A 71,719-nucleotide genomic window follows, 5' to 3' on the forward strand; every position below is an offset into this window, starting at 1 on the left:
CTCTGGGAGCCATTAGATGAGGCAAGGGTAATTGGAGAGCTAACACCCTTTAGCGAGAAGTCCTTCTTTGAATACTTTGTACGTGGGAAGTGCCAGGAAGAAGCGGAACGGCATCAGTTTGGATAAAATCCCTGTTGGGCAGATCCTCTGCCCTTCATCCATGGCAGCATTACCACCTCTTGTGTTAAAATGCACTGGCCCTCGTGTGCAGTGTGGGTCTGTTCTACAACTGAAGACAGTTCACATCTCTCCACTTACACAGAGTACTTTCTTGTGGAGAATCAGGGCTTGAGTTCATTGGGTACACAACCAGTCCTGCTCTGGAATTTCCCACTGCTGCTGCTGCCCCACTTCTTGCAGCAGCTGACCCTCATGTTTGATCTAGAGCATCTCTTCTGCTGTTTTGCAATGGCCTCAGTCACACAGAAGATAAACAGGTTGGGGCATATTACCCTATCTACCCCCTCTGTTCCCAGGATAAATCTGTAGGAAAAGTGAGCAGAAGAGATTATATAACACACTAAGAGGCTGTTCCTAGACAGGAAGGTGGAAACTGATCACTGTTTGAATGGTAGATACTTATGAGCTTAAATACACCAAGTGCTTCAGGTACCCTTGCAATAATTAGCAGTTTTCCCTCTTCCTGCAAGCCTGAGAACTGACTCAGTATGCATCAGTAAGAGTTTATTTAAGTACAGCTAACTCAACAGCCAGCCATTTTGATGCCGGATGCTCAGAGGTGTGCAGCAGAATACAGTGCAGTGGAGAAAAGTGAATGCTATGATATAAAATCAGCTAACATGGGTCAGTTACAGCCACAGACAATTTCTATGCATCTGTTTTAAGAACTACAAGGACCACATTATGCTACAAATATAGTAGCTTAGATTTAAAGTAAATTTCCCAGGAACTGATTTCCACCGATACCAGCCCAAAGGAGATAAGTATTAGGCTCTTATTCCAGATTTACACCAGAAGAACTCACAGCAGAATGTACAATTTTCTCACTGTAATATCTAATGATCAAATCAAGCAAAGATGAAATTTGACAAGCAGCTGGTTTGATACAATTTCTAGGTGCAGAATCTAATTCTCTGCCTCTTGCAATTTACATAGTAATTCAGATCCACGCTAAGCGACTTTAAGCCTCTACTGATCTAAGCCAAGGGTGTTTCACACCCAACATGGCAGAAGCAGAAAGGACTGTGCAGTGCGTGGTGCAGTACAGAATCAGCTGCAGTGACACTAGTTTGTCTCCTTCCTTGTGAATATTTAAGTCCATGAAAGTTCTGATGCCACAATCATGACAATGGATCTTTCTGTGTGAAAAATAAAGTTCTTACAGTTAATAAATAATAATAATAATAATGATGATAATGGTGAGATATTAAAAAGGGGTACTTTTGAAAACCATTTTGGACTAAACACAATCTAGACGACATGCTGCAGGCTTGCATATAGCATTCCTATGGAGATTGGGAGTCCACTGACAAGCAAACGTAGCTTCTTTCCTTATTACTTCTTGGAAGCTTTTTGCTCGTAATTAATGAAGACTGATTTTCACAACGTGATAAAAGTATTACAGTAAATTGTATAACTTACTCATATCACGTGTAGAGCAAAGTTAACCAATTAAGAAACAGACAAGGAAAATAATTAATCAAAATCAGAAACTACAAGAATCTTGCAACCTTCAAGCTGCGGCAGCCCAAATTCCCCTGCCCTCGGCATATCTCTCCTATATTCCTCTCAGCATTCCAACGAATCACTTTCTAATCAACAGCTTTAGGTTACTGCAAGAAGAAAAGGCAAGTGATGGCAACTTGCAGATTCAGTGTCAACAACAAAAAATGACTTGGCGCCTACACTGAAGGGAATGGTTGAAGCCTGGCCTCCACAGAGCTGTGCAGTGAGAACAAGTTGAACTACACTGTAGTGAAAATTCAGTTTTCATTGGCTTCTACCAAACACCACCCAAACTCATGGAGCACAATTTCTTCTTGAGAGCTACTCTCGAATACTAAGGAAAAGAAAGGAACTGCAAGGAGACTGTGCTGACTGTGGAGTCCAAAGAGACAACAGAGAGAGCACATCATTCTGCATGCTGTGTTTCCCTGGGTTCAAAATACAATTGTTAGTCTTTCCCCAGCATCACTTTTGCAATGATAGGAAGTGTGAAGAGGTGCCAAAGTGTTACACTCACGGAACATTCACAGAAGGAGGAACCTCTCAATGGACAGTAAAGGAATCATCAGGATCTGATCTCCACTTGCAATAGGCTGGCATAGGACAGCTCCTCTTCCTCCTACAGGTATCACTCTAAGTCTGTTAAAAAACAAAACAACAACAACAAAAAAGAGAAAAAACAGTTTAGAATCCCAGTTCCCCCAGAAAACAGCTAGGGATTGCTTTGTCTCATGTCTGGAAAGCTGTTACTCCAGACTTTGAGGAGTTACGGGAAGAGCAACAAAAGGCACTTGAATGGTGGATTTACTGTCAATGGCACAATCATTTTACACATCTTTGACTTTAAGAGCATGAATTGAATTGGTCATTATTATTATTTTTTTTTTTTTACAATACACACAAACAGCCTTCACCTTAGAATTAAGCATTTCCACAACGGTGCTTGATAACAACCAGTTCCTAACACTAATAAAGGAAACATGCATTTCCCCAGCCACGTGGGAGATACGTTCACCTTTTATCCTGTATTCAGAGGCATCACAAAGAAAAAGACTGTAATTTAAAAACAAATAAATCATAGGATGACCCATGTTGAAAAGTTCCTCAAAGGTCATCTAGTTTCAACTCCCCTGCTGTGGGCACAGTTGCCAACCACTTGGCCAGGCTTCCTAGAGACACATCCAGCCTGGCCTTGAATGCCTCCAGGGATGGGGCATCCACAAATTATACTCCCCCGACAGCTAGATGAAATAGCAAATGGAATAGAAAATAAATTAAAGCTGACACTGCCCCCTCTTTCTGCAGTTTTCTTTTGCTTTTGCAATGGATGGCTTCAGCATTGAAGGCTGGCACTAGTACACGAAAACACTTGCTCATGAGACTTGATTTAAGCCATAAATTGTAGTTTAAAAGCTCTGACCAGTGGACTTGGATTCTTTCTGCAGCACAGCAGATGTATGTGATCTGGTTGTGCAGCACAGCCTGACCAGCACACGGCTGAAAATGGGACCAAAGAAGCTAGACAAGGGCAATTACACCATTTAGGTTGGGGATACATGGAAGGAAAACACACAGAGCAGTCTATTGCCTCTTCTGCAGTAGACCAGACAGGACAGTGGAGTTGTCAGAGTGAGTTCCTCTTTTTCCTGAATCTGGAAGCTAAGACTAAGTATATCCCCAAGTCTTCTGAATTGTTTTAAATGAGCTCCCAACAAGCTTGTGTTTGGGAAAGAGATGTGATCACAAACTGAAGTACTGGCTTAGCAGCTCACACAGTCCATGCTTACTGTCATGGAGCATGTGAGCCCATGCCTACGTGCCTTGGGACCCCTCAGTCTGCACTAAAACAGACTGAAACCTCAGTCTGTGTCCCTCAGTCCTGCCCTGCATATTCTGGCAAGGCTCTGAATATCCCAGTCAGGCACTCCCTTGTCTAAATTTTGGCAGAAGCAAAGCCACGAGTGTGACATACAGATCAGGAACATAAAAATAAGACATCCAACCAAGGCTGAGGGAGGTTTCGCTGAAGTTTATTTAATAAAAGCAAAAGTTGCCTATCACAAGGAGTAAAATATATGTGAATAAAAAGGAGCCCATTTCAGCTGTCTCTTTAAACCCTTCCGTGCTCCTCTTCTTCAGTACAAATCCTGAAACACGCCTGCCTCCTTTTACAATGCACCAGCGCTGCAGTTTACATCCAGTCCTCCGAGGCACTTGGATGTTTCTGAGTATTGCCAGGCAACTGGAGCTCTCAGTGACATAAAAGAAAGCAGAGATCTTCTGCAGAAGATAATTAGTATTTAGACGGATGCTCCGAGAACCCAATTCAAAGAGAGATGTGCGACTCCTCTGCTTACACACCCGTATCCCTGCAAGAGTGATGCATAAGTGCTTACTAACTTTTCTGGTGAGAGCATTAACATTTTTTGTGATCAGGTCCTTTCTGATACAAACTGCAAGTCAAACAGAGAATTTCAAGAGTGAAAGCAGAGCTTCTATACAAAGCGCTGTCTTTACCCTGAAACACAAATGAGCTCATGTCCTGATGAAAGGCTAAACACCAAGCAGAGCTAGGAAGATCAGAGGATTTCCTCACAACACAGTCTCAGCCAGCTTCAGTATTTTGCTTCATTTTGCACTGCAGTACAAGCACCCACCACGCAGCAAGGAACAACCAGCGGCATGCACCAGCCCACTTCCCACCAACTGGTTGGGAGCCCGTGTTCAGCCAGAGACCTGCCCAGACAGCGTCTTAGCTGGGTCTCCAGCTCCTTGGGAGGTGATGTCAGGCAGCATGGCCACTCCTCAGCCGGCCAGCTGCCATGCCAGTCAGTCATTTCACTCACCCACATGGAGATTAGTTGAGTCATCACCCTCAAGGCAAGCCAGGCAGTGGGCTCACGAAAACCTGGAGTTTCTGGCAAGGCAGGTATGTCCCCGGATGGTTTCAGCATCAGAACAGCATTTTCCAGCAGTTTCCCTAGTAGTGAGGCGGTGAGAAAGAAAGCAAAGTAGCTCAAGAGATAAGGAAGGCTAGAAGAGTGCATTGCCTAAGACGGCATCTTCATCCCTTTTACAGCTATGTCAAGAGATCCTACACATAGAAGTCTTCTGTGCCCCATGTATGAGCTCTTTACTTTGTGCGAGCAAGCCAAGACAGGACTGGCATGAGTGGGATGGAGGTTTTGGAACCACACCTAGCTCACAGAAACTTGAGTTGGAGCCAGCTGTGGTATACGCCAATAAAACTTGCAATCAGTGACAGCTTTCATCCTAAATGTGTCCGGGCTGACTTCCCTTTCAAAATAATGGATGAGGCTGCAAGCAGGTGTGTAAGCGGGCTTATTTTTAAAAAGATGCTTCAGAGTACAACTCTGGCTTTTGCTATGAGACACCAGGCCATCCAGCACAGGACAAACTCCCCGGTGCACTCAATGAAACAAAGCATGTAGCTAGGGGATGGAGGAGGTTGGATGACCAAGTGCCCCTTCCTTGACAAAGAAGGGGTGAGGAGGAGGGTGCACACCCTGTGGTGAGAGCCACTGTCTATTTTATTTGCTAATGACTGAAACCTGTGGCAGACTCATACCCCTGATAGGATCTCAGAACTCTGCGCTCAAGACTGGAAGTGGCTATTGCAACAGAGCAGGGAGAAATGGTATAGTTCTATTGTTTATTCAGTATGAGTTGCAGGTTTTAGGTCAGTCACTAAAAGATCTATTGTTAATATTGCTATTTATTATTAAACTGTTACATATTATTATTATTATCTATTATTATACTAGTACCTTTCACTAGTATTTCCAGATCCTAGATCCATAACAAAAGTATTTAAGACAAAATTCAACCCCGAAAGTCCTCCAAAGGCCTGGATTATGAAAATATATAAAAACAATTCCAGTATCCGTGCAGAGATATAACTGTGTGGCCAAAGGAAGGATTTGGCTGCACCCTGTGCTCTCATGGTCACATCAATATTTGTTTGCTGTGACTTGCACTCTCACGACTCTAGGCACAGTGGAAGCTGTTCATTGAACACATACAAAATCCATTAACCTTGATTCTGGTTCAGGGTGAGAATTAGGCAAACCTGGCATTTTTCACTTGCAGATTTATTTCATCATTATTAAACTGCATGCAAAAGAATGCAACTCAGTAATGTAAAAGCTTACTTTCTACTTCTTTTGTTTCAGAAACTTAATAAATATATCTCTCTCCTCAACAAGACAGTTTTCCCCCAAGCAAAGGGCTGGCATGAAAAATTTAATCCAGAGGAATATTTTTTTCAGGAAATTATAAGCACAAGAAAACCACTGTAAGATAAGTGCAGGCATAGCTTTAACATTCACCATCAGCAAAGGCTTTAATAAATTCTTATGACTTTGATTCTTACTCCAGAGGTGATAAGGTAAATTGCTGTTCTACCTGAAAACAATGCCATAGAAACTCAGTTAATGATAAGCAACCTTGAGCTTCCTCATGGCTTACGAGCATAACAAAATTCCCAGTATGGGATTTTTCTCTGTATTTCCCGTTTGCTGTTTGCTCACCCTCTTTTGATCTTGCAGTCGTTTCTGCCTATGCAGCATCCAGAAAGCAAGATCCCTCACTGTACACAGTAAAGACTCAATTGCTTTTAATCTGATTCAGTGACTGTTGTCCATGCATCCTTCGCTATTCTGAGGAATAAGCCCTGAGAGCCTCGGAGAGGTCTGTGGGCAGTAGCACAGAAGTATTCTATGAAGGCATTTTCTGAATCGTGTCTGACAGGCCACATAAGCTTATGAAAACCCCCCACAGGCCTCTCCTGGTCAAAGCACTGCCACTTAGACATTTGTACGCTGCAGACAGCGCTTATAGCAGGGCAATAGCATTTTCTTTTTAAATGAGGCAAAGGCAAAGGTTTGGTGTTCGGTGGGAGCTAAGAGCCATCTTACTGCCAGGGAGAAGCAGAAGAACTGACCCAGTCTGCCGCAGAGAGATCCTCATCTGTTTCAGCAGGACAGGCGGATGCTAGGCTGTGTCCCCAGCTGGCATAAATCGTAGCAGCCTCCTGAAATCAATGCAGTTATGGCAATTTTCATAGATGTGTAGATTTGCAAGTCAGTAGGGAACATTGTGATTTACATGTTGGTTATAGCTATGATCTATTTTATAAATGAGGACTTGTACTACTCATGAGGATCAGGGATTCTCATCTTTTACCCGGATAAATTCTACAGAGCAGCTGTTTGGCTGCAGACAATTTTTAACCTTGCAGGAAGATAGCTGGGCCTGAAGATCCACATGGAATGGGAAAGGTTATCTACACCTTGATAAGAGATTGAGGGAGCCAAAAAGGAAATAATGTGAGGTACTGCCTTGTGAGGAGGACTGGGCCAGGCAGCGGCAGAAATGGCTGGGCAAGGAAGGAATGACAGCTAGATGGAAAGCACCAGCTCAGCGTGCCCTCTTCAGCATGCTCAGGAAACCCAGAGACTTCCACTTTCTCTCTTGTCCAACAGCACAGTATTTCTGCCATGCACCATCTTTGCAGAAAGACACCAGCATTCTCTTCAAATGAGAGTGTTCAAAGGAGGGCTACAAAGCTGGTGAGGGGTCTGGAGCACAGGCCTTATGAGGAGAGGCTGAAGGAGCTGGGAGTGTTCAGCCTGGAGGAGGCTCAGGGGAGACCTCATTGCTCTCTGTAACTACCTGAAGGGAGGTTGTAGTGAGCTGGGGTTTGGCCTCTTCTCTCGTGTCATTAGTGATAGGACTAGAGGGAATGGTTTTAAGCTGCGTCAGGGGAGATTCAGGCTGGACATTAGGAAGTATTACTTCTCAGAAAGGGTAGTCAGGTACTGGAATGAACTGCCCAGGGAGGTGGTGGAGTCACCGACCCTGGGGGTGTTCAAGGAACGACTGGATGTTGTATTGAGGGACATGGTTTAGTGGGACCTATTGGTAATAGGTGAACGGTTGGACTGGATGATCTTTTAGGTCTTTTCCAACCTTGGTGATTCTGTGATTCTATGATTCATCCTCATTTGCTTGATTCTGCCATTCTATAGCCATGTTACAAACATGAACCTCATGCCCTCGATAGAGAACTATTTCTGATCACCCAAGATTCAGTCTAACAACGTACCCTTTGTCTTCTCATCGCTCCTCAACCCACTTCACTGTGGCCATAAGCTGTTCCATACCTATTGCAGCCTCTGGCATTTCCAGTATAAGTCCTCTGAGCCAGTGGTGTTGGGGAAACTCTCCCTGCCCTACTTGCTTTTCAGTCTGTGCTGCTCCACACACTCCCTGGCAGACACAGAGAACAAGGCAGCAGTTTTTGAGGGACAATACCATGTTATCCTTCTCACAGCACCAGATCAGCAGGGAGGCTGCTGGGGGTATGTTCTGAGACATCTCCCAGCTCCCTAGCTGCTTCCCAAAGCTTCGGCATTAGTTCCAGTTCATTCCATTTTCCCCATTCTATTTGCCCCTTCCTACCATCAGGAAAACAGAAGTACTTGAATACTAAGAGTCGCTGGAAGAGCTCTGCATAGAGACTGATACTTGTGTTTTTCAATGCCTTTTCCTTCACCATGACAGATAGGAAGATCTTCCTTTTGTGTTGCCAAAGAACCCCTGCATGCTGCTTTATGAGAGCACAGCTGTGTGGGTGAAAGCACAGCTGTGGGGGTGAGGGGCTGGAACACCGGCAAGCACTACACAGCAGCTTGACAATGCCTTAGGACTGATGGTGAGATCCTGACAGATAGGATTAGTACAGGGGGAAATGAGGAAGCCTTAAGAAACTCCCTCCATCCTCAAAGACAGAAGAGAAACAAAAAACGATGGGTCCACTCCAGTGCTTGAGGGTAACTGGCACAGGTTGGGTTTGACTTAGCTGGAAAAACATGTCAAAGCAATGAATCTAGAGGTAGTCAAATAAGCTGCGGTCATTTTGCTTTGTCTCACAGAACCAGAAAAGGACTGTTTTGAGTGCAACAGCCCATGTACACTGTCAGAAAGCAGTTCATGTTGTGGAGTCTCCACGGGGAGAAAGGGAGATGTAGTAGCCAGCTGATGGTCTGCTATCCTAGTGCACCAATCCTTGTCCACCAATCTTACCTCATCTGACTCAAACCAATGTAAATGAGGTAAAAAGCTCCTTTAGGCTCAGGTAGGGCTGGGGAGTTTTTGAGGCCTTAGTGAGCGAGAGAACATGTATTTGTTTCATGAGCCAGTCTCTGAGCTGATATAAATAAGCTCAGCTTCAGAGGCACTGATTGATGCTTGATGAAAACTGGAAATCTGTGGGGCCTTCTCAGAAGCACTAGGGTTGCATTTCTGGGGTGCTGCAAATGGGTCTGGGCTGTCATCTGCTTTATTCCGATCGCTGTGGTTAACAAAATAAGCACGGGCACTTAGTTGAAGGATTCCTAGAAACCAAGATAAAGCAGTTCTTTCCCTTTCTGTGCAGGTAATAAAGAATGCACTCTAAACTTTCTCATGTCAGGCAAAATATGTTGAACTGCCTTTAAGCCTTGCCCACAAACATAGCAATCTGAGACCAGGGCCCAATCTCTCCCATATCTTTTAATCCAGTCCTTACTCTAGGCCAGAACACACAAAACAGCTCTTGAACTGCATTAAGCATATGAACACAGAGTGCTTCTCCTTCCACGATTAATTCAATTCACAGTGCTTAAAGAAGAGTCTATAAACACATACACACAGGCGTAGCAGCAGTCTACCAAATTATGCAGAGCATTTACCTCATTTTTAGTTTTGCAATCAACCCTCAATTTGATTAGCAGCATGCTGATGCTCACCTGGGAGATTGTTTAAAACCGACTTTTGCTGCCATGAATGCATGTTTCAGACATCCTACACCAATGCAGCAGCAACCTCTGAAGGCTCAGTATGGGAGGGCCTTCCCACTTTGCATCTGCTCTAAATCCTACTTAATTTCTGCGCCAGGTCAGCTTGGATGCAAGGAGCAGATAAACACTCTCTACTCTTGCACACACACATATTCATATCCTCATGTGAAAAGCATCTCCATCTTTGGAATCTCTTTTGCCCTTTCCCAAATTGCAGACTCATGCCAAAGGATTTGAAGCAAGGCACAGGGACTGCGATTCACAACCAGTTATTTCCTAAAACTGTTGATTTCTGATCACTGTTTAATTCATCCATATGTTGCTGATAATAATTACAACATGACAACCCATTGGCAGCCCAAAATTCAAGTTGACAGTGCACAGAATCCAAAGAGAAACAGAAAGCAGATAAAGTAGGGATGCACATTGCACACTGGCCTAACTCTGAGCGTGGAAACAGTGCTAAAATGGCAAAAATATGGCATACATTTACAAAGTGACTGTAGCTTGACTGCACAGTGGAACTGACCGTGACACCACTGGGGCACGAAAGGAAGGACTCTTAAAAGGAAGTCTGGAAAGGAGCTGAAAGTAATCTGAATCCCTCTGGAAAGCATTAGGAAGACATATGTGGCTCTGCATTTGCTTACTACTGCATTAGGCTCTCAGAATCAAACCTGAAGACAGGATGGTGACAGCTCTGAAACACAGCTGTTGGCATATCAGAATGAGTTCTGTATGCAAAATTAGGGCAAAATGAATTCTTCTATTTAGAAGCAGAAGGGCTACAGAAATCTGCAGGTCTGTTCTGTGTTTTATGTACATGCAGGGAAGACCACCATTAAAAAAAAATAAAACTAGTGTTTCAAATCAGAATAAAAAACCAAGATGGCAGCATTTCTGCAGGACCAGAATCTCTGTACCTCTGCAACAATGAAGCAACGTAACTATGGAATATACACAGAGAGAAATATGTAAATATAGCAGCAAATGTTACAGTAGAGAAGTCCAGATTTAAATGAGGAAATCAGAGTACGACATTTTCACTCTCACAAATGAAACAGTTTGACAGAATCACAGCGAAATGGAAAACGCGAGAAGATAATTGTTTCTCATTTTCCCATTTTCAATTTTGACACATTTCCACAAAATAATTACATTTTGACAAAAGTACCTTTACCTTGAGAAGCCCTCTCTACTGATCTATTTTTTTTTCCAATATGCTCTACTGAAAGCTTCCAACAACAGCACAAATTTTTGTCTTCTTCTACACTGGTACACTTGCTTAGGAACCTTTCCTTCCCTTGATTTCCTGGCCTGCTGCCGCTGCAGGAATTGAACCACCTCTTTATTGCTCATGTGTTTCAGGTCAGAGAAAAATGTTACACAAATGAATTCATCTGTTGGCCCATGGATTATGATAGATCTCCTATTTTCTAATATAAAAAATTCAATGGTGGCAGCTAAAACTTAAACAGTTGATTATTTTTTGTTCCTGGTTTCCCATCATGTCTCTCAGTAAAACACTACTCCCACACTCAGTCCCCCGAAAGCTTCCATATTCTGTCTCTTTTGGTATTAAAAGAGATGTGGTGTTCATCAGTTCTGTTCTCCAGTATAAACAGCTGTAAGGACTCCTACAAAGTGAGGCACTGGCCCAGCTGCCCAGAGAAGCTGTGGTGCTGCATCCCTGGAGGTACTCAAGACCAAGTTGGATGGGGCCATGGGCAGCCTGAGCTGGTGGACGGCAGCCCTGCCCACAGCAGGGGCTGGGGTGGGTGGGCTGTAAGGTCTCTCAACCATTATGTGATTCTATGATTTCTGCAAGTATTCAGCAGGCAGTGTTCTCCCTTCAGGATATCAGAAGAGTGCAAATCTCATCATTGTCTGAAGGAGATGCATTACCAGGGCTCTGGCTGCTTCTGCTGATGGTGGAAGATATGAAAGCATTTTTCACAAGCAATGCACATGCCCCAGCCATGTCCCCACTGAGTAAATGCTTTCACTCTCCCTAATTCCTTCTCACAGTTCCCGCAGAACATGGCATTTTTCACTGCCTCACCCCAACTGTTGTGCAGCATCATTCTATGCTTCCAAACATCTGACACGTCATCTCTGTGATGGATGAAAGTGTTTGCACAGATTATGCAGGTGCCTTGGAGGCTCCAGAGCTAAAGCCTATCTAGCTCTGAAATTTTAAAGCATGCTCTATGTTCTTGGAGATGCTTGTAAAAGTGAGTGCATTCTAAAGCTGAACCATGTTAAAAATCAAGTGGAGCATGACTTCTCTGGGTGACTCACATCAACAACATTTTTTGCTTATAGAATCACAGAATCACTCAGGTTGGAAAACACCTTAAAGATCATCAAGTCCAACCACAACCTAACCATAGTACCCTAACTAACAACCCTCAGCTAAATCATGTCCGTGAGCACCACATCCAACTGGTTTTTAAACACATCCAGGGATGGTGACTCAACCACCTCTCTGGGGAGCCTATTCCAGTACTTAACTACCCTTTCTGTAAAGAAGTTTTTCCTGATATCCAACCTAAACTTACCCTGGTGCAACTTGAGGCCATTTCCCCTCATCCTGTCACTTGTCACCGGTGAGAAGAGACCAACCCCGCTCTCACTGTAAGCACCTTTCAGACACTGGAAGAGAGCAATAAGGTCTCCCCGCAGCCTCCTTTTCCCCAGACTAAACAACCCCAATTCCTTCAGTTGCTTCCTCCTCCAAACACTATCAAGTGTTCCAGTCACTATCAAGTCCCTCCAGTCTGAAACATCAAGGCTCTGCTTGCCTACAGAAGCTTTTTGCTCCCTTGGCACCTGTCAGTTTTCAATACAAAATTGGCACGGGGCAGTTTTACATAATCTGGCTGTAAAATGCCATTTTCGACAGCAAAGAAATAGATAAAACCCAAAACCAGTCGTGGAGAAGAGTCCAGAGGAAAGTGTCTGGGAACAGCTCAGCACCATAAGAATCACCTGTGGAGAAGAAATGTTTGCATGTCCTCTCCACCCTGTCTACTTGAAGCGCAAGGCAGTAGGAACACTGTGCAGGGGCTATAGTTGTACATATTCACTGACTGCTGGTGCTGACCTGGTTTCTGTCCTGGAAAACCACTACTCCCTTTCGTAATTCTCTTTTTAGGAACAAGGTGGCCCTTATAAAACCTCAAAGTTCCCCATATGGATATGGAAGAACCAGAAGAAAAAGAAAGACGTGGAAAAAAAGAACCGATTATGAGGGACAAAGATGTATAAAAGGGGAAGAGATGCTGGTGGGTGCTCTGCCCCACAGCGTGGGAGGATTAACTACACCTTCCACAAAAATCTACAATCTAAATTGTCAGAGTTCTCTGCCCCTCTTCTTAGGTTTGGTTTTCTTTCTTTTCAGGTGTATAATACATGCAGCACTACATTTTGCATTAATGTATATCATGTGAAATTGCTTACCTGAATACACAGTGCCAAAATCACAGGACTCAACCAGCAGATAGGTTTATAAAAATCTATGATTTCTATGTAAAATGTTGTAAAATCATCTCTGTACAGAGCACTGCATTTTGATATAGTGTCCTCTGTGTAGCTTAGAAAACCCTAACAATAAGCAGCACAATGTACAGCATGTATTTTTTCTAACTATTTTGGGTATGCTCCTTCATTTTGCATAGCACGTTGCTTTAGGCTATATTACATTACATTTTTTTCCAAATGAATCCATTTTTTATTACACAAACTCATTAACATTGCTTTTTACATGTGCACTTCTATGAATTTCCCTTAAAAACAACAACAAAAAAAAAAAGCCTAGACCAAATCAATCGAATAAAACCTAACAATAGTAAGTTTCTGAATTGAGCTTTAAGGTATTGTCAAGTTCAAGGATCTTTTTTTCCTCCCTGAAATCTGCAAAAACTGGCTTTCATCTTGCTCATATCATGTTTAGATTATTATAGGTGTATTATTTCATCGAAGACAGTCAGTGAATACCAGAAATCATGACATCAAAGCAAGTCCCTAAAGCTTTGCCATTAAAATACTCAAATAACCTGCACAGCAAGAGTGCAAACATGCATATTGAGGTGGCCCAAACAGGTAGGATTTATAAAGTCTGAATTATATGAAGTTCCCCATATCTCTGAAGGAGATTCTGACTTTCCTGGGGTCTGTTGAATAGCAGCTACCATCATTGCCACTCAATCAGACAATAGCAGAGCACCTGGCTGGCTTAGCAGATCTGGAGCTCCAGTGGAGCAAGTGCACAGATTCCTGCTGAGATGGCTTGCATAACATTACTCTGTAGGCCTCAAGAATGCTAGGGGACCTCCATGATGCTTTTCACTAGACATTAGTGAAAAGTCTAGAGGTCCCCAGCTCTGTGCTGTCCTCCAGATTGACAAGGACTACACTGTGTTGTTTCTTTTCTGCTTGTGCAGGGTCCCATTATAAAAATCTTTTATTTCCTTTTTCAAACCCACTCTTAACACTGCAAAAGAACTGAAAGAAAAATACAGGAAAACATGAGAAGTTCTGCATAATGCGTGTAAGAAAAAAAATGTTTATTATTGTATGAATACCTAATTAGACCAAACATAGCCCAAAATCAAAACAGCAAAACTATGGGTTAAAGCATGCAGCACTCCGCACAGTTGGAGCTGCAAAGATGCAGGCTGGAATGTGAAATGAAAACCCTGTGAAGTAAGAACCATTAAGCAGTCAAGTAAGAAATCCTGCAGAGATGAAGGTATGCCTTAGCTGGGCAGCCACTCTAATCTCTTCATTGCACTCTTTCTGGTGCTCCACCCATTCGTAGTCATGCATTTAAAGTGTAGGCCTCCAACCTGTAAAGACGTCTACTAGTCTATTAAATGAGCAGAATGTGTGGGCACAAGGTGTACCCGAAGTAGATTTCTCATAAAAACACTGACCTGATTTGTCCAAACAAGGCTGGCTCGAGTTGGTTATTGTGCTGCTCTGGTAGAGAAAATCCATGATTGTCATCCAGTGGTTGGGGTCATCCACTTGGTTTGGGTCAGAATCTACAGCAGTACATGGCAAAATGCTCAGGAAACTTGTTGTTCTCACTGGCCTCATGGAGATATCTTGTGATTTATTCTTCCAAACATGAGAATGAGAGGCTTCATCCAAGTCCAGATATTAGATTATCATGAAAAACATTACCTGAGAGAACAAGAGGGTAACAAAGAACTCCTGCTGTTGTGATGAGCAATGCCGAGTGAGAAGACGTGTACAAACTTAATAGAATGTACTTTGTGCAGCATGCTTGCAGGAGGGCTTTGGCTGGAAAAAGCATACAAAATTTCCTGTCTCTGGGAGTTCCTGTTCTTAACGGTTACTACTCTGGCTTCATTTCTTTTTTAACATCCAACAGATAAAAAGAAGTGTCACGTGAATGAGATTTCAAAAGTGCTCCCAGAATCTCAGCCCCATCCTCGGCCTTTTCCTCAGAAAACCCTTTTTTCAGCTGACGTGGTTTTAAATAGGTGTTAATTTCTTCTCTTCTGCACAGGAAAAATGGCAAGACCTTCCCTCAGAACCTTCTTGCAATATAGTACTCTTCCTTCTGCAAAGGCCTTCTTCCACATCATACCTTCTACCATTTACTGCCAAACATGGCAGATTCCTTCCTGAGCTTCCGGAGTACCCCTCATCCCAGATTCTGCTGTTGTCTATTCCTTGGGGAATTAATGGCCTGGGGATCTGACTTAACATTTTTGTGATTGCTCCTTTGCACCAAAACCTCATCTAGCACTTGGCCTCTCTACATGAAAGCTACAACTATCCAGTGAGTTCTGGAGATATGAAAAAAAAAAAAAACAACACAAAAAACAACGAAAAAAAGGAGATGATTTAAAGCCATCCATCCACTGCACTCACATTTTTCTTGGAGTGACCCAAGGTGATGTATCGGGGCAACAGGAGAGGCTCAGAACAGAACCTGGCTCACTTTAAAAGGTGCCACAATCTGCTTCAGGCTTTTCAGCTGGTTAAGAGCATGCACTGAATTTTCTAATGCATCCTTGTTGGCGATGGGGTCTCACACCTTTTCTCTACCTTATGCTATTTTGCAGTTGATCCCCTTCTGTCTGAAACCACTCCTGCGTAGCACTTACCCGAGCTGTCCCATCAACAAGACTGCTCAAATAATGGGACAAGAAGCGGTGGGACAAAGGTTGGAAGGAGGCAAGCATAATGTCCAGATCCTCAGCTCTTAAACGGACTCGCAATTTTGCTGCATGTGTGTTAGTAAGAGATTAGCTGCCTTATTCCACTACCCATTTCTGTGCTTCTCGGAGAAGCGTATTCTTACATTTGGTTCTTTCAAAGAGAAAGCTGGGTGCATGCTAGATGCGGTGTCCCCCCCATGTTTAATTCTGCTTTCTGAACTGTGCATTTTGAAGGCTTTTACAGTGCACCGTATGCAATTAGAGACAGTCCCACAGGGCAGAGGTGCAGGCTGCATTTTGAGATATTCCTCTGTCGTAGAAAATAAACAACAGCCTCTGAGACTATTTCTCTGCCAAAATAATTTTAGCATTTTGCTGTCACACAGCAAGCAGTCTGGGTGAGGAGAGAATACACTGAGAGGTGCCGCAGAGGCAACCTCAGGAGGCTGGTTATTTTAAAATGCACCAGACAATTAATTAATTTTCCTTTAAAAAATGTTGTAAAAATGTAGTTCGAGGTATTATACTTTCATAACAAAGTCTCTATTATAAATGAGCCTCTCCTCTCCAGACAGGGCTGTAATTAGATTGCCTGTGGTGATGATGAATGGCCAAGGTGAATTCATTTCTGGGGAAATGTGCGACAACAGCCCATGTGCAAAATGCAGGGCTACCTGTGGTTGCCACCTGAGAAATCTCCCTGCCAAACCCCTCCATCAGCGTGGGGGATCAGAGGCTGCCTCAGCTGGGGGAAGCAGTGTGCCTGCAGGCAGAGGCACTGGCACTGCAGCCGAAACTGGAGAGATGTTTGTCAAACTGGGGTCAGTCACGTATCTTACATATATCATAGAATCATAAAATCATAGTATCACAGAATGGCTTGTGCTGCAAAGGATCTTAAAGTTCATCTAAACCCAACTCCTGCCATGGGCAGGGCTGTCCCCTACCATCTCAGCCTGCCAAGGGTGCCATCCAATCTGGCCTTGAGTGTCTCCACCACAGCTTCTCTGAGCAGGACCTCAATCATTCCATGTTTAGTTATGTTGTTCACAAAAGGCATCAGCCTTTTGCCCACCAAGACCAACAGCTTAAGCTTTGCACTTTTCCAGTAGTTTCCACTTTCTCTAAATAATGACTTTGTTCCCCCCTCTCTCTCAACTTTACCATTGGCCATCACACAACAGGCAGTGTCTGGAAGTTAAGACCTTCATGCAAAAGTAAAAGCTGCTATAAAAAGAAGAAATTGTCCTCAAGAAAGAGACGTTTCAGTAAATGGTGAGAATGATGCAAAATGAAATTTGTGCTGAGATCATTAGTTCTGAGAACACTAAAAGGACTGAACAGGTAAAAGCTGAAACATAAGAATTATAAGCAGCACTGTCATTTACAGTTACAAAAACACTTGTGTGGACAGCATCATTGGCAGAATGAGGCAGGTGATGGCTGCAGCAGCACATTTCTGCTCTGTGGGCTTCTCAGTATTGATAAAAAACAGCATGTTTGCAGGATGAAACAGCCAAAGGGACTCCGGCTTCCCAGACACTGTTTGGTGCAGCATGAATGCTAAACCTTAGAAAGCAATACTGGTTTGAAAATTGCAGGCCATGTTAATACACAGTCTGATTCTTTCTAACCACGTGTTTCTATGGGTCTCCCATTCCTCCTTTGGCCCTGAACCCTTTCTGAACAACCTCCAAATTCTCAGAGACAATTAATGTAAATGTGACAAGATCCTCTGATAGGTAGAGTAAGGTGTCTTTTGGCTTCATTAGAAGAGGGGAGGGCTTTATATCCACCTCCCAGTTTTGATGGAAATCGAAGATCGAAGGAGGTGATCCTCCCCCTCTACTCTGCCCTGGTGAGGCCTCATCTGGAATACTGTGTCCAGTTCTGGGCTCCCCAGTACAAAAAAGACAGGGATCTCTTGGAAAGAGTCCAGTGGAGGGCCACTAAGATGGTGTAAGATGGTGAAGGGCCTGGAGCATCTCCCCTATGAGGAGAGACTTAGGGAACTGGGTCTGTTTAGCCTTGAGAAAAGAAGGCTGAGAGGGGACTTGATCCAGGTTTATAAATACCTGAGGTGTGGGAGCCATAGTGGTGAGGCTGGTCTCTTTTCAGTAGTGAGTGGGGATAGGACTAGGGGTAATGGGATGAAACTACAGCATAGGAAGTTCCGCACAAATGTGCGGAAGAACTTTACAATGAGGGTGACGGAGCACTGGAACAGGCTGCCCAGGGAGGTGGTGGAGTCTCCTTCTCTGGAGATATTCAAGACCCGCCTGGACGCCTACCTGTGTGACGTGGTGTAGGGAGCCTGCTTTGGCAGGGGGTTGGACTTGATGATCTCTAGAGGTCCGTTCTAACCCCTAAAATTCTGTGATTCTGTGAAAGAGTATAAAACATGTTTAATCTTTGTGGAACAATAAGAACGAAGGGACTGTGAGCCCGGATCGCCAGCTAAAAGCTGATGATGGAATTTAATTGGATAGTAACAAAATATTAGTGCTGAGACAGCTTGTTTACATCTATTTAATGCCATTGCTTCCTGAATTTGTCTACGAGGGAGGGCTGCCTGACTGCTTCAGACAGATAACAGACTGTTTCATGCTGCTTCCAGGTTTATCGTCTCTTCTGGCCATCAGCAGCGTCTTTCTAGCCTCTTTTTAGCTTCTGTGCTTTTGGGCCATGCTGAGGTGAGCACTGTCTTTCCTTACACTGTGGCCTTTCACTTGCTGATACTGCTTCTTTAATCACACCTTTTGTCTCCATTCTAGCTCCGTGCCTTTGGTTTGCCATCCCACAGACCTGTGGCAGTTTGCACTTTCTTGTTCCCATAGCTTGATCTTTCATTGCTTGCAACCCAGAAAATGGCATTTTATTTAAGAGAGGGATTTCAGGTATAAAGATCTAATTGTGCAAGGACCTTGGGAGTTGGATCTCAGGAACATGGAATCATGGAGTGAGCTCGTTGCTTTATGGGAGTGGGCTCATAATGCACTCCTATTTCACAATATTTGTTTTTCTTTGAGCTGTAGCTACTTGCTTCCCAGCACACCTTTAAAAGGCAAATGGGATAGGAAAATGCATTTGTTCAGTTTTATGCAGTATTGCACAGTGCCGTACACCGGCAGCGTTGGAGCTCACATGCAGCACTCTCTGACTGAGCACCGTTTAACTGGTAAGTGGCAGTATTTGCAAATCTGAGAGCTCAAGCTTGAGAAGGAAAAGGCATGTGAGTATAGAGGCAGACCACAATGCATCTCAGAGCATAATGCACATATCTATGTACAGATGCTCCAGAAAGTACCAATGAATTGGAAAGTACAGTAATGGTGCCCATTGACATTCAGGTGCTGTGTCAAACAAAGAAGAACTTCCACAGTTCAAGGGGAAAAAATATGAGCCAGTATCACTAAAGTGCTCCTGTAGGAAACCTGAAGTCAGTAGTCTGCTGCTTTTCCTTCATGTAATCTGTTCTATGTGGGAAGAGAGTGTGAAACCTTTCTAAGACTGTGAGAGCAGTCTGCACAAATGGCTCTGCTATTGTTGTATTATAGAAATGGGAAGATAGCAGTAAGTTTTTAAAAGTGAGAGGCAATTGTTTATGGAAAGCTGCAAGAGGAAGCATCCGATGTACCTGAAAAAAGATGGCGGAGTGTGATTTTCAAATGTAAAAGCTCATCAGAAAGCAGCTGAATAAATGTAACTGGCTTGGAATCCAAGCGAATCCCCAGTTTCACCATTCGGGTCCTGTTGGGAGAACTGTTTGGCCAATGGGTGCAACTGTGAGCATTTCCAAATTCTTCAGCTAAATGCAGAGGAAACTGAATCAGGATTAATAAAAGGTCTCGGTACAGAAATAGGTGCTGGCACAGAAGAGGAATTCCAACTCTCTGACTACTGATATATATACACATTCATCATGATCACAGTGTCTGTGAGTAAAAGTTATTACGTAAGGTTTAACTACTGCTTACATGAACTTCTAATGATAACTTGCTGCCTTGTTATGAAATAATCAGCCTTGCAGAGACTGTGAGGCTCAGTTACCGCTCTGTAATGTCCTCAGAACCAAGTTAGGGAAAAGAGTTTTGGACTGCAGTGTATAACAAATGGTAACAGATAGATGTTGTCAAGAAGTATTAATAGGCTAACGGAAATGAAGAGAATTGTTCCTAAAAACAGTAGATATCAATAGAATCACAGAATCACAGAATGGCTTAGGTTGGAAGGAACCTTAAAGATCACTGAGCTCCAACCCCAGCGAGAAAGAGGATCTTGTTAAAACAGATCCCATTAAAAGGAAGCTGTTTGAAAAAGAATATACCTTTTCAGAAGTCAGAAGAACGCTCAGGAGAGCCATGCACCTTCCATACCTGTCTTTAGCTGGTCTTTGGAGATTTAAAACATTATTGATATACCCAACAGAGCCTTTCAGTGTAACAAAGCCTTGGGAGATAACACTGGAGGGGACCTCCTCTTTGCGTAAGGGAGGCTAATAGCAACAGTGATGTCTAATAATCACTTCTATTGGTGTAGACTGACAATCACAGAAGATATTGAATAGTATTCCTCTGGCACTGTGTTTTGCTAGGCAGGAGCACAGACTGAAACTGGCATGTGGCAGGCACTGTGCTGCTGTGGGACTGGGGAGAGAGACTGCAGTCACCTTGCAGTGACAAAACTTTTAAAGATGGGTGATTGATTTTGGTTACAAGTGAATTACAGGATGTTCTTCCCCATCCCCTGGGGCTCTCACACCCATGTCCTACCTTCACAAAATGAAGCCCATTTTTTCCATAGGGGAAAAAAAGAGAATTCCCTCCATACAATTTTCCTTTGCCCATAAGGGTATCAACCAGGCATGACGTGTTCATGGCAACTAACAAGGTTTGTAAATATACCATGTCTAGGAAGTCACTGTTGGCAGATGTTTTTTTCTCCATCACTGCACACAAGCTTTCTAAGGAGGAATACCCTTTAAGCACAGTAGCAAAGGAAAAAAAAAATGCAGTGGTGTCTTGCCACAGAGAGACAAAAGATATTTAAGAATGTAGTGCTTGGGGAGGTGGGCTCATTTAGTAAATTAAATATGACCTTTTAAAAAGAAAAAGGATGGATCTAGCACAAGCATCCCATCAGCTGTATGAGACAAAAATGTTACAGTCTGGCTAAAAGCACCTCATGTTTTTTTTAAACTCCAGTTTTATAAAAAGCTGTGGGCAAGTAATTTTGTCTGGTTCCTATGAGTATTAATATATGCAACCGGTCGCAACAAGAAAAGAAGCTGTGTCTAATAATAATCATGATGCATTCTCAGCACTTAAAGGAGCAAATACGGCCCTACTACAATCAATACAATTGCGGAGGAGTCTGATTTCCCTGCTATCTCCATCCCAGTGCCCTTATGTTTCACTGGCTGAACTACTGTCACAGAGCTCCAGCTGAGGAAATGAAGTAGTGGATGCCATGGATGCAGTGGATGCTGCATCTCTGGCACCCAGAAAGCCTTGTTTCCTTCCCAGTTCAACTTGACATGGTACAAGAGTATGGTTAGGATGTACAGCTCCACACAGGAGCTGAGAAGAGATCCTCTTCAGCTCTTTAGGGCCAACACAGACATAGAAGGTGAGCAGTGGCTCAGTATTTCGCAAGAAGAGATTCTTGAAGGAGCTGCATAACAAGACATGGGTCTAAAGATGAGATCAATGCCTATGAAGTACAAGAGCTGTGCAGCCATTGGTGAATCCACTGGACTGCTTTAGGTAAGGAATGAACCACTATCCTTATATGTCTCCATCTCACAAAACAACCTCTACCAACTCTTCTTTGGGTATGAAACAAATTGACTCCTAACATTACGGGCAGCTGGGAAACCAAATCTGCCACTCAGTGTGTGCAGATTGCCTACTGCCCTTTGGGCCTGCTGCTGCCTTCAGCTGTCCAGAAGATTCAGCTGCTGTGTCTTGTCACAGTCCTAGCCAATGGGCTATCAGAGCAAGGGGCTGCCAGGACATAACAAAAAAACCTTAATCTACTTGTCCTCCTGTCTCTGCTTCACATCCTGTGAAAGAACACAACCTCATGGCTGTGCTTCCAGCACTGTGAAACTAAGGGTTTCTCAGTGCTGCTGTGACAGAGGCCTCAGCAAGCCTCTTGAGTTCCACATGCCCTCCTTATTTAATAGTGGGTTGTTTTCATCCCAAGTTGCCCAACCAGAAAAGCCCATGTCCACACTGATACTGCTTTGGAGGCTTTGTTTGTACCTAGAGGTTTGTCCTGTGGCCGCTCGTGACCTGTTTTAAAATGGAGACAACCCATTCAAGGAATGCACAAGCTTGGTGCCCTCTGCAGCCCGTGCAACACTGGTTTCCAGGAAGAATGTACAGTGAGGGAGGGCAGGAGAGCTTCAAAGAGTCAGTCCTTTCATTTCTATGATTCTATGATTCAGGAAAAAAAGAAAAAAAGTTTAAAGCTCTATTAAAAATAGCAGTCAGGCTGTATATGCTGACCTTGCATAAAAATGGTAATCAAAGAAGCCTTCTTAGTATACAGCCCTGAGAGAACTGTATGTAGAGAGAAAATACAGTTGGTCCAGTCAGTGACAGGGAGAGAAATGTTACTGCCAGTGATGTCATTCAGAGGGAAAAAAAGAGAAAAAGAACCAGCTGAAAATGAATCACACTACTAGAAATGCGTCTTTTCATATTAAAATGTTAGTGAGTACGGTCACTTAGAACCCTACCACTGCTGGATAGAATTCAGCATTACTTTCTGCTATGCCAATTCATGCTGTTCAGAGAGCTTTTCCTTTGACCCTGCTCTACTTTGGACTGATGAATTCCCAAGTGTAACTTCCACTTGGCTGGACTGAGTGTGCAGGTTCCCAGCAGTGAAAAACCAAAGGGCCGGGACACAGCCAGGAGACACTGGCCCAGGGTTTTTCCTTTTGTTTGAGAAGACTATGATCAGCTGTGACTGGCTACAGTGCCTTTTCTCAGTACCATAGTAAAATTGGGCCCTCTCTTTCCAAGTGCTAGGCCTGCTGCTCCCGCTCACAATGCTGTCAGGAAGAGGCATCTTTACTGTGAGCGCTTTACCTTTAAACAGTACAGACTGCACCAGGCACCAGATATTAAAAGAAAAGAAGAAAAAAAAAAAAGAAGAGTGGCAGACAGCACTCGGTGCCCCTGCAAGGTCTGCGCTTACACACAAACCATTTCAAATCAGCCAAGTTAAACACTGACCTGCACTATTGCCACACTCGGTACATTTCCCAAGGACACAGTATAAATGCTTCCATCAAGGCATAGCCTAATTTATTTGTTTGCTTCTCTCCTTGCTCACGAGAAAGCATTTTTGTTTAAATGGAGAGAATAAATAGTCTCCTGACCCTTCTCTCTGCAGCACATGCTCCCGCGCTAGCCTGTGTTTATGAGGCTAATGGGGGAGAATGCTGTGGGAGGCTCTTGCTAAAACACTGGCAGCACCTTCCCTTTCATAATGCAGTGACTCAGGGCTGCATTGTGTTTGTAGACGCAGGAGGAAGAGGAGCCTAATAAAAAAAAATCCATTATCAGAGCTTTTTGTGCAGAAGGACAGCCGGTCAAAATGCAGGGAAGACAACAAATACCTTGAAATAAAGAGCCCATGATGGAGATAAATAATCATGGGGCTCATTCAACAAGAGCCTGCTGTTCAGAAATCCACTGGAACAGCTGCAGCTTACACGTCATTATACTTCTGATCAGTGAGCATTAGGAGCCTTTTTGTGAGTCCCTTGTTTGTTATATTAATCATTGTAAAAACAGACTCTGCAGACATAAAGCCAGGCAAGAAACGTGGGGACTGTCCTCACCCCAGCTTTGCAAGGCACCTCAATTTTAGTCTTTTTTAATGTACCGCATTCATTTACTTCCCCCCCCTCCCCTTGTGATAAGAGTAAGAAATGTACAGTCCTCATCCAACCGATATCACAGCATCACAGAAACACAGAATGGTTTGGGTTGGAGGGTCCTGACAGCCCACACTGCCCCAACCCCTGCCATGGGCAGGGCTGCCCCCCACCAGCTTAGGCTGCCCAGGGCCCCATCCAACCTGGCCTTGAGCGCCTCCAGGGATGGGGCGCCACAGCTTCTATGGGCAGCTGGGCCAGCGCCTCATCGCCCTCTGGGGAAAGAATTTCTGCCTAACATCTAAACTAAATTTCCTCACTTTCAGATTGAAGCCATTTTCCTTTGTTCTATCACTATTAGACCACATAAAAAGTCAGTCCCCCTCCTGCTTAAAAGCTTTCCTCAAGTACCAGAAGGCTGCAAAGTGTTCTCAGAGACTTCTATTCTCCAGGCTGAACAAGCCCAGATCCCTCAGTCTATCTTAGATAGATATAGGGCTCTAGGCCTCTGATAGTCTTTGTGTCCTCCTGTGGACCCTCTCCAACAGCTCCACATCTTTCTTGAGCTGGTTCCCACAGGCCTGGATGTAGTACTCAGGTGGGGTCTCGGGAGGGCAGAGCAGAGGGGGACGATCCCCTCCCTCTCTCTGCTGGCCACTCTCTATTGATACAGCTCAGGACACAGTTGACCTTCTGGGCTGCTTTCTGTTTTTTAAACCATCTGTCAGTAGAGCTTTGCATGACGTCAAGTCTTTTGATTTGGAGATATCCCTGGACATCTATAGACTTGAAGGTAGGGCCTCAGGTCTTACCTATAAAGTTTAACTCTGTACTGTAAACACATCTTCTGGCTTCAGCAATACTGTGGCACTGTGGAAAAATGCTGTGGAAAGAAAATGTCTTTCCTCCATCCGTTCTTCTGGAAATGCGCTGAAGAAAATGTCTCTGAGAATCAAGGGGAAAAGAAGGTACCTGGCTTTGACTGGAATGAGAAGGATGCATTTTTCATTCACAAAAAGAAGAGGAAAGGAGCCCAGGGTTTTTAAGGAGGCAATACAAATGGGTTGGGATCCCAATTGCTTTATTCTTCTTAGAAGTACTTCCTTTGCCCTTTGGATGTAGGGCTGGGTGAACATCATTTGGGTCCCTATGCAGAGTATTGCTTTGCCACACCTAGGAGGTGTCCTTCCTCTTGCTTACCTCATGGTGGTAGCCCATAAACCACAGAGACTGATAAGGAAGCAGCAGCAGAGTTTCCCCCAGCAAATACTTTGTTGGACAGGAGAGGGCAATAAAACGATGCCTGCTGCTTTTTTTGTCCAGTCATCCAAGTTCATTTGTGATTTCATGTCAACGTGATTCCTCTGAAACAACAGATTTTGTATTTGATGTTTATCTGAGATGTATAGAGTCTTCTGTAGGCACAGATAGCTGCCATGGAATTAGTTGCATTCCATCCTTAAAGGCTTCCTGTGGACCTGCACAGACCCAGTCTTTGAAATTGAGGCCAATTCTGATGCAATTGCACAAAGTCCCAGTCTCTGTGGCTCTGTCTGCATTACCAAATTGGTCAGCAGTTCCCAATTGCTGGCTCTTGGTTTACTTTATATTTTGCCAGGCTGAAACGTGCCCATCACACTGAGAACCATATCATAGTACACAAACTGGAGAACATTTCACGTAACGTAGCAGGCAAGTTCCAGCCTGGGGAGGGATGTACGAAAAAATTTTCCTGGATGTTTTTCCTTGTTTTTTCCTGGATGTCACTGCAGCTGCAGTGAAGCACTATGAGGGACGCTGAACATCCAAGCTTGACTCTTCATTGCATTACTGCTGAATGAAGGGATTATACTTTTTGCATTTCAAAACTGCTCAGCTTATCAGGAACAGATAGAAGAACACAGTTTCCAGCACAGCTGGCATAGCTTTGGAGCACATCTCTCAGGTCTCAGCTGGGGACTCTCCACCTCTACCTCGTGTGTCCCCATGCAGTGTGGTCCTTCCAGCTCCACAGGCAGGGGACATCTCTGCGGTGAGAGCGATGACTTGCCTGCTGTTTGGATGCACCCTCCATGATGGGCACTGCTCTGCTCATCTTGCTACCTGCATGCTGAGAAGGAGGGTTTATTCTGATAGTGTTCAGTGGGGGATCCTCTGGATGCTGAACACATTCCTGCAGTTCTTCTCTGATTTCCTATCTCTCCCAGGCTATTATCTTTTCAACAGTGTAAGCGTGACAGTGCAGCCTATCTATGTTAGGAACCTGGACAGGAAGTCAGCGGTTAACCACATCTAAGGAGGCAATCAACATGTAAAAATATAATGTGACACGTTTCTAAGATATTTATTTAAGATCCTTTGAGAAATAAAACAATATACTTTTGAGAAATTATGTGACATAAATAAAAAGGCCTCTTCCACACACCCCCCCTTGCCATTGGTTATTCCCTGCTCTTATACTCCCTCAGTGCTCCCTGGCAACATACCAGCAAATAAGCAGTATCAATCACTTCCATTCAGTTTGGTTTTCGTTTTTCACCCTTGTTGTTTAATTTTAAAATGCCCCAAAGTTTTTCTTACGTTCCCCCACTCCTAATAAAGAAGAAAATAACAATAAAGAAAACAACAACAGCAGTAATTAGTCCTGACTTGCTTGTGACTTGCCAGGCTAAATATTTAATCACAAACCAGTGTTCCCTATCATGTCCTGAGCCCCTGACACCAAAGTTGTTCTTTACATTGGCACCTGGGGAACCTCAGCAGGACAGGTAGTTTATGCAAAAATTATTCATAAAAGTGATTTGTTATTTGGGAGGGCAAATAAAACCACTGGGATGCAAACTATGTGAAGAAGTGACATATTCCCAGGTCAGAAAAGCATGGATAAGAAAAGTGAATTGGTATTTATACTAAAGAGGTTACACTCTGGGCATTGCTGGAACAATTAGCAAACATTAATTCCATATAAGAAAAGGTCTCCTCTGCTAGATAGCAAATATTCAGCCTCACTTGCCATATTGACTGTAGTTCAGGGTAACACGGTTAGTCCAAAACCTCAGTAAAGGGACCTTTTGTGCCTTGAATACACTTCTGTCTCTAAACAAAAGGACCCAGGAATTGGAAGACCTACACATTGGTCTTCCTGTAAATCTGTGTAGCTTCTCCAGAAGGAAGGAAGAGACTACTGGTGAGAGTGGTGCCACCACTGCCTGTTTGCAGAAGGCAGTCTGAATACAGCAAATATTCTGCACTGGTGAGCAGGGGAATATCATGCCCTGAGGTTTTTGTTGGTTCTGTTTTGTCTTGCAGGCATTTTCCCCATCTCCTCCACCCAAGTGGAGGAGATTCACTTTGAGATTCACAATGCCCTGGACCTGTTTCTGCACCTAGTCTGGCTGAGCACTATGCAGAGAAGGGATGTGTCTGCGAGGGGCCAGGATTACTCCCCATGCTGCTGTCCAGCACTTGCCCTTCACAAGAGGGGATGCACAGACATACAGTCCATCCAGAGCCCAGCCAGCTTCCATTAGCTGTTAATTGCCCAGTGAAAAGACTTGCTCGGGGCTTCTCTGCCTTTTCCATGCCGTGACCCCTTGTTTGAACACACAAAAGTTGTACGACCTCTCCTCCCATATCTCACAGAATAAAGAGGACACAGATGGGGAGTGTTCAGTCCCCTGCTGCAGGCTGTAGCCCAGAGGTTAAGGGACTTGGAGCTAGGACATCTGCATTTATAAACAGCATTTTTAGCACTGTGGAATGAGTAGTGCTGAGCAAAATAGCTTAGTTTTGAAAAACGCTGCAACAGAGAGCAGCCTGGTAGGAGACACGGTCTGTCAGGCTGCCAGTAGTAGCAATCCAATCCAATCTACCTGCTGTAAAAGTCTGTTGATCTGTGGGTCAATGGCACCCTGTCTAATCAACATTTACACCTTGTCCTTGAGAGTTCCCTGCACCTCAGGGACCAGCTGCATTTCCTGTTGGATCCCAAGGATAGTGTTGGATTACGCTCTGCTGCAGGGCTAACACTGAGCTGGAGGGGAGGGGGAGGATATCAAAATGAGCCTCTCTCACTATCTCTTCTCTCCATGGGTCACAATGACCAGGAAAGATGCCCTGCCCCACACAGAACAGTCATCTGATAGCAGCAGTCTCCTGGCCTTTTGGATTTAAGATATGACAACCACAGCCCTCCGTGTGCCTGTGCTGCCTCTGCTGTGAGGTGCAAGCATCACTTGGGAGGCCCAGAAAGTATTCTCTTCCATGCCAAGCAGTCTGGCAACAGAGCTCTCACTGAGATCTTTTATCTTGGTGCTAGGAGCTGGAATTAATCTGAGGATTTGGGAATTATTATCATTTATCACTAAGATGAAACAGGGAATGTTTCTCAGAGCAGAAATATATGTGAAGTCAGTTGCTCCCACAGCATCACTCACGCACACCTCTGCAATGCACATTTTTTCTTCTGTGACTTATTTTCACTTGTGAGTTAGACCCAGCTGGCTCCTTGGAAATACATGTGTATGGGCAAAGACAGCATGTATGCTAGGGTGGCTGATGCTTCACCTCCCGCTTTGGCTTGTCAGGAGACCCATTAGGGTTGCATCTGTACATCCAGCTCTGGTTTCATGGTCACAGAATTGTAGGGATTGGAAAGGACCTCTGAAGTTCATAGTTGTAGTGGAAAATCATTGTCAAAACAAGGACTCATGAAAGATGTCCTGTTTTGCACTGATGAAGGCATATGTTATAATTAAAGCATGTGTATGTGTGTAAAAAATATACATGCTGAAAAAGGCCAATTTAGAGATGCACATGTAATGATTCTTTATGTATCTAATTTGTAAGTATTTGACTTCTCAATCTTCATTTCTGCACCCCGTAAAAATGAAAAATAGTCTTCTTGTGTATGTGATACAAGAGTATGTATATTTCTTGTTCTGGTCTTCAGTCCTTCCTGCCTATCCCCAAGAATAAAGTCTTCATGTCAGCATCTCTGTGAGCTTCGCACATGAATGAGCAATATTCAAGATACAAAAGGATTGTGAAAGCTCAATTGCAGCCAAGGTGATAATGTTTAGCAATAAACTGTTGAAACTGGCCTGATGACAAAGAAATGTCATTGGTGTGGAAGTTCTGAAGAAATTAAGCAAATCTTGTCAGGAGAAACTAATGCCGTTTGCATGCTGGGAGGGCAGGCACACGGATCTGGAGTCATGCGAGTACACCGTCATGTGGGCGTGGTGTTGGGCTGGAAATGGAAAGAGTGATCAGTGCAGCCCTGTTGGTGTGCTGTTATCCCCTGCACAAGGCATTGCAGGTTGTGAGGCAGTCACAGCCCTCTTCTGTCTGGGTCTGATGCTGAGAGGTGCCCACAGCCCTGTGCATCCTGTTCCATGCCCACCGCCCTGTGGTGCAGCCCCTTTCCCTGACCCCCAGCTGCCCCTCCCCTGGCACAGCTCCATGCCGTTCCCTCGGGCCCTGTCGCTGTCACACAGAGCAGAGCTCAGCGCTGCCCCTCCGCTCCCTGTGAGGAGCTGCAGCCGCCATCAGGCCTCCATCAGCTCCTCTGCTCTGCGCTGAGCACACTGAGGGGCCTCAGCCATTCCTCACACACCTTGTCCTCCCGATCCTTAATGTCTTTGTATGGAGCAAGGCAGCTTCCAGTTCTGCTGCCAGACTTTTCTTAAAGTCAGAGAAAACTCCACACCACTTAAAGCATCCACTGAAGGTGGCCCAGCTCCAAGCACCACTGTGGCTCTGGAGCTGGGAAAGTGTAGGCAGTGGGGAATCATATCACAGAATCATAGAATGGTTTGGAAATGGTAAAGGAAAAGACCTTTAAGATCACCCATTTCTAACCCTCTTCCTTGGGCAGGGTCACCTCCCACTAGACCTGGTTGCTCAAAGCCCCATCCAGCCTGACCTTGTGTACTTGCAGGAAGGGGAGAAATGCCACCCATGCCTCCCATCCAAGAAGCCAGTGCTGCTGAACCCTTCTGCTGGCATAGTCCTGCAGCTGTGAGGAAAAGCCACAGGGTTTCCATGAAGGCACAGAAACCACACACCTGGCAGCCCTTCCACCCTTCAGGCCACGCTCCCGACCCACAGTTGACATGCGGAGTAGCTCTCCCTGGCACCAGCAGCCATCAGCCCTCAGGGACACAGGCATAGTTAGTGCAGGCTGAAACGTAACCAGAAAACAGGCATCTGCTCCGCTTTGATTTTAAAAGAAGCCCGGTCCCTTTTTCAAATTATTCAGCTCTCAGATTTCAAAGGCAGGGAGGAGACATCATGTGCAACAATCCTGCTTTATTCCCTCCCTGTAATTTGTGGTGTGGTTTCTGCTCCTGGTGTCAGGGAGTAACTTTTCAAACAGAATTAAAGAACAGCAAGCACTGAGCGCCTCTGGGTGAACAAGCTGTTTTCTTTACACCTGAAGACATTACAAGAGAATCCCAGCCTCTATTAACACCGCTGCCTGGCTTTCATGGTGGCAGAGGAAAGCTTTTGAATATGAACTCTGACTGCTCAGAAAACAGAAGTCGGATGAGAAACACGGAGAATACATCAGTCACAAGAAGCCCATTAGTGCAGACGTGGCGGGATGCAGGCACGATTGAATGCAACTGCAGCCCTTTTGTAAATGTTTGTAAATACTGCTTCGCATCACTTGGGTATTGCAAATCCGCTCAATTTTTGCTTTCCCAGAATTCCTTCTCTCTCCTGAAAATTCCCATTGGCTTCAATCTGGCATCTCTCAAGGTCGCACCCGTCTACTATTCACTATTAAATACACCTCCCACAGCAGAAACCATTAAAAAAATACATCAGGAATCAGGCCATTCACCACAGAATCTATTTCTCCTGATTCTTGATAGGATGAGGAGGAATAAACTAAATAAGGGGAGATTTAGGTCAGATATTAGGAAGAAATTGTTTCCCCAGAGGGCAGTGAGGTGCTGGCACAGCTGCCCATAGAAGCTGTGGTGCCCCATCCCTGGAGGCGCTCAAGGCCAGGTTGGATGGGGCCCTGGGCAGCCTGAGCTGGTGGGGGGTAGCCCTGCCCATGGCTGGGGTTGGGGTGGGTGGGCTGTGAGCTCCCTTCCAACTCAAACCATTCTATGTTTCTCCCCACATGTGTACTGTGGGGAGAATTACTTAGCTTTCACAAAGGGCTCCTGAACTGGGAATGCTGGTTGTGTCCATAGCTGTTGAACACTAACTGGTTTTGGTTAGCTTTGTTTTAAACAAAACCTGAAAATCACAGATTCCAGAACTCACAAGACAAAATGCAGCTTCATTTATGCTAAACTGCCCCAGCCAGTGGCAGGTCATTTTCTTTGCCTCTTATGGCATACTCTGGCTCTTAAGGAGGTCAAACTTGTCTTGGTTTTCCCCCAGAAAAAAAAAAAAAAAAAGTGTTGTAATGCTTTCTATGACACTTGTTTTTAAAGCCATTCAAAAAATAAATATGACCACCTGTCTGCACAGTTTATCTTTATGAGTCTCAGAGAATTGTATTAATTGCTTAATTTATATTTCCATCAGGGTCCATCAATTAAGAGGAATCAGTGGTATTATTATCCTCGTAGAATACTGCATCAGTCAAAACTGAAGCAGAGTCAGAGGTCTAGCTGTTAATCAGGTCACATTTCACTTCCTGTTGACATTTTTATTTCCCTTGCAGAAAATATTTGACGTTAAGCCTTGGATTATGAGCACTGTTCACCCAATGCGTACAGCACGGTGGAGCAGTTCTGCTGCAGCAGCAGGGAGGTGTGCAGAGAGTTGCTCACGAGGCACCTCTCCAGGCAGCGCAGGGCGGATTGACAGCCATTTGTCTTGGTGATAAATGGGAAATCACACCAAGGTGAAGGTCAGATTTCCATCCGCACCTCAGAAAGCAAGAAACAGACCGGCAATAGCAACAGAGGTCATTGTGTTGTAGCTTTGCTGCAAACAGAAATTTGAGGAGTTGCTGCCCTCACAGGCTGACCAAGGAGGCAAATATCCTAATGTGATAAACGCAGTCAAGAGTTTACAGACAACAGACCAACAGTGGGCTTGGCTGATGGCACAGCAAAGAAAAGTGTGACCGTGCTCAAGGTTTCATTTTAAAACAAGGCATCATGCAGGAAGGACAGTTTTGTAATTGAGGAAATTGGCTAAGAAATAGGGAGCCTCTCAGTTACTCAGCACTTGATATTCATACGCTTCTTGAGAAACCCTGACTGGGTCATTTTGTTCTGTGGGAGCAAATGGAGGCCTGGCAGAAGCGTAAGAGGTGACAGCTTGAAGAAGCTGATGCAGGGTGGCTGCAGCACACTGCGCAATGTGGGGAAGCACAGCCCCCTCCCTTTGCCTCACCAGCTCCTTCCTCGGTTCTTGCTAATTTACATCACCATGACATCAAAGACACATCTCACTGCAGTCTTCTGATGTTCACTACCACCCACAGCACTGCTTTGTAATTTGTAGTAAGGATGTAAAAATACTTTCTCTTGGTTCATCACGCTGTCCAGATTTCACAGCGGAGTTCCCAGTACTGTCTGTGGAACGTGAGAAGAGTGTTGTGCTCCTGAAATAGGGTAATTTGTACTTCCACAGCAAAACATGGATCACAGAAAGATAGAATCATAGAATTGCTCAGGTTGGAAAAGACCATAAATATGATCAAGTCCAACCACAACCTAACCGTACTACCCTAACTAACAGCCCTCCTCTAAATCATGTCCCTGAGCACCACATCCAAATAGATTTTAAACAAATCCAGGGATGGTGACTCAACCACCTCCCTGGGGAGCCTATTCCAGTGCTTGATAACCCTTTCTGTAAAGAAGTGTTTCCTGATATCCAACCTAAACTTACCTGGTACAACTTGAGGCCATTTCCAACAGCTCAATGCCCCAGGTTTAGTACCTTCCTCCTCCATTTCCCCTTTAAATGCCTTCTCCTCTCCCTCTGAGTATTTTTTCTCACAGTGTGTAGGAATAGATATGCTTTAGTTGTTATTGCTCCTTCCTGCTATGCACTCCCCTAGATAACACCTTTTCCTTTCAATTAGAGTTGGGCATAGCACCCCAGAAGGAAGATTTTCTTGTTAAATGTTTTACTTGCACTAGCATCTGTGGAGGGAATCCACTGCTGACGTAAAAGAGAGATCATAGGAAAGAAAAAAAGAACTTCTAAAACTATTCTTGTGTTTTAGCATTTTACTGACAGCTTTCAAATTCAGAACTGTTTGACCAAGTCCACAACTGGCTGAGCTGCAGATTAGAAAGGAAGAAAGACCTACACATCTGTGCATTCTGTTCTCCCAGTCAAACTAAGGTTTGAACTGCCACTAGGAAACTGTGTTTTCCATCTGGAAGCTCCGCAGGTGAGATAAGTTTCTGAAGGAATGTCAGTCCTGCCTTCCTGTGAGCTAGGGAGGAATGTAGATCCGTGTTGCAGTACAAAGTCCATTCCTTTGGAGCGTAGCACACCTGCCTGAGGTACTTTTTTTGCAGCTAGACCTGCAGACGTGGCCCCTTTCCTGTCCTCATAGTGCATGTTTGAATAAGGCTAATGCTCTGATAAGCAGACATTTCCTCTTACACATATTTGCTTTCTGTGGGGTGTGTGCACTGCATTTCCTTTAAAACAGTGGTCTCAAAACTTTGGGTCACTCTAAGCTCACTCGACAGCACTGCTCAGAGTCTACTTTGACTCAGAACAAGAGTTTTTCAGATTCCATGTGAAATCTTTATTCTGCTGAGTATTTTACGTATCTGAAGTACCTGCCTGGGGAGGAGAGGGCAGGAGAGGGGAAGCTCTTACTTCTGGCATGTGAAAATGTGTGGCTTTGCTGAGGCCAATGAGAGTGCTTGAAATCACTTTACAGCCCTGTAATATTCAGAAGTGTCCCGCAGTTTCTGGCTACCCAGATCCATGCTTTATCCCAACCTGGATATTGCAAAGCTGCCACTTGGAAATCTCCTCCTGATACAGGTAAAGTGATGGGTAAATATTGGCATCACACACTGTTAACTTCTATATGGAAAAAAAAACCACAACACAACAACAACAAAAAAACCCCTATCTCTGCAATTTAATTGTGAAACAGCTTGTTCGTTCCTTTCTGTGGCGTTGCATAAGAGAAGTTGAGCGCAGAGGGAAAAATAAGCACATAAGTCTGTATTTTCCCTTTTGCATTGCCTTTAGAAAAGGACGTGGTTTCTATTACATCTCCGGCTGCAATAGATGGAGTAAGGTTTTTATTTTCTTTCCTGTGTATGACTATAACTTCTTAAAAACTGCCTTCTCAAGTTGATCAAGCAAGTCATGAAAAATGGCCTGTTTATAAAGATGATGATTCTGATTGAGTTAAAGCACTGTAAGGCAGGCAGCGCTGTCCCCAAAGAGACAAAAAGAAAGGCTTTATGGAGAAATATCTTGTTTTCCTAATAGCTTGGTTTGGAAACAAGTTTATAAAACACATTAAAATTCCCCAGGGCCTTCAGCTCTGTAGTGTTTCTAAACAGTCACATTTACCTTGACCTTACAGTTGTAGGATAAAAAAGGATTGCCTCTGTTTTTAGCCCCAGGAATACAATACTTACCATTTTTGTAGCACTTTAAATCTTAAAAGCTCTAGAACAAGAAACCAAGAATCGCTGCCACCCAAGCAGGGCAGCAGATTCAAGCACCTTTAACATCTCCCATAAGATGCCCCTTTCCTGTTTACCTGAAGAGAGAACCTACCCTGCAGAGTTCTTGCCTGCCAGGGGCAGAAATAGTCAGCAATGCCCCAGCAGGATGCTGTGATACTCAGGCCCATCCAGCTAAGCCATCCTGGCTCACTCTGGTAGGTCACAGTGAAGGAACAGTTTTGATTGTGTTCAAAATAGTACTAAAAACTGACAAACAGACAAAAGATTTTCTCTTCTTCCCGTCCTCCTCCCTTCCCTTCTTCCTCTTTTTCTTTGCCTCCCCCTTCCTTTCCCTTCAGTTTAGTTATATAACAATGATGTTTTGTAATCCTTTTGCCCACTTTACCTCACAAGAGGTCCCACTTCTCACCATCTTTATATTTAGAAGTACTTGGAGAAAATAAGGGAAATGCAGGTAACAGTGATGTAACAAGCTAGAGAGCCCAGACCTTGTCAGGTTCTTATATTATTCCTAGTTTCATGGTCTGCCTGTCTATTTCTGTCCTCACCAATGCCTTAGGATTTTTACTTTAGTATTTTGACTTAGTGAATTACTAAGAAAATGGCTGAATGTAAGCCAGAAGGTGAGATTTCTCACTGTTACAGCAGTAAAGACATAGTACTTGATTTCCTTGGTCTCAGCACCAAGGCAGAAAGTTTCTTACTGACTTCATGACTTCTAAAGACAAGTGAATACAGTACTTCCTTAATAAAATTTCAGTCGATGTCCATTCAATATGTTCATGTTCACTCAGAATATCCTTATCTCATAGGGTCAAGTGTGGACATTGCATATTCCTAAGGCTGTCATCTCCTCCTCTATCAGATTCCTACTAGAGAAATAGCTCACTTTCTCACCCTGAAAGGTGAAAACAAAGTGACAATAAAAAATAATGATAATTAATAATAATAGCCTCTAGCACAGGCAGGAAGCATTGGAATCATGGAATAACCCATTAGAAGGGACCCATAGGGATCATCAAGTCCAATTCCTGGTTCCACACAAGACTACCCTAAACTCAGACCCTATGTCTGAGAGCACTGTCCAGATGGTCCTTGAACTCTGGCACTTGGGGCTGTGCCCACTGCTCTGGGCAGACCACTCCATGCCCACCAGCCTCTGGTGACTAGACTCGTTTTCACTCCAATCTCATTTTAATTAATTAATTAATTAATTAATTTTATTGTATAATTTGAACCATTCTTTTAGATGTATAGTAACTTAGAATGCTGGGCTCTCAAATCACAGAATCATAGTATCACTCAGGTTGGAAAAGACCTTAATGATCATTGGGTTTCATCATGACCCAACCGTACTACCCTAACTTTAACAGCCTTCTGCTGAATCATGTCCCTGAGCACCACCAATCACGATGGGAGTCTCTCAGATGTTCACTTACTGAATCTGGATACTAACCTTCAATTATAATGCATTGTTTCACCCAACTGAACCATTACACAGGATTATTTTAAAACAAAACCTACAGTTGGAATTAAAAAAAAAAAAAAAAGCTTTTTTTTTTTTTTTTTTCATATTAACCTAATTTTCCAGATGCAAGATGCCATTTTCAAAAAGCAAAGGCTATAAAAATAAAATATTCCAGGACATTTTATGCATTATGTAGCACTTAACTCAGAAGAAGAGGCATCAAGTATAGATTTAAAAACTCAGTAGATCCCTGGGAGCTGCTGTGTAATCTTAGAAATGCAATTAAGGTTCAAAGCAAGTTTTAAAAGCAATGTCCTCCTGACTCATCAGCAGCGACGTGCCCCACAGAAAGGAAAGCTGGCAAAGAAGTTGACTAATGGATGCCTCTCTTGTAAGGTTGTCAGGGCAAATAACTTCACAGCACATTCTGCAGTGCTGAAAGGCCCGGTGAGAGGGGAGAGTGGTCTCCTTTACTATCCTTTTGTGTTTGAAATCGATAGGGATCCAAAGCCCTCTGTGATTTCCTTGGGAGCCAATCCAGAAAAATATGGAACTCACCAGTAAACTATTTGACTTGCTGAATAATCTCAGTCGTGTTTTCCATAGCCACCAGAATAAGGATATTACAGCAACCATTCCAGATAAAATCAGATGGTAAAGAGCTGTCCCACAGAACTAAATGTGTGAGTTCAGCACGCTTTTACCAACAGGCAAAGGCCAGATTGTAAGTACTGTGGAAACCTCCAGACTTTGTCTATAAACCTAAACGTATGAGCTAGGCAGTAGCATAGCTTACTCTTTCAAGGAATTCCTCTAGACCTAGTGAGCTTGGACAGTCTTCTTCAGACCTAGAGGAAGTTCTCAGAACTATGGTTTGATTTGTAGGTGGTCTTTTGTGGAGCCAGCAGTTGGACAGGATGATCCCTGTGGGTCCTTTCCAACTCAATGTATTCCAGGATTCTATTAAAGTTATAGCTTGACTTTTTCCATACATAGCATGTGCTCATTAGTCAGCCTTTCTGTGATCAATTTTTTTCCACAGCTGTGTCCTTCACATTATAACAGGGCTCTAATTTTTAACTCTTTCTTTTCATGGAATGATTTTGGTTGTGTGTGTGTTGTTCTGAAAGAATGGGTTGCAGCCGTTCAGTGGATGGGGAGGTGGACACAATCAGATCATGTGCTTAAGTGGAGCACATCATCTCAAAGAAGTTAAAACACTGAAAAAAACCCTCACACAACAAGGACCAATGAGGGCCTTCCTTCACTGTATAAGAAGTCTGTGATCCTGGCTGGATGCTCCCCATGACAGTGGCATCTCTTTTTGCTGAAGTAAGTGTGAGTTATTCCCAGGAAGTTCATATAGCACTTATGTCAAGAAGGAGTCCCCAAAGAAGGTAAAATGGAAAGGAAAATGGACTTGTACTCCAATATTTAGAGTTAGGGTACTATGGTTAGGCTGTGATTGGACTTGATGATCTTCAAGGTCTTTTCCAACCTGGGTAATTCTATGATTCTATGATATGCTTTATCTAAATGTATCTCATATGGAGAGGTTAAGCTGGAAAGGCTTACTATGGCCATAAAATCTAGCAAGGCTCCATAGGCAGATGTCATCGTCATTATTCAAAAATATAGCATCCCAAATCCATAATCCTTTTGAAACAGTGCAAATTCAGTGCTTTTCTGAGCATAAGACGGAAGCATTAGGGTTGTTGTGTCAGGAGATGGGACTTGAAGCCAGACAGAGGACAGCTGTCCCTATCACTTGGGGTCCAGATTAAGCCAGGGAGCATTGGTCTGAAGCAAAGGCAGATGATATCTTTCTATCTGGGAACCTGCCTGGCTGCCAATCTCCTGGACCCTTTCAAAGTAGTACTTCAAATATGCAGAAGCTCATTATGGAGGAAATCTACAACACCCTGGTTCTGAGGCTGGGCCCCAGGGATGAAGGAGCACCACCATCCCCTCCAAAGCCCCAGAGATCCAGACGGGGAGGCAAGTGCTGATCAGTGCCCAAGTAGGACAGAATCCCTCCTCTCAGTTTAGGCTGCCACCATAATCAGAGGTGACCTCTCCCCTGTGATGATGGGTGCTGCCTGAGGATAGAGGTAAGCCAAAAGATTTCTTAACAAGACCACAGCTGGGTTTGTTTTTACCATCAGTAACCTTTATTTCCCTGTGTTCCTTTCCTGGCAAGTATGTGACAGCAGGAGGTAAGAGCAGGAGAAGCAAGATGAACCTCTGACATGCATGCAGGGACATAGGAATTGCTTTTGTAGTGAAGCAACCTCAGGAACACAGTGCAGTATTTCTTATTTATTCACTGTGTATGGCCTGTCAAGGTGTCCTGCTGGTCTCTGCTTCTTGTTAGCTCTTCAGTTGCACACCAGGTCCCAGCTGGCAGTGGCTAATTGCAATCAGCAGGTGAGAAAGGCGGTGTCTTGGCAGCTGAATTGGCTCCAGCTCTGGGATACCTTCTGGGAAATGGAGGGAGCCTGGAAAAAGAAAGGGAGAGAACTTAAACCTGGACTTACGTGAAAAGCATTAGCCAAGAAAGACAGCAATGCACAGGACAAATCACACTTGCTTGTACTGGAAGTTCTAATGGAGCAATTCAGTATTAAGAGACAGGAATCTTTGAGCACTCACCTCTAGTGGTTTTGAGATACAATCTAATATCACTTGATGACTTTGGAGCGTGGCTTTTTTGCAAGATTATAAGCATCCTTCATGAGCTCGAAGGACAATGAGGGCATTAAGAATGTCTTGCAGTTCAAATATGGCCAAAGCCTTAATGTCTGAAAGGTGCCCATTAGCATCAGTGATCCACAAGCAAGGAGCAGTTTTCCACTTCACTGTGGGTATTACTGGGACCTGGAATGCCAAAGTCAGCTTGTGGCAAGTGAGTGCTCTGTGTCCTGTAGCTGTGACTACTTCCAGGTGATCTGGTTTGGTTAAAGAGATCTTTACCACCTCATGAATCAGAACCCATAGCAGAGGAGACAGTGATTAAATCCGTGAGGAGAATTTGTTGCTTTCTTGCCTTGAGAAGTAGATCCTTGAGGGTCAAGGTTGAGTCACAAAAGCTGAGAAACTCGCCAGGCAGCAATGTCAGCTTCTCTGTAGATAAATCTGAGATGACTTCCATTTCCATGACTAGCAATATAGTATCTTGACAGGTGCTCAGTTATCACAGCAGTAGGTATGCTACAAGACACAGAAAGCAATGGATGACGGATACATGTTTCACCAGCTCTGCATTTTAGAAGGGTATTGTGAACTCAGGATTCCTCTGTGTGGGCCATTCCTTGCTTGTTTCATCAATGAGAACAAAGATTTCATTTTCACACAAAAAAGGGACAACTTTACCAACAGAAACCTCACTTAGGCTCACAAATAGGGATAGCCAGTGTACAGGATATGTAGTATTAGCATATCTGCTGAGCAGTTACACATCAGTGATGCTGTGTGTAGCTGCTGAAATGAAAAGACATCGAGCGGACTGTGAAAAATGAGAGAGATACCTGGATTCTTCTAATGCAAGCAGCACATCTGTGTGTATTTGTTTGCTATTTTGCCAATGTTATGAGATCAACAAGGGCAAATTCAACCAGATACAGATCAGTCCGTGGGCAGAAAAAGCAATTAGTGCTTTATTATCATCCCGTTCATATGCAATTAAAATGGAGTCGATTCCCCTTCAGATAAAGGTGCATAAATAAGCAGAGACCATGATTTGGGTGCTAAAGTAGACAAAGGTATGCAGAAAGTCACAAAAGATCACCTGTCAGTTCAGTCACTCAGACTGCCATGCTGCAGGATGGGGTGGCTGGGACAAGCAGAATGGATGGGAAACGGCAAGAGAAATGGTGAGGTAAGATGTATTCAGCATTTTTGGGTCGTTGTTTCCAACCTCCATTTTAACTGCTCTGAGTTTACAGATTCATGAAACAGTACATTTCTTCCAAAGAAACATCTGCTTGGTGGGTAACTTTAATCACAACCCGGTGATAACTTCCTGCGGGAGCTCATCTGTGTTGCCAGATAATTTTCAGTGAGAGAGAAGATGGTCATAGGGCTGTAGCTAGGAGTGCACAAGCGGAAACAATTGTGACAGACCATTCTGTGCAAATTCAGTGCATCTCTTTTCCTTCCACGGGTAGCTTTGAATAAAGGAAAAGGGTCAACAACACAGATCACTTTGTCATGAGAATACAGCTAGTACATGTGCAATTGCTGACCATCAGCACCATCATGCAATACTTCTGCTGACCATCAGCTGATGTGAAATGGCACAGCACATTTGATGCCCACTGACTGCACCCCAGCATCCAACCCATTAAGCAGCTTGCTGGAGCACTAAGTTCAAATATGCTGGTTGGAGGCAGCTTCTGCTGTTGAAATTGCTGGGAAATGGATGGAACCTGGCACTTCTTGGGTGAAACTGCATATTGGTCACTTAGCTGACGTCAATTGTCCCAGCAACCACACACTGCAAAAACAGGCTTCTGCCTGTCTGGGGTAAACAGCGCTAGTGACACTCCTTAAAAATCAAACAACCTGTCTGGTGAAAGCTTTTAGAGCCTTTCACAAGCTGCAAAAGAGCACATAAGTGATCAAAGGCGGTAGGGTGGGTGCATTATTGTTCTCATTAGAGCATCATCTGCCAATTTATTGCAGCAAGGAGCCAGAAACAGCACAGCCTTCTGTCTGGGAAATAAAAACAAAACAGTGCTATTACCATTTCAGGTACTGAGGGGCTGAGTATTGGGGTGCTGTGGATGTAGCTCTCACTGGAGCCTGGCTGATAGGAGCAAAACGGAGGAGGAGGAGACTGCTGTCATGGGGAGTGCCTGCAGAAGCGCAGCACGCTGCTGCAGCCACCAGCTCAGCAACCAGATTGTCTGACCATGGAAAGGACATCAGCTCCTCAGGATTTCACAATGATGTAGAAATGCAGATTCCTGATGGACTGTCAATTTTTGTGCATAAAAAGAAATGCATCACTGGCTTAGGCACATGCTTCCAGACACGTTTATTTGATATAGGGGTTTAAATTTGTTTTTTGCCTCTTTATGTTTTTATGGCCTAGATCCTGCCATCTTTGAAGTAAGCAGTTTCTGTAGTAGAGGATCAAACATCTCAGCAGCTCTTGAATTAGGAGAAACTCATACTGCTCTTTTAACATCTGTCCATCCACATGCAGCCATCTGATCCTGTCCTTCTAATGGAAGACTAATAGTTTTGCTGGTGGGGCAGTTTCTACTGCAGACAATATTATTTATTGCTTGAGGGGTAGGGGACTATGAGCCACCACCAGTTCATCTCATGACTTCTGGAAGCCAACACTTTGGGAGACCCTTTGCAGTGACAACTGGTGATCGTAGTTTTGTTCCTTAATAGGCAAGCAGAACAGTCAGGGAGTGCAGGCCACAGCACTGTGAATGGCTCTGCATGCCCTCTCCACCCCTGCTGGCATCAGCTTGTTGTGGGTGCAGTTGTGAATGTGATAATAAAGCCCTGAGGTGCTCTGAAGAGCTGTGCATGCTGCACTTGAGGGAGGCTCTTTGGGGGTTGAACTTGATGACATCCAGAAGTCCCTTCTGATCCCTGCGATTCTATGACTCTTCCCACCCACCAGGGAGGCAGTGGCATTTATATGAGCAGGGGAAGCTACACCACTTCTAAAACAAATCTATTCCACTTCTAAAGTAAACCTGAAGTTTGGAAGCTTATGCATTTGCCCTGCTCTGAGATAGACCTGAGATGTTTCAAGATGGACCCCTCTCACCTCTTTGCTTTCTCAGCTGGTTTATGTCAAAAGGATGGGCTTGCTGCTCAAGGGGCAGAGTCATTCTGCAAGGAGCAGTGTAACACTGCTAAGTCATGCAGCTAGAGTCCTCTGGGGAAGGTGAAACTACTGCCACTCTGGTGTGCAGACCTGAGCTTTTATGAAAGCACACACAGATGCACAGAAATCAGGTAATTGCATAAAATTCAGATAGCTAGCACTTCATATTTAAATAACTCAGATAAGATCAAGCAGTAAAAGCAGGGCATCCTGCTTAAAGCATCTTAGGGATGCAAAGCAATGCCCCAAACAAGGAAGCTTAGTATTTAGCCATGTGCTTGAGCCCTGAGCCAAAGGAGATGCACAAATGACATGGGCTACTCCAGGATCCAGACCTCCCAGGGAAGAGGAAAGCTAGAACTGATTGCTTGTGTTGCAAGAGACACATCTAAGCTGGAATGTGAACACGGTGTCTAATAATCCTACACAAAGTTGTCTTTTACTTCTCGTTCTTTAAGAAGGAAGCTCTTTTTTGTGTCTAACAATGGCTATAGCCAAGCTGTACAGCTCACGAGGGAACAAGAGAGAAGCTGTATTATTTCAGTGGAGTAGACATCACTAATTACTTTCTTGCCTTGTAGAATGTCAATTTAGCTGAAAAAAATAGATCAAGCTACTCTTAAGTACAGTGATTAAAGTGATCAAAGGCTCATAACAGCACAGAGTGCAGCAAGGTTGTAGCTGTGCTCTAAAGCCTACATTTCATGATGGAAGATAACACAAGTCAAGGGGAAATGTAAACATGAGCATTTTGCAAATGCTCCCACTCAGTTCCAAAAATCATTCAAAATGTGAACTTTAGAATTTAATACCAGATTCAAATCTCAAAGCTTTGTTTTTTCAAAGAAAAGCAAGGCTTGTAGGGAGAGGTATTCTTTCTTCTGACCTTTGATCATCTTGGCTACAAAACACCACTTTGCCATTATTCCACAGACATGAATATTCAGAAATGTAAGGAAATATTGAACTAGTTTAAAAGACTTGGGACAATTTCTGTATTAGCATTTAAACCAGGCTTCAGATTTTCCTGTAGTTAATGCAGCCATTCACCTTTCTACTCAGAACAGAAGGATGGATCCCACTGCTTCACTATTTCTAACATTTGTCTTCACAGTATTACTACATGGACTGAATGCTAAGTACCTCATATAGAAATGAGACTCAGACCCACAGAGAAGTCAAAGCCTGGATTCCTCAGAGCTTTCGTTAGGCATCTAGAAGTGCCCAAGTCAACAGACTTATTCCATGCAGAAGTACATGAAACACAGGAGGGTGATCTATTCAGGCTCCTAGCTCTCTTTACTGGCACTCAAAGCAACCCATCTTCCTAGTTTAGACACTGTTCCTCTCATAGGAACTTCCACAGAGACAGCAAGATTTGGGTACAATAAACCCAGATAAAAGTGACTTGTCTGCTGTCATGCTGGGAGTCCATGGTAGGATCAAAAGTTACAACCCTGTTTCCTTGGGTCCTATTCCATTATGTTCAAATTATTTTGTTGTTTTGACTCCTTCCTGAACAAGCTGGCAGAGGAGTTTCTTTTGGAAATTTATGTTCATCCAAAATAAAGATCTGCAAGGAACGAGCGGATGAAAATGGTGAGAAATGAGGGCCCCATAAGGGTGCTCCTGTACGGCCTATGGGAACGGGAAAATCTGTGTTAACTTTGATAGGCTTGGAGTTAAAGCTGTGAACCTCCCACAGAAGATAATTTCCTGATTTCATAAAGAAATCCCCCAGATAAGAATTGTTGAGACTGAGATCATTTACCTGAGTAAATGGAGCCTAATAGGTACTCCGAGGATGTAGGTCAGACCCCTTCAGACACTGTTGCGTTAGTTTACAGCAGGACTAAATTGGACCCAACCCATCTAACAGGACATTTGCTAATCAAGACGTCTTTGAGGAACTTTAAATGATTGCTTCTGCTCTTGACCATGCATTTCCTCAACAGATGAAGGGGGCAATTCCACAAGATTTTCACCTAGATTACTGAGTACTCTGAGGAAGATAAGACTGACTGGTGAAATACATGCAGGTATTGTCTTCAACATCCCCATAAGCTGTTGCAAGACAGAAACTCGTTTCTGAAACTAAGCAAAATCAAAATTTGAGATGCAGTAACATGACCATTTGTACAGAAAGGGAGACTGCAAAGGAATCAGAAATGAGTAATTTTAGAATCTGTTTGTTAACAGAAAGAACTGTTTTGCTCATTTCCATTTTCTGTCCTGGGAGAGACAATCCTTCAGTCTTTGATTTCTTTCCTAGAAACTGTTCTTTGTAAAATATAGGTGACATTCCTAGCACACCTCAGTTGATTCTGAAGTCATTCCTGTTCTTCATAAAGACCTTCAGACTCAGGAAGTATGCACTAAGTTAGTAGAAACACTGCTTAATTCTCACTGTCTACTACTGTGGGAGCTTTAGGTTCCCTGCGTAACATAGAAATACTGGAAATATCAGGAAACTTGAGTGGAGTTAGTTAATATTTTGAGTGCAAAGGAGAGGATGGGGGCTGGAATTAGTTCTCCCGTTTCCTCCCTGTTTGATACACAGCTTGGCAATTAATTCAGAATCAGGAGAATTCTTCGTTTTCCTTGACAACTGTTACAAGCCCGGACACTTGTAGGGATATGACTGCAGACATATGTGTTTTCAGCATTTGTGATAAGGCATCTCCATTGCTTGTTGTTCTGCTACCAAGAAATGGAGGGCAGTTTTATTTTTCCTGTACGTGTAGATAACAATTCCTGGAACCCCAGGTCCCCTCCCATTTCCCTTTCTCCTTTCCTGGCTTTTTTCCCCTGAGACTTGACAAAATCAGCCTTAGACTCTGTGTTGCCCTCAAAATCCCTTCTCCCGCTGCCTCTGCAGTGGGTAGTTCACAGTAGCCATGTTAATAGTCATGCTTTGGTACTGCATGCAGCATGACATCCATTCTGGTGGGTAGAAAGCAGCAGCACAGCTGTGAGAACAGCAGGGAAGGTTTTATGGTTTTGCTGAGGTGCTTCATGTAGCCCTCCTTAGGGGAAAGGTTTCCTATAGGGAGCTGCTTGGTTTCCCATTCCCACAGGGAGTTAATGGCTGCTGCTCAAGCTGAGCCATTTCCCCCAGTTATCAAGGGCTGTCCTTCCAGCATGCTTTGCTGGCATGGAATGCCATGATGCAGGATTAAAACAGAGATTTTAGGGGTTTCTTAAGTTCTAGCTGGAACTTTTTGTTGGTGTAATTGTGCAGTTTTCCTTTTTTCTGATTAAGTTTTGAAGCTAGCAAAACCTATTTTCCTTGTTTAAATGTGATGCCTTATGCTAGACTTCATATGGCATTGGTTGGAAAGCCCTACCAAAGAAAAAGGCTTTTCTGCCCCCCTTCATCAAGTCAGGTAATTAAAGGAAGGTGATCCAAATTCAACTTATCGATTCCTGTGTGCCTCATACCTGTATTTGGTAAGGCAAGTTTGGCACTGCCCTCTAGGAAATCTTCAGTTCATGAAGGTCTGAACAGAAGTCCTGGAACATATTGTGGCAGGGTTGTGCAACCTTTGCTAGAGCTGCTGCCCTGAGGTCAAGCAGCCTCTTCAGAAAGCAGCCACTTCTTGTACTCCCTGCACCAGCGCTGAGTGCATGAGCACCTTTGATGTCCCTTTTGTAGTGCCTCCCAGCCCCGTATCCTCAAGACACAGGTAAATATTAGTTATAAAGCCCAAACTCAATCCTGTGAAGTGGGTTGGGTTTCTCTCTGCCACACCAAGAGGGTTGAACAGAGGTGCCAAGCTGGCAAATGTTCTGCTTGAGATTAGACAGCATTGTTGTGGAGCACAGCACAATTGGTACGATATGGTATCGTTGTAAATACTGCATCCTGCCTTCAAGTCCCTGCCTTTTACTGAAAGAGCTGTGGGTTTGAGGCTGAACTCTCCTAAAGCTCATGCGGCCTTTGCTGAGCCTGAGTGCAATACCTCTTCATAAGGCATCCACCTGCCTATTTCCCCGCTGCCTAGATAGCATCGCTGCTGTGACCTTGAAAACCTCCTCTCGAGTGCCACCCTGTCTCTCAGCAGTAGGAAATCAGATTTTCCATCCCTCAGCACCACTCCCTGCACTTTTATGTTTGAAGGAAGAGCAAGGGAAGGCATGGAAGTTTTCCCTCTCTGCAGCACCGACTCTATTATTCAACTATAGCCTAACAGACTGCTTTGCTTTTCAGCCTTATCATCCTCTACCACCTTAATGCATGCAGCTACACAGGGTTACTATTAGTGACTGATATTGCTGGCACTGCTGGCTGGGGTGTTTAACTCTGGGTGAGCAAAATTCTCCTCTATACCATATCCTCATTACTCCCTCCCATTTCATAGAAACACAGAATTGTAGGAGTTAGAAGGGACCTCTAGGGATCATCAAGTCCAACCCCCCTGTTAAAGCAGATTCCCTACAGTAGGCTGCATGGGTCACAGATATCAGCTATTACTATCATTTTATTATGTTTTTGGATATATATATTTCCATATATATATATATATTTTTTGTTGGGGGGGGGGGATGAAATAGAAAATACAAAAAGGTTGTTATGTCAGAAAAAGACAAATGGAAAAGTCAGCTGTTCTCTAGGGCCAAACCAATTGGAGGTTACCATGCACTAAGTGACCAACAGCTTTGGCCCGCTGGCATCATCATTCCCTCTCCAGTCTCAGCCCCTTGCAATTACTGCTTTTAAAATCACTACATAGGAGCAACTAGCTGGTTATATTTAGAGCAATGATAGATGTGAAAGCTTCTCTTGTTATAAATATAGAGACATGAGAGAATCAGAATACTCCCTGCACATCAGCAAAAGAGAGTCTTGGCCCTGCTGGTGCGGAGGGCTCAGAAAGAATGGCTCAAGTAGCTGGGAGCTGACAGGATGTTTCAGCAGCTGCAAAATATCCTCATGCTAGCATGGAACTAAAGGAGAAGTTCTAGAATGTGCTACAAAATCAAAACTGCACTCCACTCCTGGAATTCCAAACAGTTTATTTGTACTTTTCCAACATTATGTTAAGGGTGGGGAGGTCACTGAGGGTGCACCAGCTGGTAAGAAGGAAATCACCGAGGACTGAAGACCTGACATAAGCATTTGCTCCAAATCAAGCATCCTCCAGGTTTCCCTAAGTGGATGGATCCAGGCTGGACGTGGCTCTGGGCAGCCTGGTCTGGTGGTTGGCGACCCTACACATTGCAGGAGGGTTGAAACTAGATGATCATTGTAATCCTTTTCAACCCAAGCCATTCTATGATTCATTCTATGAAGTGCTCTCTCCTTATCAGACTGGCCCAAACAAGAAGAACAGCAGTGCTCTATGAGACTGCCAGGCTCTCGGGATCACTGCCATGCTGGGCAAACTGGGCAGCTCCAGAGCATGGGTCTGAGCACTGTCCCACAGTAGTACACCTTTATTTTTGTTCCTGGCTGTTACCAGCTACCTGATAAAAGGTGTTATTTGTCTCTGGGGATCTCACTTTGCATTCACACTGGCCCACCAGCTGTGCAGACCTGCAAATAGCCTGTTACAAACACACCGTAAAAACAAACACCTGCTCCCACTTTTTTTAATACTGCTGTCTCCTTCTATTGCCATTTTCTGGTTTTTATGTTTGGTACCTACCAGTCTGTCCACACACACGCATGCTCACGTACAGGCACAAACCAATTAGCACAAATCAATTAGCACGCCCTCTTTCCTGTGTGAATGCAGCTGTCCCTCGGGCAGATGCACTTCGCAGAGCGGTGCCACCTCCGCATCGTATTTCGGGAGCTGGAAGTTGATGTTTCACACCCCGGCCTCAAACCTACAGGAACAAAATCTCTGCTCTCAAATTCTCAGGCCTTGTTCTTCACACTTGCCAGCAAGCAGTGCATGCAAATCCCCAGTGAGCAACAGAGGGTCAGGGCAGGTCTTCCAGCAGGAAAGAGATGCAGACAGGACACAGGGCGATAGGAAGCAGAACTGCAACAGAGATGCTTTGGGATCTCAGAGATGTGGGCTGCCCTGGCCACAACGGCTGCAAGGGGACAGATGTCAGCACCTGGTCACAGTGCCATCAAAAGCACATCCATGGCAGAGTGCACAAACATGGGAAGTGTTGGTGGGTCAGCAACTCTTTTTGCAAAGGGGGGTTTGCAGAATGCCAGCTCTGGGACGAGGCCTGTGAGGATCTCCTCTCACAGTGGCCCGAGTAGCTGTGGTGATGAGGATCTCACAGCGGCCTGAGTACCCGTGGTGAGCTCATAAAAGAAATATATCTTTTTCCTGTGATTTTCCAGCGAGTCACCGCTACTTGATGAAGCTACTTATTAACTGTTGTTTACAGAAAGGTATTTCCTCCTTCATCTCCCTGAAAGACATTCTGCTGCTCCTCAGTACACAGCCCAGCTCTAAATTGCACCGAAATTTAAGATAAAAATGCCATGTTTGCCAGGGTGTTAAGCAGCTGGCCAGGGTTCGTGTATATAGTGTTCTGTGCTCTGTCCCCTTCTCTGCTGCAATCAATACCGCCCTGATTTCTTTATCATGCCTGATGTGGGATGGAGATGAGCAATGCTGTTCATGCCTCAGCTTTGGCATTTTGATTCCCAAACAGCCCATTCACTAGTAGCATAAAAATAATGTAAAAACAAATACATCAAATAAATGTAGCTTGAAGACACCTCTATTACAACCCTGCTCTGTATTCTATAAGCAAAATATGTACTGTGTACATGAACACTGAGCGAACAAAGGGATGTGGGTATTAACACTGACATATCAAGCGGTTCCTTCATAAGACCATATTATCTCTGCAATCACCTAGAAGTATTTGCATTTCACAGACCACGTTTTCCAAACGGCACCACTTGCCACGTTGCCTCTTGCTGTTCTTGGCTGATGTCAAGGCAAAGAACAAGGCCAAATGGGCAGTTTTCAAACCAGTGGTGGGAAGTGGTTGGTGTTGATGGCTGAACCTTTGAGGGTTCCAGGAAGGTTCTGCTGCTGCTGGAGGTGAAGCAACACTGCTGCAAGGCTGCATGTTCAACACACAGAAGGCAAGTCACCAGGCAGGAGAAGGACAGGTGAATAGTGAGCAGAATTCAGTCTGCTCTTCCCATGGGGCTGGGTGACTTTTTTTCACCATCTGGTATTGCTTCTTGCAAAGTTTTACTCGGGATTCCTGTTTGCAGCACTCCATTCACAAGGCACAATCCCTGGCTGAAGTCACACAGCATTTTTACATCCCTCATCAGATGAAAACTGCGTACTGAGAAGGGAGGTTTAAGTAAGCCACCCCCTCTGCAAACAGCCTCCTCCTGTAGTTGTGCTGACCGAACAATACAGCACCAGCAGCTCAGAAAGTTTGAAAAACACCACAATCAATTAATGGATTTTTTTCATCATCGACCCACTCCTAAATCCTGGCCACTAGTTCAGATGGGGCAGTTTATAACGCTAATAAAACAAAAGACTGGTGTAAATCGTCCCAGCATCAATTCAGCAAGTTGCTTCTGCATATGAGACTGGCTCCATGCCTTCACCTGGGCTTTTTGCTTTGGACTCGAGCACAAGAGAACTTAAATTCTCTTTGCAGTCCCAATGAGACACCTGCTACTTCTCCAAAGCCACTGTGATGACACTTGCTCTTAAACAATGGCTGTACCACTGAGGGTACTTTATAAGATAAAATAAAAATCCAAACCCTCTTTTTCAAAGTGGGAATCTACCTTTTGCTTGAAGACAATTTATGTGACACTGCACAAAAACACAGCTGGCATTTTTATGATCCTGGATTTTTTACCTGCAGATAAGCAGAGCAGCAGGTGACTAAGACATCCATGCAGGATGTGGCAGGTTAGAGTTAAGTTCCCAGTCTGCCAGGGGAAACATGATCCAGTGTTCTCACCTCTTGTTAGGACTATCCCTACCCTCTATCTTCCATCTGTCCTAGGCTGTGGGTGCTCACAATATGCTGTTGCAAAACACTCAACTGTATCTTGGCAATGGGAGAAGAAAACAAGGGAATGTCCACGTGAGGGCAGAGACACATGCATTTGTACTTGGTAAATAGGTAGGCACAGTTTAGCTAGAGAAATCAATTAATTTAGCATTCAGCTGTATGTGTCTCTCCCAGCACACCTCGACCACTGGAGTAATTGGGCCACAGCCAAGGGAACAAAACCATGGAAAAGGATCTTCCCTATACCTGCAGAAATGCTTGTGGCCTGTCTGAAGCCATTTTTCTAATGTTTCATCTCCAGTAATGGGAGAGTTCAAGACAAAGAACCACAGAATCGTTATATTTGGAAAAGACCTCTAAGACCACCCAGTCCAACCAGCAGCCCATCACAACACGCCCACTGCCCATGTCCCTCAGTGCCACATCCACACAGCTCTTGAACACCTCCAAGGACAGTGACTGCACCACCTCCCTGGGCAGCCTGTGCCACTGCATCACTGCTCTTACTGAGAAGAAACTGTTCTTCTGACCTTCTGCACTCCTTCTCTGTGAAGCTGGGGGCAGAGTCATGCTTTGTAGATGTGCTAGCCTTGGAATCCCATGTGGTCCTGTACTGTTAGTACCTGGCTTACCCACAGCCGACAGGATGAGAGTAAACTGTGTTGCAGAGCCTTTTCCCATTGCCAGCTGTCTGGGCACCATCTTAATCTTGGTGATCCTCCCATCGCATTTTGGTGGCTTTTGAACTAGATCCATCCTCAATTTTATCTTCAGAACACCACTATGAGCTTTGCATTCACAACTGCACCCTTCACATGCCTGTAAATTGGGACAAATGAAGTTCAGCTTTAGAATCTTTCTACAAAAGTAAGCCTATCAGGACATGTAGTAGGCTGCTGTGTAATGGGCTCGTTTACAACCTCCTGTTTTGTGGGTACTCTGAACATCACAGTTCTTCCAAGAGAATGAAATAGCCAAGATCACTTCCCTTTAGTACTTAAGGCACAACACATACTAGTGTTAACCAGGTAATTATTTCTCTGTAAGGAAAGGATCTGTAGATAAACTCCAGCCCACTATCGGAAATGGTTCTGCTGGCATCAGTCATTGCTACTTCCAGAACAGGTGTCACTAAATATTTCTCAATTATTAATAAGCCTGAAGCCAGGTGAATGCAGTCATGTCACAAGGGACACTGCTATATTAGAAAACCCCTGAGTTAAGCAGGATTGCCTGATAGCAAGTTGGAAGCGTTTCCTGTTTGTGTGGTGTGAATTTGTACCATCCTGTTGAAACAGCAGGGCTGAGACGTGGGGAGTTATCAGCTGACAGCACAGGGTCTGATCCAAACCTCATTCATGGATCAGGAATTTTTTCCTCATCTCTCCCATGGGCACAGAGGGAACCGTGAAGGGAATGAGTGCAATATCAGTTGGTGCTGAGAAGAGAAATGTCCTCTCTATCCAAAAGCCCTGTTCCCAAGACACAAGCTGGCTGATGAAAGATTAAACTCCTTTGGGCTCCCTCTCCTCACCCATCCCAGGTCTGTGTGCCCTTCTGATCTGTCTCCTGGGTTGTTATTTTCCATCTTGACATTCAAGCCAGCATGGAAAAACTTCTCATGGAACACTGCACAACTGTATTCTCCTTAGACATGCTGCTGACACTGTTCTCATGTATAAATAGGGCCACACATTCTGAAGAAAAGTCTTCCAGGGTGAATTTTACCCAACACTTGTAGATTGTGGTAAGTCACTACAAATAGCCTATAACGTTTGCCTTCTTCACACAGCCACAGTGTGCAACAGCATCTGAGCAGAAATGAAAGTCAGCCTTTTGGGTGCCACTGCAAACAGGCAGAGTTGCCATAAACCCACTGGAATCGTTGGGATGTAGGCGTCTCTACAGAAAACTGGTGCCTAAATCACTTGGCAGACCCTGTGAGCTGTATTTATAGATAAATGACACCTATTCGCATTTATGGGGTTGCATGAATGGATACAAATGTTTGAAGCATATGTTGCTGGACAGGCATGTGAGATCCAGGCAGACAGCCTCCTGTCTCACAGCAATTGTGCTTTGCTGGTAGTTTTAGCATCTCCACATCCATAAATGCTCACCCGTGTTATCCCACTTGATGAAGCACAGGGGTCGTTTCCAGTTTCTGGCAGCAGAACCTTAAAAAGAACAGAGGGAGTAATTATGTGTGGGAAAACAGGTAGTCCTGTGAAAAAAAGAAATTAGGGAAAACCCACATTCCTATCTTTCTCTGGAGGAGCTACAAAACAGGTGTTTTCTGAGACCCAAAGAAGGTGAGTTAGGGAAAGAGTGAGAGGTCTGAGAGCACTGACCATCAAAGATGGAGGGCTGAGCTCTGGCCTGGCACCTTTGGCAGCCATGCAAATGAAAGCTTTATGCACTGAGTAGCTATGCATTTAATTTGAGAGACCTGGGCAGGCTCTTTAACTGTTATCTGAGGACTAAAAAGTCACACAATCACTTCTTCAAACAATGATTTGTAGTCAGGCTGTGTTCATGTCAGTTGAAGGCAGATCACGGCCTCCCAAAGGACTTCAAAGATAAGATAACAAGCAAACACACAAAAAATGTGGTCTGCCTTGAATTCCTCTGGAGGCACTGCAAAGCCAGCCCTGGGCTGAATGAACTGACTCACCCTTCAGTAAAATATGGCTTTCTTCCGGCAAACCTCATACTTAGGAAAGGAGAAATGCTTGGGACAATCTTGTCTTTGGAGCAGAGGGGCAAACAGCACCTCTACACTGACATTTTCATGCATGCAATCTGCTGTGTCAATCAGCACTGCTTGACCTGCACCACACTGCAGTGCAGAAAATGGAAGTGGGGTGCAGGGTCAGAACGAGGGTGCTGTACTACCCAAGAGCAGCCAGGAGTGGGTGAGAAAGGAAGGAATAAGAGGAGCAAGGCAAGCTGAAGGTGGTTCATTGGATTGCCACCTTCTCAGCTCCTGGTGGACATAGAAGTTTAATTCTGACTCTCAGAGCTTCTCGGTCCTTCTTCCCAATCCTGGCCAAGCTCTGCTGACACTTGTTTATGTTTTAGGAGCCCTTCGCATCATCTGGTGGCAGCAAGTCCCATACTTTAATTACTCACGGTACGAAAAAGCTTTCATTTGCATTTATTTCAAACTGACTCCTTGGTAATTCCAAAGTTCCCATTCTGTCCTATCTAATTTGGAGGACGTGTGCCCAGTGGGTAGACCACAAGACTGGATCTCTGAATTAATTCTATTTCCATCTCTGTCATTCTTCTAAAAGAGAAGGTACTGTTATTCATTGGAGAGAGCTTCACCTTCAGCCAGCTCAATTAAAATTATCCCAAGCAAATAGTGATCTGGAATTTGGACTTAAATGGTGTAGATGAATCTAATGTTCCCTGTATACCTACAGAGGGCAGGTAGAAGCTAAACTGGGTAATGGAGGTAGAAATTTGATTTTATGCTCCCGACGCCTGGATCGATTGGTGGAATTGAAGCTGCTGCCACCATGTTACAAAACAACGTCTCACACAATAGCTGACCCCATTACGCAGCAGAATCCCCGCAGTCAGAGAAAGATAAGCCGAGATCCCACATGAAAAGGAAGGATGTGTAATTTCTAAAAACAGCAATTTACATACTGGCCTAAGAGCTAACTCTCTATCGAGCTGCTGTAATTGTGCAATTTGCTCCTTCTACTGACACATCTTCCTGTAAATCGTGGCTTGCCAGTGAAATACTACAAAAAAAAAAAAAAAAAAAAAAAAAAAAAGTGAAATAAATCAGCTAGGCCAAAGAGAGCTTCATAACCTGCCTGAAACCACACAGCTGAGAGAGGGAGGAGGAGATGCTCACAGATGTAAAGGAGGTGCTCAGATTGAAAAGACATAAGTGTCTGTGTTAATTACAGTCTGGGCCACGTGCTAGTACTGGCAGCTGATCTCTCCCTTCTCTTGGCTTGGTGTGAGAAAGCCAGGGGTGGCAGGAGGAAGTGGGGCTGGGGCTGTTTTGGGGCTGGAGGCCATGCCACCATCTGTAGCTGGGGCTGGCCAGGCTGCATTCCCCTGTGGGGCTGAGGGCTGGGAAGGGTGCGCATAAACCTACCCAGCCGGGCAGGCCTGGGATCAGGGACAGCCACCACTGGGATTCCTCAGGGCTTTCTCAGCTTCCACTGTCCTAAAAAAGATATGCCAGTGAGGTACACTCAGGAATCCCCACAGACTCTCCATTAAGTCGCTAATTGGAGCTAATTATTGTGATGATGATTTATGAGCAGTGATAATGTGCTTGGTGTGAAAGAGACTGCAGAGCAGTACTGGTCCCCAGCCGGAGGCCCTGGTGGCTGAGGGATGTGCAAACAGTCAGCATCTCCAGAAAGGCAGCATTCCCCAAAAGCATCTTGTGATGTAGGGAGTAGGGAGAAGGGAAATAGGCATCCAGGACACTTGGGCTTCCCCTTAGTGGTGCTGTGCTTCTGCTCCAGCTGCTTGGGAGAGCCACCTCTATCACCTCGGGGTGTGTTCCCAGCAGGAGCAGAGGAGAGGAATGTCACGATTATCTGAGCGGTATTAACAGTCTCTCCTCCACCTACGAGCTCATCAGGGGAGACCCAAGTGCACAGGCGCTGCCTGACAAGTGTAAGATTTGCATGATGCATGGCTTGTGCGTTCTCTTGCATTTGCATTTTTTTCTGCCTGAAGACCTTTGCTTCGTTTTTCTCCCTGTAGAAAACAGTAATCTTCACCATGGCTGGTTGCACTGCACTGTTCCCTTTCCCCCCACGGCCAAGATCTGCACACGTTTCCCAAGGTATTTTAAAGATGGGCTGGTTCTGCACGGCACTCGGTGTAAGGAGGGAAAGAAGATGAAAAGAGATGCTTGCTTGTTTTCTGTCAGGGCAGAGTGAGCCACTGGAAACCCCTGTTTAGGCTTTACAAGGCTCTTCTTAAGATAGCTTTCTGCCTTGGGATAGGGCTAAAGGAGGGCGTCTGTCTGTGGGTCAGGCCCCAAACTCAGTCACTCCTCAGCCAACAAGTGCCTGACAACCACCGTCTCCCCTTCTTTGGAGAGCCATTTCTCTTACTGAAAATGTTCCCCTGCTCCTTCTCCTGTAAATGGAATGAGCTAAATCAGTGCTGGCATCTCCTACAGAGCCCCTTACTCAGAGTGCTGTCCAAATCATTGCAGGTATCATATTTTTTTATTTTCTTTTTTGGCACGATTTTATTTCACAGCCTAAAATAAATAGAGAACAGGGGGCTTAAAATTCAATTGACAGCAGCACGTTCTGTGGTAAACGAGCATTCTCTGGCAGCATTTGCAAATCTGCAGCAAGGCCTCATGCATCAGGCTGCACAGGGAAACCAAGCAAGAGCCTGGATACAGAGAGATTTCTTTTTTTCTCTCTTTTTTCCCCCTCCTTTTGTACAATACAGTCCAAAAGGAGGAAAAAAAGGCTAATAATATGGAGTGACAAAATTCACTCTATAAAGTCAAGTGAGGGGTGGCTTAATTCTCAAGGAAGAATGTGTTTAAAGTCCACAGCTCTGAGCAGGGGTTGCTCACCTGAACCAGGCTGTCCCTGGGAGGCTCTGTGCCCTCAGCCAGGCCCTCCCCATTCAGCTCACACGGCCGCTGGGAACAGACCCTGGAGAGGAAGGCTGGCCAGGATTATTTTTAGCCTGACAGCATCCCTTTAAAGTCCCGCACAACACATCGATCTGCGGTGAATCCACGCCTGAGCAAAGACTGATAGAGAGTTTGTTTTAAAAATTGCATAGGGGGTGAATGCAAATAGGTGGCAGTTCGAAGTTCAGCCTGTGGGCTGCTGTCTGTTTGCCCTCCGTGCTGTAAAGATTGATCACACCCTATGGGAAGGAGCTCAGAAGGAAAGCCAGGCGCTGCTGGACTACCCCTAATTTTCAGTCTGTTACCCAGGCCTTACCTCATCAGGCCAGAGCAAGATTGGGCAGATACGTGAGGGATGCTTCACATTGCCTTCTGGTGACAAAAATGGGCCCTGGAGCGAACGTGTCCCTTGCCACAAGGAAGGACACAAAGGGTGACACATCTGTGATATGGGAGTAGAAGAAAAAGATGAACACACCCATCGTGAGTAACTCAACTGGTAGCTTCTGCGTGCCCACTTCAGCATTGCCCTTGTGGAAACTTTGCTCCAAATTGCAAAATGTCACAAGCCACAAGGCTACTCACTCAAAGTGCTCTATTTAAACACCAATGGTTTCACCACAGCACCTCAATAACTTTGAACAGATGTTGCACAGCATCTTTCTGAGGTTATCGTTAGGCTTGCTGTGGAAAGCCCATCAGGTACACTATGAGCACAAAACACAACTCACATATATTCTGGTGAGGCTTTCTCCTGCACATTGCATGCAGTGGGGTGAGGTGGCCCTGCTGCTCCTCTGGTGCAATGTCAGGAAGGAGCCAGGGGAGCTATGCCTTGGAACTCACAGGCCAATGTACTGCTTGAAATGATGCACTGGGATGCGGCAAGCTTTGTTTAAAAACAGGTACCTTCAGCCAGGAGTCCTCAGAGACAATAATGCATCTGTTTGACTTCCTCAGTGGAGCAGCTGCGTGTTAATCATTGTTCCTGCTCCTTCTCTGCAGCTCTCCCTGTTTGTTTGCTCACTATAAAAACACCAGCGCCAGCCTTCCCATCAGCGAGCAGCTTGGGACACGTTGCCTGGAGTGTGACCTCCAAGTGGGGTGGGATTTGAATGTGAAACCCGCCCAGTTTGATCTGGCAGGAACTGCCGTGCCGCACAGCATGTACGCCTTTAGTAAGAAGGCATGCCTTCAAACCCAGCATTTTCAGAGGACTGTCTCAGTTGTCAGCTGCCATCTTCCCAGAGAAAGATCTAAAATTAGAGAAAAGCTGCCCTCCACTGCTGGAGAACACTGCTGCTGACATATGAAAGCAGAAAAAAAAGACTTCAAATAAAGGTCTTCTGCTAAGGCTCACGTAACAAGCAAGAAAGGCTTTGGGTCTCTCCTGTCCAGACTGGCGTTTGTGGGGATCTGATTTAAATAGGCAGCTACAAAACCAGTGCTCATCTTTGTCTGCCTAAGCGTTTATACTTTGCCTGTCATCATAAGCACCATTATTTTGATGGAAACCTACAGAACCGAGGGTTTTTCTTTTGAATACCTTTCTTAGAAATCCTGTGGGATGCCAGGAGACCCTACTCTTTGCAATAAATCAGTGAAGAAGAAAGAAATCCCCTGAGAGGAAGCAATGGCTCGAGACTCTCCATGGAGGCTGTGACAAGACACAGACACTGTTCTCAGAGAGAAAAGGATCAGTCTGTAACTGCATCTCTGCAGACCTGGTCAACTATGCCACAAAGTCTCAGTCGTTGCTCAGCCACCCCAGTCTGCCCTCTGTCCCACTGCTATGTGCTGTTAATCCCCTGCACAGGAATTAGTGGGTTAGCAGGGTTGGGCTGCTCTGATATAAAGGGAAGTGGTATGGAGTTGCAGCAGGGGGGCGTCTGGTTTGGCATTAGGAAAAGGCTCTTCACAAAGGGCAGTAGGCATGGAACAGGCTGCCCAGGGCAGTGGGCATGGCCCCAAGTGCTGGAGTTCAAGGAGCATCTGGACAACACTAAGGTCTGATTTTGGGTGGTGCAGCATAGCCAGGAGCAACAAAAGAAGGAACAAAATTTGCAGCTGAGCTGTGAGTGCAGGTGACACAGGCACACTTGGTATCCCACAGCATACAGACCGTGAAAGGTGAGATTCCATGGGAGAAAGTACTGGGCAGCTAATGGGAAGCAGGATTAGACTGCTGGAGTTAAAAGGAACCAATCTGTCCAAGGCAGGAGCAGTGGACATTTGCTGTCTTGAACCATTAAAGTGCAATCAGAATGGCTTATCATCACTTGGCATCATCCCAGTTCTGGTATTACTGTTGTTTCTGCAAATGGATTGGACTGAGTTATTAAAAGGTACAGCCAACTGTGTGCAGCCAAAAGTGCATAAACTTTTAGCATCAGCAACGTTTTAGGTCTGAGACAAAAGGCAATGAATACATTGGGAAAAAATCCATTTACTGCTTTGCATTTTTTTCCTCCTGGACTGGCCTATGGGAACAGTCTCGCAGGAATCCAAACTGTCAGCAAAGCACAGCCACTTATAAGCCACGTAGCAGGAAAAATGGGACATGTCACTTAAAGTGAGAAACATAAGTACCCGTGAGCCTATGCTGCTCAACATGGTGTTACTGCAGGGCAGAGCTGAGGAGGATTTACTCCAGAGCCATGTCCCTTCTCTCTCCTCCTCCTCTCTTGTGTTCATTGAGGTCTGTATGTCACAAGCAAAACTGCATTCAAAATGGATTATTTATTTTAAGCCAAGCTATTCAGATGAAGCTCTTAGGATGTCCGCAGACTAAAATATCTGATCCTTAATCTCGGTTTAGCCCCTGACTTTGCACTTGATTTAGGAAGATGCAATCCAGTGCTCCAGAATGGCTTCAGAAGCAGTCCCAGACTCTGAGGACGTGAGCCAAAGGCTAATGGCTCTTCCAGCAGGTCAGTGGAGCAGCAATACGGAGGGAAACTAGCAAGTAAGCATGGGGCCAAGGCATGGCATTTGCTTGCAGGTAATGCTGCTGAGGGCTGGGTGTCTTGTTAGAGGTGCCCTGAAGAGATCCGACAGTTGGACTAGATAGGTTTTGAGGGTCCTTTCCAACTGAACTATTCCTCTCCTTTCTTTTCCTTTCCATTCTATTCTTTTCAGGCTGCTCTTGAGGCAGATTTTGGCTGCCCTCAAAGGTGATCACAACTGAACCATACAGTTAGTATGGTTTCCATGTCTCCTGGTGACCCTTTTACAGCAGCTTGTCCCCGCTGGGATACCATGGCTTAAATACCCTCCTCCTAACCTCCCTTTGGTTTGCTCTGGCTTCCCAGAGCATACTTCAGCCTGTACAGGGAGCAGATGCCTCTGGGGAAGGAGATGAGCAGCCCAACAGAGGTTTCCCTTCCAGTCCAAACGCCATGGCTGATCCCAAGCTGTCGCGAAGTCACTGATATCCCACTGATAGTTTGCTTACACTGTTGAAATTTGCTGCTGCTCTTACAATGACCCTGCCTGCACAGAGACACTCTTGTCCTCTTCTGATCCCCAAGGGCACAGACTCTCAGCCACCAGGAGAGCTGCTATGAGTGATACAATAAGCACCAACAAGATGCAGAGGCCACTGCAGGGTGAGGAGCTCTGGGCACTCAAACAAAGGGAGAAGTGGGCACAGTTTAAAGGATTTTCTGATATTTGTTTAGCTTGGCTGCTACACTTTGCTGAAGAAAAGGGAGGTTTTACTAAAGCTGGAACAAACAGTAGATCAGAACATTAAATAAAGGGTTAGCAAACCTGCCAGTAATGCTAGGTCAGTTATGCTGATGAGGTCAAAATTTAATTCCACTGTGAAATCGGAAATTTTAAGTACAAGTGTTCACATCAAGTCAAATTATATTACCTACCCAACCTCTGAGTGCTCTGAATGGTTTCATTGTCATTCACCTGGCTGGTATTTGCAATACTAAAATCTACCCTAGAAAGAGAGAAAGAAGATTTTTCAGTGTAGAGGGCAGAAACAGGAACAAGCTGGAAACTGCCACCCAGACCATGGTAGGGCCTCTTATGGGCTCACAAGCTTTGCAGTACCCATTGAAGCACCACCTCTGATCATCCCTCCATCTTTGTGCATTCCCTCAGCTCCTCCACTCAATTAAGAGACATATAAAGGATCAAGACAAGAAGAGCACAGAGCTCTGAGTGCTTTGTTGTCAGAGTATTCCCCGTTACTCTGCCCATTCAAGACCCTATCTGCAATACTGCATCCAGACCTGGGGGCCCCCAGCACAAGAAGGCAGTGGAGCTGTTGGAGCAGGTTGAGAGGAGGGCCACAAAGATGATCAAAGAACTGGAGTACCTCTCCTGTGAAGAGAGGCTGAGGGAGGTAGGAGAAGGCTCTGGGGAGACCTCGTTGCAGTCTTACAGTGCTTGAAGGGAGTTTATGAGCAGGAAGGAGACTGACTTTTTACATGGACTGACAGCAACAGGGCAAGGGGGAATGGCTCTAAACTGAAATGGGGAGATTTAGATTAGGTGCTGAGCAGAAATGCTTTCCCCAGAGGGTGGTGAGGTGCTGGCACAGCTGCCCATAGAAGCTGCGGTGCCCCATCCCTGGAGACACTCAAGGCCAGGTTGGATGGGGCCCTGGGCAGCCTGAGCTGGTGGGGGGCAGCCCTGCCCATGGCAGGGGTTGGGACTAGATGATCTTTAAGGTCCCTTCCAACCCAAATCATATTGTGATTCTATGATTCTATGATCAAGCATCCGCTGGGTGCAAAGCACTAATCAAAGCAAAAATAGATTAAGCAGCGTAAAGAAGTCATGTGGCTTCTGTTCCAATAGTGTACCTCTGCCTGAGGAACTCCTGAGTACTGAAAGGAAATTAGGGTGTTCATCTTTTCATTACTCCTGTAGCAAAATCAGTGTCAGGAGTGACTCTTCACAGGGGTGACTAAGAGGCTGGCAGATGTGGCTGTGCTCCTTGCTCAATATCACGCTGCCCATCCACGGCAAAGCCAGGAATAGATCTAGTGATATACAACATCCGAATTTGTGACCTGTGAGTAGCAAATACTGTAATTAAATAGTGGTCCCAAAATACTCCCTGGGTTGCGAATGCTTCTTCACTCAAGTGAACTCCCATTTGCCTGACTGAGTAAGGGCACAGCAATTGTGCCCCAGAAGACTTTGCGAAGCATATTACATTTGTATCCTCAAATTGCCCATCTAGTTAAAACCATCTTATAAGTCACTTTCCTAACTGTTTGCTTTAGAAACATAATACCAAGTTAAAATTAAATGAGCAATTAGCATGCATCCCTTATAATATAATCTAAAATTCACCAAATATATCAGCAATGCCATGTAACTAAGCAAACAGGATAGGTATGAAGTTAAACAGGATATAGACGCATTGTGTGAGGAAGATTCAGGGGTGGAAATGAGTCACATCTCTGTCAACAGCACAACTACCAGCTCCGAGTGCTGCATAGAAGCAAAGCATTCAGGACAGCAGTGACTATACAAAATACTGGGTGCCATGGCTGTCACAGTAGCACTCAGTTGTTCCTTAACAACAAGAAGTGCCACAAACAAACCCCAGAAACCACTACTATTCCTACAAAGCATTGTCAGCTATGAACAGATCCAGCCTCAGGCCTGTTTTTGTCTCGCTCTCATGATGGATGTTGACTTCATCCAGTGCTATATCACAGCTAGTTCCCTAGGATGCTGCTCGAAATCCTGGCTGAATTCACCAAGCAAGGCGTGCCTTATATTCCTGCTGCCCTTCTCCAAAGAACAGCAGTGCTGAAAGCCACAGAGCAGCAGCCCAGGCTGCGTGACTCTCATGGGCTCCTTTCCTCATCCTTGGGCACATGAGATGCCACCTCAGGTGCCAAGGGGATGTTCCTTTCCCTAGGAGAGAGAGTTATTGCCCCCCTCTCTTGTAAGAAGTGGAAGAGCTGACTTTGCTCTGTGCTGTTTTGCACATTGATTGTTACAGAAATGCATTCAAATATTTGTAAGGTTGATTGAAAATGTTGCTAAATCAAACTGCTCAGAGTTAGCCACCAGAAATTAAATCAGATAATAAACAATCAGCATTTCATTCCCACAAAAGAAGGATAATTTCGTAGGATGTTGGGTTTATATTGTCTATGCACCTGCATCTGGAATACCAAAGTGAGGGTTGATAGCAAATTGGGCTGGCAGACAGTTTTTGAACATAATTATTCCAAAGAAACAATCCAGAATCAATTTAATCATAGAGCAACTGATTTTTAATTTCCAATGGTACAAAAAAGTGCCATTCACGTTAGGCTTCTCCTTCCTTTGGTTTGTAATCATGATCGTCTGCATTGTAGCCAAGCTAATTAAATAAATGCCAAGTATTTCTCACTATGTAATACAGTAAAAAGGAAAACAAAATTAAAGATGCCTCCTAAGCAGCAAAATGAACAAAAGCTCATGGCTTGGCAGATCCCTGGATTGATGTTTACACACAGTCTGGGCTTGTTTAGCAGAGGTGGAGTAATGTGACCGTTATTGGCCATTGGGCATTTAGCGATTGTACAGATGGCACGTGAGAAGAGATGCGCTGCTTTACAAGACCCCTGCAAAACGCCATGCAGTGCTGGGTGTGTGGGAAAAGCAAAGCAAACTGCCCCATGGCAGCTCAGTCCTGGGAGGGAAGGGCTGACACAATAATACTAATTTCATCTGGGATGGCAAGGCATCCCCAACCTGCTTTCATTCTCTAAGCGATCCTTTTTAACCAATTTTGGTGTTTGTTCTGAATGTCATTTTTGTAGCTGGAAGCTACCGAGGCGCAATGATCTTAAAGCCCTGTATCCTCCAGAGACAGAAATCTGAGATGAGACAAAACTGGATGCTCGCCTTCTCATCCTGCTTTTGATTTAGGGATGGAGGAATTAGATCCTAACTTCACGCATGGGAGGAACATTAAAATCCTTTTCCTCTCCTGCTCCCTCTGAGCAGCACCAGCAGAGAAAGGCAGATCCCACCAGCTCTAACACGTCTATTGAAGACTGGTAATTCCCATCACAAGGAGGTTGCTGGTGCCTCCTTTTTTTTGCTTGTGTGGAATAAGATCTGTGCTCAGCCGGGAGGGGACATGCACCAATGTGGTTTGGCCTCCATAACTCCATGCAGAACTAAAAATGAACTATTCTCACAAATGACATCCAACATAGCTCGGCAAGTTGCAAGTAAAGGTTTAAAATGGAATATTCTTTTTCCTTTGGACAACACATTTGGGAACATCAGCACCCCCAAACCAGCCTATAGTATTCCCAGGCAATGCTACAACTCCAGTTAAAAATAAACCTGTTGAAAGACTATCCTCATCTCACATTCTCTGCAGGAATTTCCCGTGTCTGCTACATCCAGGGTATGCTCAGCAGCACCACATGGGGAAATGCTGGCAGGACTCATCCCTCTTTCCCCACACCAGCATTGGGTCCTGATCTGATGGGAAAGGGCTGTGTTGACTCAGCAGGTGGGATGTGGTGCATAAATATGGGTGTCCCATGCCACCCTGTGCTACCACCCGAAGTACCCTGTGCTACCCAGCCACTTCCCAGCTGCTGCTTATGGGCAGCAAGATGCCGACAGCATGAAGTGGCATTTCCACAGTGAGATCTTGCTAAAGTGAAAAGTGAGATGTAATAGGAAGCTTCGGGGAAAGACTACAGTAACTTGTGGGAAGGGTGGTGCAGGCGTCTCTCTGGCTGATTCACATTTGGGATCTCTCCATTTGTGGTTTATTTTAGTTTTCCTGAGACCTAGGAGGATGATAAAATTTGTCTGGATCTCTCCAAATGGGCTCAAGCCCTATTCCAAACAACTGGCTGCCCTGAAGAACACCTGCACAGGGAAGCAGTGCCAGATGCCCAAGCCCAGGAATAGGGATTACTTCCATATGGACACAGTTGGTACCTGGATGAAGATTAGGAACCATGAGAGACTGCTGGGGAGATCATCCTCCAGATAGAAGATGCACGTTTAAGAGAAGGGCTCACCTGCTCTTCCTGGACCCCCAAAGATTCATCACTTCCTCAGCACTGTGATAGCCGGCTCAGTCTTTCCATGTTTTCTCCCCATGATGTGTGTCCTCCCATGATGTAAATTTGTGTCAGATGTGTCCTGGCCTCTTTCATGCTACCTTCCTTTGGGACTGTTAAGGAAAACACTTAATTATGTCTTTTCTCCATCTGCCAATGACCAACATACTCACAAGTTATCCTTGCCATGTCTTGTATGTAAATTTGAACACTCCTCCAAAGATCTCTTTCAGTGCATATCTGAAAATTTCCTTATGTACCTTAACCTCTTTCCAATATTTCTTTCACGCCTTGCTTTGGCTTTTGTGTGTTTGTGTGCACACGTGCATATCATTCTTGCACTCCATCCCCACTACCCTACAGCATCTCCCTCCCTTCTCTCATGTGTTATACTTTCCATAGGTCTCATCACGTTCTGCACCTGCACACCCACCCATGGTGCACTGTGTTAACTCCTTCACTAATTATTACTGCCTAGCATATGAAACGTGCACATGGGCTGTGATTTATGTGCCACTGCTTTTCATCTCCTACCAGCACACCTCATGTCCTCACTCTCCTTTGTTTTGTGTCATTCAAATTCACCAATAGTTGTGGATTTTTTCCCTAAATAATAGTTGTCATAGGAGTTGACGTTTCTGTCCCTGACTGTTTGGGAAACACATCTACCTTGCAAGAGGATTTTATACAACCTGAGATGTGCCTCCCTTTTAGGCTGGAGCTCCAAACACCTCTGAGGAGTCCATGGACACCTGGCTGGGCACTGACGAGCTCACAGCATGATGAACCAGGCTGCTGCTCAGAGCTCTGTGCCATACTGTGGGAGACACCATGGTTGGGCTGCCCCATCTAAGGGAGGTGGGATGAGATGATGTGGCAGCTCATCTCTGTGCTCTGCAGACAGGCAGGCTGCCTGCAACTTGAATCACTGCCATCCAGTCCCATATACCATTGTTCTAATGTCCCTTATCTTGCTTATTTCTAGGTATTCCTCCGCAGCAATTACACCTTTCCTCTCCAATCTCCCTTGAAGTATCCTTTACTATTTACCCACATTGATTTTTTGCGTTCCCTTTCATTTATGCCTATTGTGCCTTGAATTATAAAGTGAATGGCAAATTTTAAGACTCTAACATGCTCCTGCTTCCCTCTGTGTGTCTGTTTTCTTTTCTGCCTCTTCTTTATACTACAGATTACTCTTCCTTCAGTAAGGTTACTTTACAAACTTCCACAGGGAAGCCTTGAAGTGGAAATGCGATACGTGTCCTCTTGTACTTCCTTGGGTTCTCCTCTCCCTTTCCATGGGTTTGGTTAGAAAAAAACACCATCAACAAACAAATGAAAAAAACACCAACCCCAGGACATGGAAAATTCCTTCTTACCCTGTATTTAAAATCTTCAGGTCTGACAATGCCATTTTTGGACAGTACAATAACTGCATTTAAATACTGAAATAATTCCACAGTAAAGTCAAGTGCTCTGAGTACTTTTAAAGGCTTATGGGCTTTCTAAAGATTGTTGGATAGCATTTTTGACACAAGTAGTTCTGATGTCATTAGAGTACTTTGCAGAGATCCTACAGAGAATACATGCTCCGTGTTGGAAATGAGTAAGGAAAGCATCTGAAATTCAATTAATGGACAAACTTTACAGAGAAAATCACCTGATGGGGCAGCATCTAAGAATTACAGGTGAACCACAGGAGCCAAAGGCACCCCACAGGCTTTCCAGATAACTCCTGGAGCTCACAAAAGTACTTTCAGCCAGCAACTGTGATTTTTTTATAGCTCATAAAATAGCCCAATTTTTCCCTTCCTTCCTTCCTTCCTTCCTTCCTTCCTTCCTTCCTTCCTTCCTTCCTTCCTTCCTTCCTTCCTTCCTTCCTTCCTTCCTTCCTTCCTTCCTTCCTTCCTTCCTTCCTTCCTTCCTTCCTTCCTTCCTTCCTTCCTTCCTTCCTTCCTTCCTTCCTTCCTTCCTTCCTTCCTTCCTTCCTTCCTTCCTTCCTTCCTTCCTTCCTTCCTTCCTTCCTTCCTTCCTTCCTTCCTTCCTTCCTTCCTTCCTTCCTTCCTTCCTTCCTTCCTTCCTTCCTTCCCTCCTTCCTTCCTTCCTTCCTTCCCTCCTTCCTTCCCTCCTTCCCTCCTTCCCTCCTTCCCTCCTTCCCTCCTTCCCTCCTTCCCTCCTTCCTTCCTTCCTTCCCTCCTTCCTTCCTTCCCTCCTTCCTTCCCTCCTTCCCTCCTTCCCTCCTTCCTTCCCTCCTTCCTTCCCTCCTTCCTTCCCTCCTTCCTTCCCTCCTTCCTTCCTTCCTTCCTTCCTTCCTTCCTTCCTTCCTTCCTTCCTTCCTTCCTTCCTTCCTTCCTTCCTTCCTTCCTTCCTTCCTTCCTTCCTTCCTTCCTTCCTTCCTTCCTTCCTTCCTTCCTTCCTTCCTTCCTTCCTTCCTTCCTTCCTTCCTTCCTTCCTTCCTCCTTCTTTCTTTCCTTCCTTCCTTCCTTCCTTCCTTCCTTCCTTCCTTCCTTCCTTCCTTCCTTCCTTCCTTCCTTCCTTCCTTCCTTCCTTCCTTCCTTCCTTCCTTCCTTCCTTCCTTCCTTCCTTCCTTCCTTCCTTCCTTCCTTCCTTCCTTCCTTCCTTCCTTCCTTCCTTCCTTCCTTCCTTCCTTCCTTCCTTCCTTCCTTCCTTCCTCCCTTCCTCCCTTCCTCCCTTCCTCCCTTCCTCCCTTCCTCCCTTCCTCCCTTCCTCCCTTCCTCCCTTCCTCCCTTCCTCCCTTCCTCCCTTCCTCCCTTCCTCCCTTCCTCCCTTCCTCCCTTCCTTCCTTCCTTCCTCCCTCCCTCCCTCCCTTCCTCTCTTCCTCTCTTCCTCCCTTTCTCTCTTCCTTCCTATCTTCCTTTCTTCCTATCTTCCTATCTTCCTATCTTTCTCTCTTCCTTTCTTCCTTTCTTCCTTCCTTTTTGGAGGCACTGTCAAGGCCCAAATTGTGTTAGATCTCAGGAAACTTCATCCAAAACCCAACAAGAGCAAGCATACCCAAGGCTCGAATACATGTGGCACAGATGGACAGGCTTGTGTGGCACAGGCAAATGCTTTCCTTGGCTGACATCAGAAAAGCAGTGGAAAACGATAGGCTTAAATGACTGAAAAATGTAAATATACTTCAAGAAAAAGCTCATATGTCTATGACTTTGATTTGTTTGCTTTTAACATGTTTCTTAATTTCTTCTTTCTCAAGCACACATTTCTTTTCCCTTACTGACAATGGTTCTGCCTCTCCTTTCTTTTCCCTATCTTTCATTGCCAAACATTGCTGCTAACTGGCACCAGAAAAGCAAGAGCAGGGAGGTACAAAGAAGCTACTGTCAAACAAAGCAAGCACAAATAGATGGAGTTTTCCTGTGGTACTTCTAAAAACTACACAAAAACCTCTTTCTCCTCCAAAAGAAACAATTTTATAATGAATCATTCATTCCATGGGGCTTTTGTTCAGCTGATGAACATGTGTAAGGTGCATTTACATCAGTGCAGGTGCTGTGAGATGAGGATATATCACAACTCGTAGAAAACATGTCAGTTTTGGAATGCTGAACAGATTGCAGCACCTACCCTGCTATGAAATTACTTGCAACTGTAGTTTCAACCTTCCCTTTCAGCAGCAGATCTTCTTTATTGGTCATTACGATCCAGAGTTTTCCATACCAACAAGCATCATTCCAATAGCTTTTACAGCTCTGAACCAACCCCTGATAGTGCCCACTTTGCATTGATAACACCAAGAGAGCTCCCTGTCTATCAGCCTGAACATATTCCTCTTGAGAAGGAAAACCACATTGCTTAACAGAAGCTCGTGCATCTCCAGCAGGTCATGTCCTGCCTTCTCGTAAGCCAAGAAGGAGTTCAGCATTTGGTTTATAAGGCTTTAGGGAAGACAATGTGCTGCCTCATGGGTTTTGCCAGCAGGAATCTCACCAAAACATTGGATTAAACCTTGAAAGGGTTGTTTCTCAGGAAGCAGCTTGCAAGAAAGTCCAGGCTTTACTGTGAGACATCACAGGTGTGAACAGTGGCTGAAGACTGGGGCCTATCTCTCATCCACAGTCAGGCCCTAGCCCCTTGAAAGAACTTCCTTACTCTTAAAGCTAGTTTGCTCCATGCACAAGAGTAGGGGCTGCACCTTCAAGGTGCCACCAGCCATCCAGGCTGTGTGGTGATATCATGGAACCATATAATTGATTTGAAATGGATCCTTAAAGGCCATCTAGTCAAACTCTCTACAATGAACAGGAATATCTACAGTTAGATCAGGGTGCTCAGAGCCCCATCCAGCCTAACCTTGAGTGTGTCCAGGAACAGGACATTCACCACCTTTTTGCCATCCTTGCAGTTATCCAAGTACAGGGAGAAAGGCTACAGGATACCTGGCCAGTAGAATCACAGTATCATAGAAACACAGGATGGCTTTGGCTGGAAGAGATCTTAAAGATTACCCAGCCCCAACCCCAGCCATGGGCAGGGCTGCTCCCCACCAGCTCAGGCTGCCCAGGGCCCCATCCAACCTGGCCTTGAGTGCCTCCAGGGATGGGGCACCACAGCTTCTATGGGCAGCTGTGCCAGCGCCTCACTGCCCTCTGGGGAAAGGATTTCTGTCTAACGTCTAATCTGAATCTCCCTAATTTTAGCTTAAAACCTTTCTTTCTTGTCCTATGACTACATGCTCCTTTTAGGCGCCCCTCCCCAGACTTCCTGGGTACTGGAAGGCTGCAATGAAGTCTCCCTGGAGCATCCTCTAGGCTGAACAAGATCAGCTACCTCAGTCTTTCTTTATAGGAGAGGTGCTCCAGCCTGTACCAGGTAGGGTCTCACATAAGCAAGTTATTCTCTGTTTTGCCGAAGCAGACAAGTTGAGCAGGCAGCACTCAGATCACTGGCTCTTCTATAAACTCAGAACAGCAAGAGGTGCAAGCTGGAGGGAGCAGCCCAGCTCCCTGAATCTGTTGCTGCACCAAGGCAGGATCACCCAGGCTCGCATCACTTACGGTGTTGTTGATCAAGCCTTTCCCATGGTCTCCTGTAACGAACACATGGATCTAGGTGTGGAACTCTGGTCTTGGCAAGCACAGAGGCCTTCTCCTTCTGCAGGCATTTCTCCCCTGCAGTGTGCCCTCCTCCATGCTTAACTTGCAGCCAGTTTGTAGGACCCAGCTCTGTGCTGAGCGCTGGTGGCACAGAAGCTAGGAGCACAACCTCTGCTACCTTTTTTATTCAGAAGAAGTAATTTTCTCCAAGCTGTGAACATATTTTGTAGGCACATTCTGTCCCCCTCCCTGTTTTTTCAGTATCCCTTTGAAAACTGGACAACAGCTGCAGAAGCAGCATGCCATGTCACTGCCTTTGCCTCTTGTACCAAGACACAAAACCCACCCCTTTGGTTCTGTCATTGTCTGCTCTGCACTACATATGTCCTATTAGCCCTGCTTGCAATGGTGCTCTGCTGTGAGTTCATCTCAAGCCATTTGCTTTGCAATCAGTGGATTTATAACAAGCTTGACCAAACCTCAATCTAATTTGCAACTGTGCTAAAGTACTTTTATATTTACTTTAGTAATGAAATAAAATTTGAGTTCTGTTTTTGGAGTGATTTATTTCAGCATCTCTTCTGGTACAATATCTCATTTGTGTTTCATAAATTGCTAAGGGCAGGAACAAAATACTAAAACTGTTTTCTGCAAATTACTTCTAAAGATGATGTTTTTCCCTGTATCTTCACACACAGATATCTCCTCAGAACATAGAACTGATTTTGGTGCTCAACCTGACATCTATTAACACTGCCTTATCCTCACAGATGACTTCTGACTACCCAGTTCTCTTATGTGTCTCAGACAGACTAAGTATTGTGCTAAATTGAATACTTTCTGGAGCTATGGACAGAAGTTATTGATAAATATGCTATTTGTGTGATTTGTGTGATCAGAATGTGGTCAGATCTTCTGCAGCATGGCAGGAATGTGAGACGTTCAGGTTGGATATTAAGAAAAACTTCTTCTCACAAAGACTGGTGATGCAGTGGCACAGGCTGCCCATAAAGGTGGTGCAGTCACCATCCCTGCAGGTGTTAATGAGCTGTGTGGATGTGGCACTGAGGGATGTGGGCAGCGGGCGTGCTGTGAGGAGCTTGTGCTTGGACTAGGTGGTCTTAGAGGTCTTCTCCAACCTTAATCATTCTGTGATTCTATGAATCTATGATTCTATGTCCCTGCCAGTCCCTGTCCCCAGCCCTGTGCTGGCCAGCATGACTAGGTATCCCCTTGGTATGGGAAAAGTTCAAGGCAAGGTGTCTCCAGGAAAAGGATGGAGAGGGACATCTCGGTTTCAAAACTCATTTTCCCCTTTGGTCCATCAGCCTCCAGATTTATTAGCCTTCCCAATGAGCTGTAAAGCCCATCTATTTCCCTGTCCCAAGCTGAGGCTACTGCTGAGGGTGTGAGTCGAGGAGGAGTTATTTATGGATGGTCCTTTGTCTAACTTTATGCTGTTATTTTTAATTTATGTGGTAGGCGCCCAGCGTACTGCTAAGATGCCTAGAGATGCATTTTACAAATTTGAATACATAAATAAATAAAATACTCTGTACTCAACCAGACCTAAATTATGCACTACTGGGAGAGAAGCAATTCAATAAGCATTAGAGAAAGGACCAAAGGAGCGTGGCAGATCAATGCTATTTGCAGACCCAAGAATCCTTACCCTTGAGCAAGCAATGCAGAGGCGCTACGGCTGGCAGACCGAATTTTAGGTGGTGTTGCAGCCCCCTGACTGACCTTGCACTTGAGGGTTGGTTACACACAGACAGCAACCCTGAACACATCAAAGAACAGAGCTATTCCTGAAAAAGCTGAATTGGGCAGATGTGCAGCAGCAGCAGCACGTGCTGAAAGTCAGGGTGCTATGAAGCGAGAGGCGTACTGAGATGAGGCTTTAGGGAGCCAGGATTTCACCCATTGGTTTAAGCACTTGGGTAAATCAGGTCCAACCACTGGATGAATTCAGTGCACCCAGCACTTAAAGGACAGATGTTTAAAGAATCAAAAGAAATAAAGCAAATAAACAAAAGCTGACCTAACAACAGGATGACTCTGATGCAGGATGCAAATCCCACGGTGTGCAATAAATATGGCACACAGCTATAAATGTACATAATTACAGGTAGCATATCATTTGTGACGTGATGCAACAAGCAGCATATCACAAGTGTAACAAGAGCTAAGCTGGTGTGTAATGGGGGAATCTATAAACATATATAATTATACATAATAGTGCTAAACTATGCTTATAATATACCGTACTTATTGGATATGTAATCCCAGATAGCACAAACAGTGTTGTGTTATGATATGCTTGACTAAACTATATAACTAGGGCATAATAAATATGTCCATTTTATACCTCTTCATGCCTGCATGGTTTTAACTCAAATTCCAGGGAGCCTGGGCAGATGTGAGCACCTCTGTGCTGTCTTGCTGTGACCCAGCACTGCCCAACCGGAGGGGCTCAGGGCTGTGCTAGGGAACCAAGCAAACCCCACAGCACTGAAAACATCCCAACAGGGAAAGCACCACTGGATAAGCTTCTGGCCTGGGGCTCCTTCAGGCAGGTTGCACTGTAACCACAGATTTTATTAGCTGAGCTGTCATTTCAACAAGCCAGCTTGGGTCACTTTACCAGTTTGGTGAGTATGGTGTGGGATTTGTTGAGCACAAGCTCTCACTGAAGCAGGGATGCATGGAAGCTTTAACTGATGGCGCTGATCTTGTTTGCTGATGTGAAGCAATGGCCATCTTCTGTCTAAAAGAGGATGTCAAAACGTGTTGCACAACTCAGAAGTTTTATTCCCTTTGTTTTGAAAGAAGTCATTAGGAACCAGATGGCTTAGGGATTTGGTAACAGAATATGAAACCTTTCATCTCTCCATCGACCATTCATATACAACCTATTGTATTAGTCACAGAAAATCATCAGATTACTCTCTGCTGTCTTATGCAAAATGAGATCGCCATCCTCTACTGCAGCCTGGCTCCAGCTGAATAGATTTTCCAGTCGAAATGGTAGGATTTTGTTCCAGCAATTTGACTTTCAGTTTGTCAGCTTTTCCAGTGCCAGTCCTCCTGGGCTATGAGCTGGGGTGGACCTGAGCCAGACTCCCTGTGGCATGGGGTAGGTATAACTCCACACGTGTCCTCAGGTGTGCATGCTTCATGAATGAAAGGACCTTATGCAAGACGCTTGGCTAATGCTCCTCAAAGATCAGAGCATGTAGGAACGGGCCTGTGCCTTTATCGTGACAGCTTCTCTGATCAACACATTGACTGGAAACTGGAGAAGTGATGAAATTGGTGAGCAAAGATGTGTTTTGGCAGGTTAGTTTACAGGAAAGATCTCAAAT

At 44.7% G+C, this 71,719-nt stretch overlaps 1 protein-coding gene and 1 long non-coding RNA gene across 4 annotated transcripts; both read right to left on the reverse strand.

Annotated features, from left to right (window-relative positions):
• Positions 1-14,085: 14,085 nt before the first annotated feature.
• LOC146762625 (uncharacterized) lies at positions 14,086-15,343 on the reverse strand. Its single transcript, XR_014942328.1, has 2 exons — positions 14,486-15,343; positions 14,086-14,398 (listed from the first exon to the last, which is right to left on the reverse strand). It is a non-coding gene; the product is annotated as an uncharacterized LOC146762625 (long non-coding RNA).
• A 22,578-nt stretch (positions 15,344-37,921) lies between these two features.
• LOC146762626 (uncharacterized) lies at positions 37,922-56,341 on the reverse strand. 3 transcript variants are annotated; one of them, XM_085549158.1, is made up of 5 exons: positions 55,548-56,341; positions 51,708-51,764; positions 50,220-50,406; positions 38,415-38,972; positions 37,922-38,260 (listed from the first exon to the last, which is right to left on the reverse strand). In XM_085549158.1, the coding sequence occupies exons 1-4, from the start codon at positions 55,755-55,757 to the stop codon at positions 38,956-38,958; spliced, it is 471 nt and encodes a 156-aa protein (XP_085405284.1). In that variant the 5' UTR covers positions 55,758-56,341; the 3' UTR covers positions 37,922-38,260; positions 38,415-38,955. The 3 variants fall into 3 exon arrangements, with proteins under 3 accessions (XP_085405284.1, XP_085405280.1, XP_085405275.1); XM_085549154.1 differs by having other exon boundaries at positions 50,211-50,406; XM_085549149.1 differs by lacking the exons at positions 37,922-38,260; positions 38,415-38,972 and having other exon boundaries at positions 46,170-50,406.
• Between the last annotated feature and the right edge of the window lie 15,378 nt (positions 56,342-71,719).

This window comes from Coturnix japonica, chromosome 1 (assembly GCF_054131305.1).
Source record: "Coturnix japonica strain WE chromosome 1, WE-NBRP24, whole genome shotgun sequence".
In the NCBI taxonomy this organism is placed as follows: domain Eukaryota; kingdom Metazoa; phylum Chordata; class Aves; order Galliformes; family Phasianidae; genus Coturnix; species Coturnix japonica.

What these genes read in the sequence shown, in the direction of transcription:
- LOC146762626 (XM_085549149.1), bottom strand. Translation starts at nt 55,757, where the DNA reads ATGCTGAAGTGGGCACGCAGAAGCTACCAGTTGAGTTACTCACGATGG. An exon ending in TCTTGCTCTGGCCTGATGAG is followed by an intron (nt 51,765 to 55,547) that starts GTAAGGCCTGGG and finishes GTTCTTTTTAAG; the next exon opens with GTTCTGCTGCCAGAAACTGG. An exon ending in CATCAAGTGGGATAACACGG is followed by an intron (nt 50,407 to 51,707) that starts GTGAGCATTTAT and finishes CCCAATTTACAG; the next exon opens with GCATGTGAAGGGTGCAGTTG.